Source organism: Coregonus clupeaformis, chromosome 31 (genome assembly GCF_020615455.1).
Source record: "Coregonus clupeaformis isolate EN_2021a chromosome 31, ASM2061545v1, whole genome shotgun sequence".
NCBI classification, from domain to species: Eukaryota; Metazoa; Chordata; class Actinopteri; order Salmoniformes; family Salmonidae; genus Coregonus; species Coregonus clupeaformis.
In genome coordinates, this window is record NC_059222.1 from 37,229,217 (window position 1) to 37,290,655 (window position 61,439).

The 61,439-nt window shown below is 41.9% G+C and overlaps 1 protein-coding gene and 1 long non-coding RNA gene across 2 annotated transcripts; both read right to left on the minus strand.

Moving 5' to 3' along the window:
* Positions 1–4,880: 4,880 nt before the first annotated feature.
* LOC121547929 lies at positions 4,881–6,891 on the minus strand. Its single transcript, XR_005996570.2, has 3 exons — positions 6,609–6,891; positions 6,115–6,213; positions 4,881–5,184 (listed from the first exon to the last, which is right to left on the minus strand). It is a non-coding gene; the product is annotated as an uncharacterized LOC121547929 (long non-coding RNA).
* Positions 6,892–11,784: 4,893 nt separating this feature from the next.
* lrrc1 (leucine rich repeat containing 1) lies at positions 11,785–60,380 on the minus strand. Its single transcript, XM_041858244.1, has 14 exons — positions 59,817–60,380; positions 45,791–45,908; positions 42,832–42,910; positions 41,273–41,362; positions 35,049–35,105; positions 32,585–32,648; positions 31,608–31,682; positions 31,199–31,343; positions 30,445–30,563; positions 28,296–28,379; positions 25,401–25,516; positions 24,977–25,149; positions 14,836–14,975; positions 11,785–13,490 (listed from the first exon to the last, which is right to left on the minus strand). The coding sequence occupies exons 1-14, from the start codon at positions 59,973–59,975 to the stop codon at positions 13,338–13,340; spliced, it is 1,572 nt and encodes a 523-aa protein (XP_041714178.1). The 5' UTR covers positions 59,976–60,380; the 3' UTR covers positions 11,785–13,337.
* Positions 60,381–61,439: the final 1,059 nt, after the last annotated feature.

Genomic DNA, 61,439 nt, shown 5'->3' on the forward strand with positions numbered 1-61,439 from the left:
AACGACATGGAGTCACTACATGACCGATAATGGATCATGTTTGTAGTCATTGTTGTAGTCATTTCAATGCATGTTAGTGCTTTTGGTATGTGTCAAGAACAATAATAATGCCTTTTGACAAAATATATTGTAGCGGCGGCAGCCTATTAGAAGACTTGGAGGTGTGGCTTGTTGGGGGTGTGACAGATTGTCATGCCAGTTAATGTCTTATGTTGTGTTCTGTCATTAAAGGTTAAGCTTGTACACTGCCAGTTCTGCTGTCTTAATGAGACTGACATTAGTGCATGTGATACCAAAGAACCTACTAAAGGGTCATTGTTAAAACAGTCACCATTTCGTTGCAATATGATTTGGCCAAGATTTGCCATGCATTTTAATTAAAAATATATATTTCTTACAAATACATTTAATTGCATGTTGGAATATATTATAAAAAACATTTCCAAATAAATGTTACAATATACAGTGGGGAGAACAAGTATTTGATACACTGCCGATTTTGCAGGTTTTCCTATTACAAAGCATGTAGAGGTCTGTAATTTTTTTCATCATAGGTACACTTCAACTGTGAGAGACGGAATCTAAAACAAAAATCCAGAAAATCACATTGTATGATTTTTAAGTAATTAATTTGCATTTTATTGCATGACATAAGTATTTGATACATTAGAAAAGCAGAACTTAATATTTGGTACAGAAACCTTTGTTTGCAATTACAGAGATCATACATTTCCTGTAGGTCTTGACCAGGTTTGCACACACTGCAGCAGGGATTTTGGCCCACTCCTCCATACAGACCTTCTCCAGATCCTTCAGGTTTCGGGGCTGTTGCTGGGCAATACGGACTTTCAGCTCCCTCCAAAGATTTTCTATTGGGTTCAGGTCTGGAGACTGGCTAGGCCACTCCAGGACCTTGAGATGCTTCTTACGGAGCCACTCCTTAGTTGCCCTGGCTGTGTGTTTCGGGTCGTTGTCCTGCTGGAAGACCCAGCCACGACCCATCTTCAATGCTCTTACTGAGGGAAGGAGGTTGTTGGCCAAGATCTCGCGATACATGGCCCCATCCATCCTCCCCTCAATACGGTGCAGTCGCCCTGTCCCCTTTGCAGAAAAGCATCCCCAAAGAATGATGTTTCCACCTCCATGCTTCACGGTTGGGATGGTGTTCTTGGGGTTGTACTCATCCTTCTTCTTCCTCCAAACATGGCGAGTGGAGTTTAGACCAAAAAGCTCTAATTTTGTCTCATCGGACCACATGACCTTCTCCCATTCCTCCTCTGGATCATCCAGATGGTCATTGGCAAACTTCAGACGGGCCTGGACATGCGCTGGCTTGAGCAGGGGGACCTTGCGTGCGCTGCAGGATTTTAATCCATGACGGCGTAGTGTGTTACTAATGGTTTTCTTTGAGACTGTGGTCCCAGCTCTCTTCAGGTCATTGACCAGGTCCTGCCGTGTAGTTCTGGGCTGATCCCTCACCTTCCTCATGATCATTGATGCCCCACGAGGTGAGATCTTGCATGGAGCCCCAGACCGAGGGTGATTGACCATCATCTTGAACTTCTTCCATTTTCTAATAATTGCGCCAACAGTTGTTGCCTTCTCACCAAGCTGCTTGCCTATTGTCCTGTAGTCCATCCCAGCCTTGTGCAGGTCTACAATTTTATCCCTGATGTCCTTACACAGCTCTCTGGTCTTGGCCATTGTGGAGAGGTTGGAGTCTGTTTGATTGAGTGTGTGGACAGGTGTCTTTTATACAGGTAACGAGTTCAAACAGGTGCAGTTAATACAGGTAATGAGTGGAGAACAGGAGGGCTTCTTAAAGAAAAACTAACAGGTCTGTGAGAGCCGGAATTCTTACTGGTTGGTAGGTGATCAAATACTTATGTCATGCAATAAAATGCAAAATAATTACTTAAAAATTATATAATGTGATTTTCTGGATTTTTGTTTTAGATTCCGTCTCTCACAGTTGAAGTGTACCTACAGACCTCTACCTGCTTTGTAAGTAGGAAAACCTGCAAAATCGGCAGTGTATCAAATACTTGTTCTCCCCACTGTATATATATATACACATACTTTCATGTATTTCAGAATGTATTTTGAAATGCATTAAATACATTTTCCGATGAATTCAACATATTTTGATTCAGTATAATTTCCAGATTCAGTATAATTTCCAGATTCAGTATAATTTCCAGATTCAGTATAATTTCCAGATTTAGTATAATTTCCAGATTTAGTATAATTTCCAGATTCAGTATTATTTCCAGATTCAGTATAATTTCCAGATTCAGTATAATTTCCAGATTTAGTATAATTTCCAGATTTAGTATAATTTCACTTTAACACATTATATAACATCATAAACAATGGCACACATAATCTGTAGCAATAGATATGTTGGGAAAAAATGACAGCTTTCTTTGAAGAAATGTCAATCTTACATTTAAGTCAGGGGCACCACTTCTACAAGTACATTTTATGTACAGCTTTGCAGAAATCGAGCACAACCTTCGCACATTTCATGAAAACAATTGTGTAAAGCGTAGGTGGAAGACTAAGTAAAAAACGGGAGCAAGCCGGAGGATGTGACCTCACTCCTCAAACACTCCAGCTATAGAGGAGTGTTGAGCATCCTGCAGACTAGCTGCGGATACCAAGCTGCTGTGGCAAGTGGGATACGAGAGGTGTACAGTGTTGAGCATCCTGCAGACTAGCTGCGGATACCAAGCTGCTGTGGCAAGTGGGATACGAGAGGTGTACAGTGTTGAGCATCCTGCAGACTAGCTGCGGATACCAAGCTGCTGTGGCAAGTGGGAGACGAAAGGTGTACAGTGTTGAGCATCCTGCAGACTAGCTGCGGATACCAAGCTGCTGTGGCAAGTGGGAGACGAGAGGTGTACAGTGTTGAGCATCCTGCAGACTAGCTGCGGATACCAAGCTGCTGTGGCAAGTGGGATACGAGAGGTGTACAGTGTTGAGCATCCTGCAGACTAGCTGGGGATACCAAGCTGCTGTGGCAAGGTGGGATACGAGAGGTGTACCGCAGGAACTCACTCTGTTACAGTCACGCGGAGAATAGGTCAAATAAAAGGTCCCTTTCAAACTTTGAACATACATTTGTGGTTGTACAGCTCGAGTTGCACTTACCTCTAACTTTGCCAAATACAGGAGGTTTCACAGAGCTTTGACTTATCAAAAAGGTTCACAAAACAAAGCTTTCAGATAAATGTTTGAGAAATTAAATATTTGGCAATATAAGAATTGTGAGAGAATGAACACAAAAATAAAATAATTTCATACAGTGCAAGTGTCTAAAGTGTTGCACATTCTAGTACAGTAGCAGGATTTTCTTAACAGTTTAAAGGCCAAATGCAGCCTTTTATATCTTAACATCAAATCATTTCTGGGTAACAATTAAGTACCTTACTGTTTTTCTTATTATTAAAATTGTAAAATAAAATAAAAAATAACCTTCTCAGCAAAAAGCAATTTCTCAAGCAAGAATTTTGCTAGGTCTGTCTGGAAGTGGTCTGCAAGAGGGGCCTTATTTGACAAGCCTAATGGGAGGGATACTGTATGTAACATGAAAATAACGGTTATTAGAAGAACTGTTTGAAAAGACCACCTGAAATTTCAGCCTGTTTTGGTGGGATGGATTTTTGGCCTTCCATGGTGACATCACCATGCAGTAAATGAGTTAATAGACCAATAAGAAAGAGAATGTCAAACCTCTCTGCCAATAACAGATCATTTTCAGTGTTCCAATCCCCACTCAGACCTAACGTAAAGTAGAACGCGTAAAAGAAACGCCTGAAACTAGATCCCCTAAATACTGGTCTTGACGAGAAGAAAATAAACTGTCGGGGGAGGTTCTCTTCTGCACTGTTCAACCAATTCAGTAAATGTGGAGGAGGAGTTAAGATGGAGTGTCACCTTGTAAACGTCCAAAAGCGGAAGTCTTGTTAACATCCTAAAGCGGAAGTTGCATCACAGGCTCTCTTTCCATTTCCCCTGAAAATCCAGTTGTTGGGGACTCGGCAGAGGCTACTTAGACCACTCCCTGACAGTCACAGCAAAATGAGAAATTGCTCTTTGCTAAGAATCTATTTTTGTTTATTTTTTTACCATTTTAATTATAAAAACAATCACATTAATGTACTTAATTGTAACCCAAAAAATGATTTGATATTGAGAAAGGAAACGGCTGCATTGGACCTTTTAAGATATTAGGTTTAATGACATTTAGACTCTTTGGCCTTTCACATATTATAAATATTTCCGCAAGGTCAAAAGAAGACTATATTTAGCATTGGGCTGCAGGTGTTAGGAGAAGGGAGGTTTCAGACTGAGCCTCTGCAGGGACTGTTTAGTCCCTCCAGGCATGTGGCATTGTATCCAAGCTCCTACTGGGGAGAGTAAGAGGGTGTCTCACTCTCGTGGCTAGGGGGGCATACCAATAACCACTTGCCAAACCATCCGCTGCGGTGGTTCAGTGGTTCATTGGTAGAGGTAGCTAGAAGAATAACACTTTGACCAACTGAACACAAACTTTCTCAATTGGAAGAGCATAACAGATTGTAAGTGCTTAACAGATATTTTTCATCTACCTTTTAACTACCTTTTGTTTTTTGAGTCTTCCTTTCAGAGAGAGAAGCTGGAGTGTAACAATACTATTTTTGTCTTGATTCATTGTGGTTGGACTCCCACATGAATGGTGCAATGCAAAACAAGTCTATTGTTCTGCCCAATCAAAGACTCCCGTTGTTCAATGAGTTTATTCTTGCCATGGTCTTACCATGTACTATAGCAGCCATTACCATTAAAGCAAAGTGTTGTAAATCATCCCAAAATAGCAGTGCAACGACAACAACAGCCAATTTCACTCGTTCTTTACTTACATAAACATATCTTTAGTTGGAATATCTTTCCTTTTTTCAAGTCAATACAAAAGTAAGGAGAAAGACAGCTGTGTGTAACAAGTCAGTTGTTGTTAACATTTTTCGCATGCAAACCTTAGGCATGTGGTCAGGGGGGATAGTAAGCACTGTTAAAGCACTCAGAGTGGATGTGGCAGTCTGGATCCTCAAAGTCCTCTAATGCCTCACTGTCAGGGTCCTGTGTCACAGGCTCCACATCGTCGTCTGAGGTAGAGGGGTGGGTGAGGATAATCCGAGGTATCTAGCAGGAGATTGCCCAGGAATTGAACATGATTGGGTGGGAAATAAAATGGATGATCGGTAAATCATCTAGTTTGATAACATACTGGCATTTCACAACTAGAATTTCACAACTGTCGAGACGAGTCCACGTCTCACTTCATCTGTTGTCTAGATCCAGCTTTACCCCCTAATCCCAAATGAATGGGAAAGAGGCACTGAATAAAATTTGGAAATTTGACAGTGCGTATCTTTTCAATTAATCTGGGGTGGGACATGGCTTCAACTTGGCATTATACCACTTCTGAGCTTGGAACACTTCTGACAAACTTTTGAAGTGAACAATCCCGTTAAGGTCGTTTGATAAGGGGCTAATAGAGGATTAATTATTCAACAAGTGCGTACATCTACAGATGCAGGATCTTAATTCGAGCCAGTTTGCTACAGTAGGAGAATAATCCATCAGCAACAGGAAATGTGAATTACAGTATTATGTGGATTATAACTAATGGACATTGTTGTAGGGGTTGATACATTTTTCATAAGTGAAAATCAAGTCTGAAATTTCAAAGTGGAAATTACAAACTTCAGAAGCCTTTTTAAACCTCAAATACACTACAAGTTTTTTCACTTCCAGGAAAGTTATCCTGCAACAGGGTGATCAAATGAAGATCCTATATCTGTATGGGACACTATGCGATGACTCTGACAAGTTTCAAAGATTGCATCAGAAACTCTTTCAAGGCTCTTTCAAAAAATGTGATTGTTCTGTCCTCTCTTCATCTCCTTCCCCTCGACTGATCAGAAAATACTCGACCAGGTGAAAACCAGCCTAATGATGAGCTTCCACCAGCTGGCTTTTACCTGGTCAGTTTTTCAGACAATGGTGATAAAGGAGAGGGTGTGAGGAAAGGGCATATTTTTTAGACCCCTGAGAAAGCTTTTTGCTTACCGTCATGGTATTTTTCACCACTTGAAGTGCATGGCTTTTAAACGAGGTCTCCGGTTCTCATTCAAAGAATGACCAATTAAGGACAGTCTCCAGATCAGGCTGAGAAGAACCAAAGACATGAACAATAATGAAGACCATAACCCAGGGTTTCCCAAACTCTGTCCTCGGGACCCAAGGGGTGCACATTTTGGTTTTTGCCCTAGCACTACACAGCTGATTCGAATAATCAACTAATTATCAAGCTTTGATAATTTGAATCAGCTGTGTAATGTTATGGCACAAGCCAAAAACGTGCACCCTTTGGGGTCCCGAGGACCGAGTTTGGGAAACGCTGCATAACCTATAGATGGAGAGAATGTTCTGAAAAAACGAGACACTATATTATTGGAGTCATTTTAAAAAGACAATACCCAACCTAGGATTCTATTCTGCCTCACTTTTATTTTGCCAACACAATTATACTTCGAGCCATTGGAGTGGTAAACTCCACTCACCACTCCGTTGCCGTTACAGACCACAGTCTCAATCCTCTTGGTCAGGCTACAGTCCACAGAGTGCTCCGGGCCTGGCTGCTGGGCCTTGGGTGGCTGGCGTCCTTCCTCCTGGTCAACAAGCTGCCAGCTCATGAGAATGTCTCTCTTCACGGTGACAGCAACAGCACTTTCCTGCTGGACCCGGCAGGCATCGAGGCATGACTTTCATCTTGATGCAGCTCCCAGCATTCCTCAGGGCAGCCTCGTGGTGGCTGACCACTTGCATGTCCAGGCCATTGACCTGGATGGACAAGTGACAAATGATCCAGTTGGACACCAGCGAAAGTAGAAGCAGGGGTCGAGGGTGGTAAATAGAAGCTATCGCCTCGAAGTGTGCATTCACTGAAAATAAACAGGTCTATTTATAGACCAGCAATAGATCATTCAGAGCCACATTTGGTCTAAGAGTTTGAGATTACATTTGTAGTGCAGTGCAAATGAAAGGTCAACTCCTTGACCAATATCACACTAGATACAGATATTTTTGCATACTTGTTTTTAAGAGAAAAATATTTGTTTCTACTAACCAGCATAACTCCTTTGTAACTGTAACCTCTGCAGACCACAGTTTGTGCATTTGTGTCTGTCTAATGCCGCCCTCCTCTGGCCAGGAGGTGAATTGCAATGGCCTATTTTACTGAGCCTGGTATGGAGGGGATGTACACTGGTGATTTATAATCTGGTGGTCATAGTAGCTACATGAAAATAAACAGAACTAGGGGGCCTACAACATGGGAGGATATTTGGGTCCAACCTCTAGCACTCTGTCTCCAATGTGGACCCCCACCTTTTCCGATGGTGCTCCTCTCGACGCGTTGGATATAAAGATATACAAAATGTAATATAAACTATAGTAGAAGTACAACAACTGGAATTGAATGGCAAACATCACCAAGGGAATTGTTTTAATCAACTTTGGTTTCTCTTCGCCGCCAATACTCTGATCTGAATTTGAATCTAAAATATGTCAGCTGAGCGCTAACACTGAAATGAAATATCAACTGCCTAGGTAAATATTCAGCTACTTTACTGCTGGCTAACATTCCTGCCATTTATAAATGCCACTCCAGAGATATTATTATTATTAGCTACCCTTATCATGCAGGAGGTGTGGTGTTCCGATTGGGGCTGCAGCAGGGCTGCTCCTGCGATAAGGATGACCTCGTCATGCTCCTTGTAAGGCAGAGAGCCCTACCCTCCTGCAATGCTGATTCCTAGACTGCCCCTCTGGCCGCAAACTTTGATTTCTAGCTAAGTGGGGAAAACACCATTAGAGCGCAAATTAGCCTATTTCTCAGCAGAGCTACATACAAAAAGAACTTGGCCTGCATACAGAAAGAAAAGTTAGAGTACATCTCTACCACAGACAGCAGAAAGCTTTTATTGCATGGGACTTGCATTGTAGCACTAATAGGAACTGATGTTGTTGACGTGAAGTTTACAAAACAAATAGAATATGCAGTGCATTCGGAAAGTATTCAGACCCCTTGACTTTTTCCACATTTTGTTACATTACAGCCTTATTCTAAAATTGATTAAATTGTTTTTCCCCTCATCAATCTACACACAACACCCTATAATGACAAAGCAAAAACAGGTTTGAAGACATTTTTGCAAATGTATTTAAAAAAATTAAAAAACAGAAATACCTTATTTACATAAGTATACAGACCCTTTGCTATGAGACTCGAAATTGAGCTCAGGTGCATCCTTTTTCCATTGATCATCCTTGAGATGTTTCTACAACTTCATTGGAGTCCACCTGTGGTACATTCTATTGATTGGACATGATTTGGAAAGGCACACACCTGTCCCCAAGAACACAGTGGCATCCATCATTCTTAAATAGAAGGAAGAAAGAAAAGAGAGAGAGAGAGAGAGAGAGAGAGAATGAAATGAATGAAAAAGTAGCAATCTGTAACTTTTAGCACCCTAAGTACACATTTTTTATCTTGCCTTACTATAGACAGAAAGAAAGATACCCAATACGTGGGACTTAGACAAAGTGAGACATCAACATCAATGCTAAGTAAAGCAAGACCGATAAGGTCAACAGAAGAGTAGGCTCACGTCTTCAAGCTGTTCCTCCATCTGCTCAGCATCCTTCTTTGGACCGGAGCAGAGTCCCCTCACGCTGTCGTCGACGGGGAACAGGTTGAGGCCCCCATGCAGGAGCTCCTTGGAGGCTGCCAACCAGCGCAGTTCAGAGATGGGACAGTTGTGGCTACTGCTGCAACTGGAGGATGCGTTAGCCTGAGCATTTCTACACCCCTGGAGTCAGAAAATATCACGCATAGCTACACACGTTATGTTTATTCAAGTCTACAATGTTTGCTGATTACAGTCGGATTGTTAATCAGAGCTCAATTTGCTGATTGATATTACACTTCAACGTTAAAAGAGAGAAATTAATCTCCTTTTAAATTGTGTCATCTGCTTTTTGTACACAGCACCAATGCATGAATATGATGTAATTTATCAGAACTGTATATCGGTCTTGTTTTCAGAGATGTTCTTCTGAAATTATCTTCAGATGCTAAACCCATCTTATTACCAGACGATATATCAGTATTCACTTTGGATGAATGCTAACTTTGTTTCCCAGTCCCAATTCATTTATGCATTCTTATTAATTCCACCTGATAACTGCATGCTCATGCAATTTAGTGCTGGTCACGACAGCCTCAAGCCTTCGCATAATTATCAGGAGTTGATTGTATTTAATTTCTGAGAGGTTTCAGAGGCAAAGCAACACGTCCACCATTGCGGATGTTCAGCCCAAGGGATAGTGTAGCAATCTAAAGGCTTTAATCAATAAAAAATCTACAGGCACGGCAGGAAATGGTGAGGAGCGCCGCCTTTCCAGGAATGAGGATAACAGAGAGAAAGTGCCTTTGGGAGATGCACATACTTCCTTTACAAAATGGATAAGGAAAAGTAGTAAGCTACACAGTTCCATTGGTTATCTACAAAGGGACCAGACCACTTCAGAAGCAGGGTGATATAATTGAAAATCATACAAACAGTTCCAGGGATGTATACTTTGGTCGCACAAGCCCAAATTAAACCAGTGTTTGGGTAAGGTAAATTGATACTCAATTGTATTAATACAATATAAAACTTGAGATAAGCGCATGGAATTGAAACTTAGAGAATGTAACATTGATTCAAGTCCATCCCTACCCTTCCTTTCAAGACAGGTGTGGTGTTTTATACTACAGTGCATTCAGAAAGTATTCAGACCCTGTGACTTTTTCCACTTTGTTACGTTACAGCCTTATTCTAAAATTTATCAAATAGTTTTTCCCCCTCATCAATCTACACACAATACACCATAATAACAAAGCAAAAACAGGTATATTTGTGTGCAAATTTCTTACAAATAAAAAACTGAAATATCACATTTGCATAAGTATTCAGACCCTTGACTCAGTACTTTATTGAAGCACCTTTGGCAATGAATACAGCCTTAAGTATTATTTGGTATGACGCTACAAGCTTGGCACACCTGTATTTGGGGAGTTTCTCCCATTCTTCTTTGCAGATCCTCTCAAGCTGTCAGGTTGGATGGGGAGCGTCACTGCACAGCTATTTTCAGGTCTCTCCAGAGATGTTCGATCGGATTCAAGTCCGGGCTCTGGCTGGGCCACTCTAGTACATTGAGACTTGTCCCGAAGCCACTCCTGCATTGTCTTGGCTGTGTGCTTAGGGTCGTTGTCCTGTTGAAAGGTGAACCTTCGCCCAGTCTGAGGTCCTGAGCGTTCTGGAGCAGGTTTTAATCAAGGATCTCTCAGTATTTGGCTCCGTTCATCTTTGCCTCGATCCTGACTAGTCTCCCAGTCTGCTGAAAAACATCCCCACAGCTTGATGCTGCCACCACCATGCTTCACCGTAGGGATGGTGCCAGGTTTCCTCCAGACGTGACGCTTGGCATTCAAGCCAAAGAGTTTAATCTTGTTTTCATCAGACCAGAGAATTTTGTTTCTCATGGTCTGGCCAATCTACCATAAAGGCCTGATTGGTGGAGTGCTGCAACTATGGTTGTCCTTCTGGAAGGTTATCCCATCTCCACAGAGGAACTCTGGAGCTCTGTCAGAGTGACCATTGGGTTCTTGGTAACCTCCCTGACCAAGGCCCTTCTCTCCTGATTGCTCAGTTTGGCTGGGCGGCCAGCTCTTGGAAGAGTCTTGGTGGTTTCCAAACTTCTGCCACTGTGTTCTTGGGCACCTTCAATGCTGCAGAAATGTTTTGGTACCCTTCCCCAGATCTGTGCCTCGACACAATCCTGTCTCGGAGCTCTACGGACAATTACTTTGACCTCATGGCTTGGTTTTTGCTCCGACATGCACTGTCAACTGTGGGACCTTATATAGACAGGTGTGTGCCTTTTCAAATCATGTGCAATCAATTGAATTTACCACAGGTGGACTCCAATCAAGTTGTAGAAACATCTCAAGGATCATCAATGGAAACAGGATGCACCTGAGCTCAATTTCGAGTCTCATAGCAAAGGGTCTGAATACTTATGTAAATAAAGTGTTTGTTTTAGGTTTTTATACATTAGCAAAAATTTCAAAAAAACTGTTTTCGCTTTGTCATTATGGGGTATTGTGTGAAGATAGATGAGGGGGAAAAAATAATTTAATCAATTTTTGAATAAGGCTGTAACGTAACAAAATGTGGAAAAAGTCAAGTGGTCTGAATACTTTCCGAATGCACTGTATACACACACAAGTCATGCAACACAAGCCTGGATAGACAGAACAGGAGATGAATGGGTGATGGAAAATGATTGATGTATATGAATGACCACCCTGATGAGCTCTTATCAAATGGGCGATGACAAAACAAAGTATGAGAGTGATTTCCTTTCAAGTGTAATCTAATTAAATCTAATCCAATGTTAATGGCAAATACATATTTTATTGCATAATCAATGATAACGGACATGCGTGGCGTGAACACAAAACACGTCTTTATATATGGCGTTTATGATTTGACATGTTAAGTTACAGTATGAGACATGTTAACAATTGTGAGATGGTGAAAACTTAAAGGTCTACATTTTTCATAGAGGTCTAAAGGCTGAAACACTAAAAGGCAAATGGACAAAAAGTTTAAGGAATAACGAATCATGTTTAGTTTTAAACCCCTTTTATTTTATCAGTGGTAAAAGTCATCAAAATCTGTAGGCTCAGTGTCCGTGCCTATTTGAGATTGTGTTTTTGTGCAGCTTAATCACAAAATAAAATAATTTAAAATAAAGATAAAATCAACATTAAAACAAATGTATATGGTCCTCTCCTGGTAATACAATTAAAACAAAAAAGTAAAATCTTGTTGTAGTGTACCATATGAACAACAAACCATTTTTATTAAGACGCAAAAAACTTTAAGAAGTGCATGAGTCCATGCTCACACAACTGCATTTTCCAAAAGGTTCCACCCTGGTCCTCATTTCCTTGCATGTACTGAAATTGGCCAATGAAAGTCCAATGCTCATGTGTTGAAGAGAAAGAGACGCATCGAGAAATTCAGCAGTTTCTGATAAAGTATTTACATTTTTTACATTTTTGTCATTGAGCAGACGCTCTTATCCAGAGCGACTTACAGGAGCAATTAGGGTTAAGTGCCTTGCTCAAGGTCACATCAACAGATTTTATTCCCTAGTCGGCTCAGCGATTCGAACCAGTGACCTTTAGGTTACTGGCCCAACACTCTTAACCGCTAGGTTACCTGCCACCCAGTATCTATTTAAGAAAACATTTCAACGCAGTAAAGCGCAATAAAAGAAAGTAAGACAGCCCTGTCACTTCCACTCAATCTGTTGTGGGAGAGTGGTTAAGGTACATGTTCCTCATTATCAGCCCTTAATTACTAAATTACAAAACGTGTCTATATCAAAATGAGTTTAGGATTTGATAAAGAAGTTAAACAATGGCGTAGAAAATATTTGAGGCTGTCTACTCACCCAAAGACAATTACATTGTTTCGATAAGACATTAGCAACTGCATTTTTGTTCATTTCTTTACTAAAAAGGAAAATACTTAAAAGGAAATAAAATACGTACCAAGTTATAACGTTTAAAAAAAAATCTGCGATAGATTAAGAAACTTGCTATACATTGTTTTAAATGTACACCATCTGAGCTGCCAAAAAGTATAAAAGTATCAATATTCACAAATGACTATACAATAATCCTTAAATCAGTAGGTCAAAAACACTCCTCGGTTTTAAGTATACCCAAATTTTCTACAATAAAAATTCACCCTGTGTTCTAAAAAATAAAAATAGAACAAATATATATATATCATATTTATGAAGATGTCAACAATATTTAATATACTAAAGACTTACAGTAGTGCAACTACCTATTGTCCATTTTCTTTTAAATGTAGAAATAAATCTTTAAAAAGCACTATATTTAAAAAATATCTTTGAAAAGGACCACACCTGTGCAGATTATTGCTATGTTAAAAAATATAGCACAACAGTTTGAAAAGAAGGCACATGGGCCCTGGTAGTATGAGCCAGATACCATGGTGGGTATTGGAGATTAAGTAAGGTACTGGACAAGAGGATCACAGCAGAGTCCCAGGGTTGAGCCACAGGAGAGATAGGTAGGCCGCAGAGGGGGTAGGAGAACATGGTGAAAGACACAGGAGATCAGAATGTTTCTGAGGTAGAAGTCACACAGACGTGGTGACTGTAGCGTTATTGACCTCGTTTTTGTTGGAATCCAGGGCTTTGGCAGCGTTCAGGTCTTTGCGGAGGTTCTCCACCGCTTTCTTCATAGTCTTCAGCTCGCCTGGGTGAGGAGTGGCCTGTCGCATCAGCCTTCCCTGTGGGGAGGAGACAGAGGGACAGTGAAGAGACAAATAGAGAGACGGACAGATTCTACAACAGGTCTCTCATTATGCCGTGCATTACAGTGCATTCGGAAAGTATTCAGACCCCTTCCTCCCCATTTTGTAACGTTACAGCCTTATTCTAAAATGGATTAAATAAAAAAAATATTTAATCAATTTTAGAATAAAGCTGTAACGTAACAAAATGTGGAAACAGTCAAGGGGTCAATACTTTCCGAAGGCACTGTATATAATATGTTACATAGAGTACATAGATAAATACACTATGTAAATGCCCTCAAAAAAGCCTCAATTTGTCAGGGCATGGACTACAAGGTGTCGAAAGCATTCCACAGGGATGCTGGCCCATGTTGACTAATGCTTCCCACAGTTGTGTCAAGTTAGCTGGATGCAGACCTTTCTTGATACACATGGGAAACTGTTGAGCGTGAAAAACCCAGCAGCATTGCAGTTCTTGACACAAACCGGCGCACCTGGCACCTTCTACCATATCCCGTACAAAGGCACTTAAATATTTTGTCTTGCCCATTCACCTTTTGAATGGCACACATACACAAGTCATGTCTCAAGGCTTAAAAATCATTATTTAACCTGTCTCCTCACCTTCATCTACACTGATTGAAGTGGATTTAACAAGTGACATCAATAAGGAATAATAGCCTTCACCTGGATTCACCAGGTCAGTCTGTAATAATAATAACAATAATAATAATAAATAATATTGGGTGGTCCCGGGGATCGAACCCACTACCCTGGCGTTACAAGCGCCATGCTCTACCAATTGAGCTACAGAGGACCACAAGGTGTATGTAAACTTCCGACTTCAACTGTATGCTTGTGAGAGGATATTAATAATTTACATTTTAAGCAATAATTGGCTTTTCAAAATGACGCTTAAATGCATGCATGAAATGTAAGACCTATGTGAAAACTACCACATCCGGACAAGGTTGACCACAGTCTATGTCATGGAAAGAGCAGCTGTTCTTAATGTTTTGTATACTTGGACATAATTCAAAAGATCTGAAAGATTAAACCTAGTTTTCAACCAGTTAAGGGACTCAACGATGATCATGGCTTTATATTAGTTGAACATTAATTCAAGCGGCATCTCTATTCTTTCTTTGTTTAGTGATTGGCGCCGCGCCAGTTTTGACTTTTCAAACAACCATTGTGAGTGGTGACAGTTTTGATTTTTCAAACGACCCTTGTGACAGTTGTGACGTTTCAAACAACCTCAGTCTTTTCCACCCCATCGCCTCCTGTCATTCCCTTTCACATGCTCCTCTCTCCACACACTTATCGTCCTTCATCTCACCTTTTCATCATCCTCATCATCGTTATCATCCAGGAAGTGGATGGCACTGATCCTCTTCATGGCCTTGTCGTCCCAGGTGTCATCCACCATGTCATTCACCAGGCTCTCCAGAGCACCGCAGCGAGCCAGGTTGTCTAAGCCTAAAACAGGATACATTACATACAGTTGAAGTCGGAAGTTTACATACACTTAGGTTGGAATCATTAAAACTCGTTTTTCAACCACACCACACATTTCTTGTTAACAAACTATACTTTTGGCAAGTCGGTTAGGACATCTACAGTGAGGGAAAAAAGTATTTTATCCCCTGCTGATTTTGTACGTTTGCCCACTGACAAAGAAATGATCAGTCTATAATTTTAATGGTAGGTTTATTTGAACAGTGAGACAGAATAACAACAAAAAAATCCAGAAAAACGCATGTCAAAAATGTTATAAATTGATTTGCATTTTAATGAGGGAAATAAGTATTTGACCCCTCTGCAAAACATGACTTAGTACTTGGTGGCAAAACCCTTGTTGGCAATCACAGAGGTCAGACGTTTCTTGTAGTTGGCCACCAGGTTTGCACACATCTCAGGAGGGATTTTGTCCCACTCCTCTTTGCAGATCTTCTCCAAGTCATTCTCTACTATTATCCTGACATTTCACATTCTTAAAATAAAGTGGTGATCCTAACTGACCTAAGACAGGGAATATTTACTAGGATTAAATGTCAGGAATTGTGAAAAACTGAGTTTAAATGTATTTGGCTAAGGTGTATGTCAATTTCCGACTTCAACTGTATGCTTGTGAGAGGATATTAATCATTTACATTTTAAGCAATAATTGGCTTTTCAAAATGACGTGCACCATGAAATGTAAGACCTATGTGAAAACTACCACATTCGGACAATGTAGGCCTTAATTCAACAGATTAAAATGTATACGTTTGGTATGACATGTTTGCTCCTCTCATTCTGCGTATACGTTTGGTATGACGTGTTTGCTCCTCTCATTCTGCGTATACGTTTGGTATGACGTGTTTGCTCCTCTCATTCTGCGTATACGTTTGGTATGACGTGTTTGCTCCTCTCATTCTGCGTATACGTTTGGTATGACGTGTTTGCTCCTCTCATTCTGCGTATACGTTTGGTATGACGTGTTTGCTCCTCTCATTCTGCGTATACGTTTGGTATGACGTGGTTTGCACCTCTCATTCTGCGTATACGTTTGGTATGACGCGTTTGCTCCTCTCATTCTGCGTATCGTTTGGTATGACGCGTTTGCTCCTCTCATTCTGGCGTATACGTTTGGTATGACGTGTTTGCTCCTCTCATTCTGCGTATACGTTTGGTATGACGTGTTTGCTCCTCTCATTCTGCGTATACGTTTGGTATGACGTGTTTGCTCCTCTCATTCTGCGTATACGTTTGGTATGACGTGTTTGCACCTCTCATTCTGCGTATACGTTTGGTATGACGTGTTTGCACCTCTCATTCTGCGTATACGTTTGGTATGACGTGTTTGCTCCTCTCATTCTGCGTATACGTTTGGTATGACGTGTTTGCTCCTCTCATTCTGCGTATACGTTTGGTATGACGTGTTTGCTCCTCTCATTCTGCGTATACGTTTGGTATGACGTGTTTGCTCCTCTCATTCTGCGTATACGTTTGGTATGACGTGTTTGCTCCTCTCATTCTGCGTATACGTTTGGTATGACGTGTTTGCACCTCTCATTCTGCGTATACGTTTGGTATGACGTGTTTGCTCCTCTCATTCTGCGTATACGTTTGGTATGACGTGTTTGCACCTCTCATTCTGCGTATACGTTTGGTATGACGTGTTTGCACCTCTCATTCTGCGTATACGTTTGGTATGACGTGTTTGCTCCTCTCATTCTGCGTATACGTTTGGTATGACGTGTTTGCTCCTCTCATTCTGCGTATACGTTTGGTATGACGTGTTTGCTCCTCTCATTCTGCGTATACGTTTGGTATGACGTGTTTGCTCCTCTCATTCTGCGTATACGTTTGGTATGACGTGTTTGCTCCTCTCATTCTGCGTATACGTTTGGTATGACGTGTTTGCACCTCTCATTCTGCGTATACGTTTGGTATGACGTGTTTGCTCCTCTCATTCTGCGTATACGTTTGGTATGACGTGTTTGCACCTCTCATTCTGCGTATACGTTTGGTATGACGTGTTTGCTCCTCTCATTCTGCGTATACGTTTGGTATGACGTGTTTGCTCCTCTCATTCTGCGTATACGTTTGGTATGACGTGTTTGCACCTCTCATTCTGCGTATACGTTTGGTATGACGTGTTTGCTCCTCTCATTCTGCGTATACGTTTGGTATGACGTGTTTGCACCTCTCATTCTGCGTATACATTTGGTATGACGTGTTTGCTCCTCTCATTCTGCGTATACGTTTGGTATGACGTGTTTGCACCTCTCATTCTGCGTATACGTTTGGTATGACGTGTTTGCTCCTCTCATTCTGCGTATACGTTTGGTATGACGTGTTTGCTCCTCTCATTCTGCGTATACGTTTGGTATGACGTGTTTGCACCTCTCATTCTGCGTATACGTTTGGTATGACGTGTTTGCTCCTCTCATTCTGCGTATACGTTTGGTATGACGTGTTTGCACCTCTCATTCTGCAACCCCCCATGACACAGTGCTGAGAGTTTGTGCAGCTTGTGACACAATGCTCATAAATGAGAGCTTGGAACCGGGTAGATCACAGTTTCAAATCCCAGCTTAGTCACAAGCTTACAGCTAAACAATCTCCACCCCCGCCCCCCGCTCACAGACTTGACCTTCACAGTCTTAGATCCTCATCTGCTGCTCAGCAAGTGAACGAGGGTTACAGAAATGAACATAAACATTTTGTCCTCTCATTCCGAGAGAAATCAGAGATTACTAAAGGGGGAAGGTCATAACAAGGAGCACACGCTGTAATTAAATGAATCAGATCAGAAAGATGACATATGGGTGCTGCAACCAGGTTGTGGAGATTGCAAAAAAATAATCACAATCAACAATTGGATCAGGCCTAGATTATTCCAGGACTCAGCTGAGTGAGTGAGCAAGCCTCTCCTCACTTCACCCAGCAAGCTTTTAATGGCTGCAGGCCAGTCAGGGGCTAAGCTTCTTTAGTTGTCCAATCCACTGGAGTAAAAGGGGGGGCAGCGTATGCCAAGAACCAGAACGGTTACAGGTCAGCTCTGCTACCCGACCCTAGCCCGATGGGCCCCGACATTATACATTAGGTTAGGGCCAGTTGGGGCCGTTTTTTTTATCAATAACTAGGGTTCGGGAAGGGCTCGGGTATCAATAAATTGATTAACATTTTGAAGCTGAGCCATTTGCTCATGCTCTGCTGCGCAGTACATATCATGATGTCAGAAGTGCTTCAACCTCGTCAAATATAAGACCAGAACATTGTTCGAGTCCACGGGAGAGATTATTTTAGCGAAAATAATAATGTTTTATGAGTTGTCTGAGTTTACAGTGATGAAAAGTAGCTAGTTTACAGCTAACTGCTCTGTCTCGTCATTGAACAGAACAGCAAGAAGGGGCGTTGCTATGGATACTCACACATGCAGAGCCATGCACAGAGCGCATGCAGCACGAGCAGCGCAGGGATACTAACGGAGGAAGTTATTTCTGATTTCGGCCAGCGCAGAGGCAATCGAGCCTGGGTAGGGTAGGGCCTGAACGTTGCGGGCATGGGTAGGGTAGGGCCTGAACGTTGTGGGCATGGGTAGGGTAGGGCCTGAATGTTGTGGGCATGGGTAGGGTAGGGCCTGAACGTTGTGGGCATGGGTAGGGTAGGGCCTGAACGTTGTGGGCATGGGTAGGGTATGGCCTGAACGTTGCGGGCATGGGTAGGGTAGGGCATGAACGTTGCGGGCATGGGTAGGCCTTAAAATTCTCCCATGCAGGGCTCTAGTTATAGGTTCTGTGATCCCAGCTGGCCCCTCTTAATCTAAATCAATACAGCGATGGATCAGAGACGCAGGGATGCAGGACACTGTGTGCTCCTCCGTGCAGATCATGTGATAACATGATCAAAACCACGAGGCACTTAGAGAGAATCTAATGCTTGTAGGAGTCGCCGGCGTCACAATAGTTGAAGCTCAATGTTCAATTCAAATCTCCTTACCATCATATCTAAGCCAATATGACACCAATGTCTATGACAATTTGCAAATCACCTTGATTGGAGCCGTCCGGCCATTACGAGAACCACATACCCGATTTTTAACATAGTCGTGAGCATAAAAGAAAAGAAAAGATGTTCCGACCTAGCACAATATCTAGGTATCGGATAAGAACGAGACTACAGCGTCCATAAAGTGACCATTAGACTTGCCACCTTTCGGAATTAATAAGAAGTTTATAGGGACAACAGTTTTGATTAAATGTATAATTTATCGCCCCCACGTGCCAATAGAGAACCAACGATGTGCTACATTTATGTAGTATTTATGACATTGCTAATATATTTTTCAGCCGAAGCTCAGAGTTCTAACACCGGGGTCGAGCAACTTGGTTGTTCAGCAACAACACAGCTGCTGCACCAGGCTGCCAGTCATAAGTCTATAGCTGTGTTCGAAAACCCATACCAACATACTGTATACTACATACTTAACGAGTATACAGTGGGGGAAAAAAGTATTTAGTCAGCCACCAATTGTGCAAGTTCTCCCACTTAAAAAGATGAGAGAGGCCTGTAATTTTCATCATAGGTACACGTCAACTATGACAGACAAAATGAGAGAAAAAAATTCCAGAAAATCACATTGTAGGATTTTTTATGAATTTATTTGCAAATTATGGTGGAAAATAAGTATTTGGTCACCTACAAACAAGCAAGATTTCTGGCTCTCACAGACCTGTAACTTCTTCTTTAAGAGGCTCCTCTGTCCTCCACTCGTTACCTGTATTAATGGCACCTGTTTGAACTTGTTATCAGTATAAAAGACACCTGTCCACAACCTCAAACAGTCACACTCCAAACTCCACAATGGCCAAGACCAAAGAGCTGTCAAAGGACACCAGAAACAAAATTGTAGACCTGCACCAGGCTGGGAAGACTGAATCTGCAATAGGTAAGCAGCTTGGTTTGAAGAAATCAACTGTGGGAGCAATTATTAGGAAATGGAAGACATACAAGACCACGGATAATCTCCCTCGATCTGGGGCTCCACGCAAGATCTCACCCCGTGGGGTCAAAATGATCACAAGAACGGTGAGCAAAAATCCCAGAACCACACGGGGGGACCTAGTGAATGACCTGCAGAGAGCTGGGACCAAAGTAACAAAGCCTACCATCAGTAACACACTACACCGCCAGGGACTCAAATCCTACAGTGCCAGACGTGTCCCCCTGCTTAAGCCAGTACATGTCCAGGCCCGTCTGAAGTTTACTAGAGTGCATTTGGATGATCCAGAAGAGGATTGGGAGAATGTCATATGGTCAGATGAAACCAAAATAGAACTTTTTGGTAAAAACTCAACTCGTCGTGTTTGGAGGACAAAGAATGCTGAGTTGCATCCAAAGAACACCATACCTACTGTGAAGCATGGGGGTGGAAACATCATGCTTTGGGGCTGTTTTTCTGCAAAGGGACCAGGACGACTGATCCGTGTAAAGGAAAGAATGAATGGGGCCATGTATCGTGAGATTTTGAGTGAAAACCTCCTTCCAGCAGCAAGGGCATTGAAGATGAAACGTGGCTGGGTCTTTCAGCATGACAATGATCCCAAACACACCGCCCGGGCAACGAAGGAGTGGCTTCGTAGAAGCATTTCAAGGTCCTGGAGTGGCCTAGCCAGTCTCCAGATCTCAACCCCATAGAAAATCTTTGGAGGGAGTTGAAAGTCTGTGTTGCCCAGCGACAGCCCCAAAACATCACTGCTCTAGAGGAGATCTGCATAGAGGAATGGGCCAAAATACCAGCAACAGTGTGTGAAAACCTTGTGAAGACTTACAGAAAACGTTTGACCTGTGTCATTGCCAACAAAGGGTATATAACAAAGTATTGAGAAACTTTTGTTATTGACCAAATACTTATTTTCCACCATAATTTGCAAATAAATTCATTAAAAATCCTACAATGTGATTTTCTGGATTTTTTTTTCTCATTTTGTCTGTCATAGTTGACGTGTACCTATGATGAAAATTACAGGCCTCTCTCATCTTTTTAAGTGGAAGAACTTGCACAATTGGTGGCTGACTAAATACTTTTTTTCCCCACTGTATACTACAAGATCATTTTAGTATACTGTAAACAAATGGTATCCTTTCAGTTGAGTGTACTAGCGCGTCGCCTGTCTAAAGGAAGTTGATGCTGTTGCTATGCAACTTCTTGCTAGATGGTTAGCATATCAAATGACTAGCTAGATGTGTTACAACTTCATTAACAATGTCCATTGACAAGGAACAACAACTATGCCACTTAGCTAAGCATGACGTGAATAATCAAGTCAATAAACGTTGGGTAGTTGTTAGATAGCATATAGTTAATAAACTGTCAAGTTCGATGTATTAGTAGCCAACTAACGTTAGGTAGCTAGCTAACATACCGGTACATACAAGTAACTGCTGTGATGATAATGTGACTCCTTTCAGGAAACTAGGTGTATGTCGCGCATCACAACTTCACAAGCAGTTGAACGTAAACTTATTTTTTTTAATCAAAATGTTTTTTTTGGCAGAAAAGCCTTCTGGAACATGTGAACTTTCATTTGCCTTAATAACAGACGTATGACATCTGTAAATACAAATAAAATGGTTAAAATTACAAGCCTAGTTGGTTTAGCCACGGAAAAAGACAGGAATCTTCCCGCTAGCCATGATCGGCTGAGTTAATGAGTGGGCTGGACATGCCGAGAGATGAGTTCAGATTGGTCTGCCTTGTAGCACACTTCTGTCTATAACATGAGCTGGTCAGTATGTGTAGGTAATCCTTTCTAATGCAGCTTTTTTGAAAGATATCACGTAGTAGAACTGCAAAAGTGTTCCTCTCGAGTTTTGAAATCAGTGGAATGCCCGGTGGAATTAGAGAATGATAGCTAAGGAGACTGAGAAAATTATGGCGTTTGATTGCAAATATGCAGAGAGTCGAAAAGAGAACACACAGAAGGCTGTTGTATAAAACACCCATCTCCGGATTACATCTTCAAACTAAGGGCGACCAGGGCATCCGTGACAGAGAGGGAGAAGCATCCATCCATGTATAAGGGTAAGATAGTCTAGCTAGCTCCAATTTCAGATATTATACGTTTCTAATTTATTCAGAAAGTCAAGTTAAAGTGTACTGTTAGCTAGATAGCTAACATTAGTTGTCTGGCTCACTAGCTAACGTTACGTGTATGATCTGTGTAGTAATATTATTCGTATCTCAGAGCCATTTGCATTGCTAGTTATAGCTAGCTAGCTAACTTTAGGCAAACATTGAACCTGGTTGGTTAGCTACCTGCAGATTCATGCAGGGTAGTAACGTTAGGAGTAGTGATTATGGTTAATTGTTTAGCTAGCTAGCTACATGTCTAAACAAAAGACTCTACTATGCAAGTAACCATTTCACTACACTTTCTGTATCCTGTGCATGTGACAAAAAAACGGATTTTATTTGATATAGTATGTGTTAACCAGAGACGGTAATGTGAAGAACATGACCTGCACCAAAGTCTAATTAGGATATAACGTTAGGCCAACGAGACAGTGTCCAAGTTCTAAAATTCTCTGGTAGAATGCCCTGCTTTTATTTCGTCACACTCACAACCGTAAGCTATTTTCTGTAATTGCCTCACCATTAACTTGTAAATAATGATCTTGTTGTGAGTTTATTTTCCTGTAATAATGAAGAAAAATAAGCTAAAGTGAAGACGTTGTCAGCTATATGATATGGTCATTATTTGAACTGGCTAGCCAGCTAACTTAACATTAGCTAGCTAGCTAACAAGCTAGAAACTAACCAAAACATTGTTTAGAAAGTTGCTTTTAGTTGCTTGTTTTGTCATACCCATGGTATACGGTCTGATATACCACGGCTTTCAGCCAATCAGCATTCAGGGCTTGAACCACCCAGTTTATAAATAAATGTATACCATGGCATTGCTGAATACTTGTTTCTGATTGGCTTGAAGGGCATTCTAGAGCATGCATTATTTCCCTATAACGCACTGTATATTTGCACAGTAGAATTCAATGGCTATAGTTCATGCTTACATGGTCTATGTTTGAGCTGCTTTTGAAAGCAAAAGACAAATTGAAAACATTATTGCCATTGTTGAATTAGATTTCCATAATGGCAAGCTAGGACTGATGGTTTGGTTAACAAGGCAACTACTGTAGCTACAGTGTGTGTAGAATTGACCATGGATAGTCAAAACTAACTCTTTGCAGTTTTCAGAAGGTGAATAGCTCAATTATGACTCAATTCCCATTGAAAGCAAGGTAAAAGAAAACGGTTTTAAGTAATTGACTTTTGAAGGTCGTATAACTCAGCCATACAGACTAAACAAAGATATCCCCATTACACTAGAGCCGCATCTTTCTTGTGCCTTTTACAGCTTGTATCTAGCCTAAAGCATTGCTGAATTATTCATCCTATATGTAAGGGATAATCAGCGAGGGGCTATGTGTTCTATGGAAAATAATGAACGACGTGGGAGGTGTGTTCCACGACGCGTTAGCGGAGTCGAACTGACCTAAGGAGTTGCATTATCTTCCAGAGAACGCATTGAGCACGAGTTGATTATCCCTTTTATACCATGGCTATAATTTTAACACATTTGCCGCTAGAAATGTGTTAATTTGCCACTATAAATGTGTTTATTTGCTGTTAGAAATGTTCTCCTGGCATCCGCCAAACCCAGATTAGTCCGTCGGACTGCCAGATGGTGAAGCGTGATTCATCACTCCAGAGAACACATTTCCACTGCTCCAGAGTCCAATGGAGGCAAGCTTTACACCACTCCAGCCGACGCTTGGCATTGCGCATGGTGATCTTAGGCTTGTATGCGGCTGCTCGGCCATGGAAACCCATTTCATAAAGCTCCTGACGAACAGTTATTGTGCTGACGTTGCTTCCAGAAGCAGTTTGGAACTCGGTAGTGAGTGTTGCAACCGAGGACAGGCGATCTTTACACGCTTCAGAACTCAGCGGTCCCGTTCTGTGAGCTTGTGTGGCCTACCACTTCGCGGCTGAGCTGTTGTTGCTCCTAGACGATTCCACTTCACAATAACAGCACTTACAGTTGACCGGGGCAGCTCTAGCAGGACAGAAATTTGACAAACTGACTTGTTGGAAAGGTGGCATCCTATGACGGTGACACGTTGAAAGTCACTGAGCTCTTTAGTAAGGCCGTTCTACTGTTTGTCTATGGAGATTGCATGGCTGTGTGCTCAATTTTATACACTTGTCAGCAACGGGTGTGGCTGAAATAGCCGAATCCACTAGTTTGAAGGGGTGTCCACATACTTTTGTATATATAGTGTACTTTAATAGTTCGTTCTAAACTGATTTGAGCTATTAAAAATGGCAACAGCCAACAGACTAGGTTTTAAACCAGCAACCCTTGCAGTTATGCAAACACAACACCTGTGCTATTAAGTTCCAGAACTCTCGTAAGAGGCCGCATTACAGGTTACAATATCACTGCCAATGACAGCCTTTTAGTTATAAAAAATAATAAGAAGAATCAGGCTTTGCATGTGGAAATGTTGTATAATGCACCTTTAACAGAAAATCCCCTTCCGGTGTAAAAACCATGGAAATTAAAAAAAAAAATCGACTGAGCCAATATGCCAGCAAAACCAAGCCAAGCCAGACCGAGGGTAAGTAGCCTTGCACGAGCCTTGGATTGTGCGAAGTGGAACGACTCATAGGAGCAGATCTCCTGTTTCTGTAGCGCGAGGCAGCTTGATGTACAAGTACACCCCCTGGACAGGGCGCTAGTCTATCGTAGGCCTTACCCCTAATCTACCTCCTTAATGATGAGTGCCAAGCAGAGACACATCGGGTCACATTTTTACAGTCTTTGGTATGACTCGGCCGGGGATCGAACTCCCAACTTTCCAATCTCAGGGTGGACACTCCAACCACAAGGCCACTGAGTTGGAAGCCCTTGAGAAGCCCTTACCTTTACTGTCTGGTTCTAAAGGCTGCTGGGGCAGGAGAACACAGGTGAGCACCTTTTCCCCAGACTCTGGGTCTATGTCATTCTGGAAGGTGAGCAGAGGCTGGGACTGGTTCTCTGACAGCCACAGGGCCTTGAGTCGCAGCGTGGTCAGAGATACGGGTAGGTGGAGCAGTCTGGAGAGAGACGATGACATGGTATAGACAGGCTTCAGAGAATATTGCAATATGTTTTGTGACCCTGATTGATTTGTGGACAGCTAAGAACGAGTATGTTGGTGTCAAATATTATGATTTACTGTGAGCACCTGTCACATCTAAAAGCTTTACTTGGTCTGATGTATAATAAAATGTAAATAATGTATATGATATAATGTGTGTATGATCAAAGGGTTAACAAAGTGGCATTGAATTTTTATGCAGCCTACCTATTTCCAGAGACATCAAACACATGCAGCTCTGAGGCCTGAGAGATCTCAGAGGGAATCCTTGTAAGCCTGTTCTCTCGTACACAGAAGACATTCAGGCTACAGCAACCTCCAATCTGGATCAGGGAAGTAAAGACATACAAACAAGACGTGAAAACAGTGCCTTCAAAACACCCACACAATTACATATACGAACAGAGAAGGTGTTCCGTGTTCTTTGAGGCACACAGACATCTTGAGCAGTGAGGAATGGAGGGAAAAGGCTTTGGTTAGAACAATTTACGTAAAATTAAAATTTAAAGTACATTTTCACTTTCCCATTTCGAAATCACAGAAAAATATATTGTGTGTATACCTTTATTGTTCAAAATATCAATTTAGTGTAATGGGCATAGAAAGGTAAACCATTGAGAGCATTTGGGAGCTTTGACACAGAAATGGGCATAGCCAGTCCCGTGTAGCTCAGTTGGTAGAGCATGGCGCTTGCAACGCCAGGGTTGTGGGTTCGATTCCCACAGGGGAATAGCATAAACAATTTGAAAATGTATGCACTCACTACTGTAAGTCGCTCTGGATAAGAGCGTCTGCTAAATTACTAAAATGTATTGAATGGCTATGGAGTTTGGCATAGTAGGAGCTAAAATTAGCTGAAATTAGCGTGTTAAAGTAGGGCCAGCTGAAGTGCTATAGTCAGACTGTAATCTACTAACTAAATCAGTCAGTGGCCAGACAGACCTGAACAGGAACCAAACACAGTCTCATCATGTTAAAAGGATCTGGCTAAGCTGAAGCCCTCACTGGAGTAAATAAGAGGACTTGAAGAGGTGCCTAGAAGAGGAGTCCAAATATCAGCAGGAACTCCAGTTAGTGGGCTACACACGGGTTCTACTCAAAGTCTAGCCATTACCTCTGAAGTAGGCTATACAAAGAACTGCATGCATGGGCCCACGCTCAAACAACATCAATACCGGATATGTTGTCTATGGAGATCTTCCTTAGTAAATACTATTCAATAGAATTGTGCATTGCAAATATGAACAAATTGCAGACTTTTTTTTTGGGGGTCAACACTAAATGAATATGAAAGTGTGAAATACCTTGTTAACATACTTGCATTAAAATGGAAATAAGCCAAGGTTCAGCCAATTATCAATGAGTCATGAATATTGATTTAAAACAACAACATAGCTACACCACTGTCTTGTGCTAAACAAGTGCTCGTCTAGTACTAGGGCTACTGTTACTGTTACAAACGTCATGCAGCATTCACGGTTAGACACAATACAATGACGCTATCAATTCATTATCTGGGCCAAGTGCTGTGGACTCACACACTGAACCGTTTGCGTCACTGAGACACAGAGGCATTGTATAATCACTAAAGGGCCCTTTCAGATGAAGATTTAACCAGAGGGAACTTGCCTTCTCTCTAACAGACAAGAGGCTAGAATAAACAAGTATGTCGCTCTCACACACACAGCAGGCACTCTGGGACAATAAACCATAGCTGAACATACCCGAGAACTGCATAAGATAATAGAAAATAAATGGATGGGGGGGGAACAGGCACTGCTTGCTTTGTCTGTGGAAAAAGTGTGTGCTTGCTTTGTCTGTGGAAAAACAGTATGTGCTTGCTTTGTCTGTGGAAAAACAGTGTGTGCTTGCTTTGTCTGTGGAAAAACAGTGTGTGCTTGCTTTGTCTGTGGAAAAACAGTGTGTGCTTGCTTTGTCTGTGCTTGAATCTCCTGGAAACAAAAAGACAGCATGCCACCAGCCTGAGAGCTAAAATCATGCGGCTGCTGCTGTACAGACAGTCACATGCAGAGAATGACGAGTGGCACAGCCATGTCCTTGGTGAAGACAGTCACAGTGGGAGATGGCCTTTGTGACTGTGAGAGTTCTCCAGGTCGATCTGATAATTTACATTGGTCTGCATAGTACCACAGTGGCATACTGCATTTTTTTCTACTGAATGAGATTCAGCTCACAGAAACTAGATTTCCTGGTTAGCAGGTATGAGGATTAGCATTTCACAATACCCATTAAAACCAGAGGGGGTCAGGTCTAGCGCAGAAAGGTTCTGCATGCAAATCATACAGTGATCACTGGGGGAGGCACTAACCGGATTCCATTTACTCTTGACTGAGGCTTCTATGATTTTACATCATTGTTCCGAGCAGCAGGGTAAATCACGGAGGCAAAATGAGATGCGATCAAGGTTTACGTTAGACTTTTCTGAGCATGTTAAGACTGAGCATGCACAAGCATTTTGCTTAGGGTAAAATGGTTAGCTTAGCATTACATGCAATTAGACACAGTTCCCTCACACATGCAGTAACAAAAAGAAAAAACACATAAGTACATTTCCTGTGTCTAAATTGAAGACAAACAGGTGGGGGAAAAAATAATTATACAGCAGAGCTAGGAAACATGTTCTGCCAATTTTAGAAAGTGACCGTTGGTTTGAAATAATACAAAAAAAGTGCCTCATAGCAGCAAGGGGACAAATTGCTTTTTGATCCAGTCTATACAGCGCACTCATTCATATAATACAAGAACTGTGTTGTAAATCAATGTACTATGGAGCAACTTCACTGCTGCATCACAAATGTGATATATATTGCAAAATCACAAAAGGAAGATGAGTCAAACTTTCTGAGCCATCAAACAAGCCCTTTTTATTTTATCACAGAAATAAACTGAAATGAAGAGGCATCATGTCCTCATAACATAAAGCATGTACAAGATAAAGCCAAGATAACAACAGCTTAGCCCATAATACAGTAGACTATGGACTGTGGTGCCCTTTGAAGCAGGAAGGACCTAACATTCATCAACAAGTCTCACAATACTTATTTGCTTCAAAGGACTACATGTGGAAAGACCATAGCATACCTCTTTTGGTAATGACGCTAGTCGGTTTCTATCACAGTTGAAGTTGGAGAGTCTCTTTAGTTTTCCAATACTTCTTGGCAAACTCTAAAGAGGGAAATGATCAGTAAGAAATAATGAATTCAACATCTAGATTTTGCACATACAATAATGGTTATTGCAGTGACACTTGACTGGCTTGTGGCCCAGCATGGGGATTACTTGAACAGTTCTACTGTCAGGATGAAATAAACAAATCTAATTGGTTAGTGCCAAAGTGAGGATAAGTCCCTGGCGCACACTTAGATGTTTTTAGCATATTAGGAAGTGAAGACCAAGGGCATAACAAAGGTCAAAGGTTACAAGATAACAGGAGATGCATCCCTTCAGAACGAAAAATAAATGTGTCCTGCTGTACTGTAGGTCACAAGGTCTTTCCAAGGACAGAAGAGTACAGCCATCAGAGGTGGGTAATTAGTACTGTAGAAATCAACAGTAGCAAAAGAAGACACAATGTTTTGACCTTGTTAGCACATAAATTGATATGCTTGTTGTTGGCTGAAACAGTTGTGTCTTTTGATTTCGATTACATAAAATAAAAAGTAATTCGGTCTAAGTTATCAAACCTGCCCTCACAACAATATGTACAGTGGGGAGAACAAGTATTTGATACACTGCCGATTTTGCAGGTTTTTGCTACTTACAAAGCATGTAGAGGTCTGTAATCTTTATCATAGGTACACTTCAACTGTGAGAGACGGAATCTAAAACAAAAATCCAGAAGAAGCCCTCCTGTTCTCCACTCATTACCTGTATTAACTGCACCTGTTTGAACTCGTTACCTGTATAAAAATATACCTGTCCACACACTCAATCAAACAGACTCCAACCTCTACACAATGGCCAAGACCAGAGAGCTGTGTAAGGACATCAGGGAAAAAATTGTAGACCTGCACAAGGCTGGGATGGGCTACAGGACAATAGGCAAGCAGCTTGGTGAGAAGGCAACAACTGTTGGCGCAATTATTAGAAAATTGAAGAAGTTCAAGATGACGGTCAATCACCCTCGGCCTGGGGCTCCATGCAAGATCTCACCTCGTGGGGCATCAATGATCATGAGGAAGGTGAGGGATAAGCCCAGAACTACACGGCAGGACCTGGTCAATGACCTGAAGAGAGCTGGGACCACAGTCTCAAAGAAAACCATTAGTAACACACTATGCCGTCATGGATTAAAATCCTGCAGCGCACGCAAGGTCCCCCTGCTCAAGCCAGCGCATGTCCAGGCCCGTCTGAAGTTTGCCAATGACCATCTGGATGATCCAGAGGAGGAATGGGAGAAGGTCATGTGGTCTGATGAGACAAAAATAGAGCTTTTTGGTCTAAACTCCACTCGCCGTGTTTGGAGGAAGAAGAAGGATGAGTACAACCCCAAGAACACCATCCCAACCGTGAAGCATGGAGGTGGAAACATCATTCTTTGGGGATGCTTTTCTGCAAAGGGGACAGAACGACTGCACCGTATTGAGGGGAGGATGGATGGGGCCATGTATCGCGAGATCTTGGCCAACAACCTCCTTCCCTCAGTAAGATCATTGAAGATGGGTCGTGGCTGGGTCTTCCAGCATGACAACAACCCGAAACACACAGCCAGGGCAACTAAGGAGTGGCTCCGTAAGAAGCATCTCAAGGTCCTGGAGTGGCCTAGCCAGTCTCCAGACCTGAATCCAATAGAAAATCTTTGGAGGGAGCTGAAAGTCCGTATTGCCCAGCGACAGCCCCGAAACCTGAAGGATCTGGAGAAGGTCTGTATGGAGGAGTGGGCCAAATCCCTGCTGCAGTGTGTGCAAACCTGGTCAAGACCTACAAGAAACGTATGATCTCTGTAATTGCAAACAAAAGTTTCTGTACAAAATATTAAGTTCTGCTTTTCTGATGTATCAAATACTTATGTCACGCAATAAAATGCAAATTCACTACTTAAAAATCATACAATGTGATTTTCTGGATTTTTGTTTTAGATTCCGTCTCTCACAGTTGTAGTGTACCTATGATAAAAATTACAGACCTCTACATTCTTTGTAAGTAGGACAACCTGCAAAATCGGCAGTGTATCAAATACTTGTTCTCCCCACTGTATATACGAGGAAGTACAGCGCTATCAAAAACCCACCTGTAACTGATTCTCTGTGAGCATCAGTTCAGTGAGACTCTCACAGTTGCCAATGCTCTCTGGCAGCTGGGCAAGACGATTCTGGTCTGCTTTCAATATAGACAGTCGCCTTAGTTTTCCTGTAGAACAAAAAAGAAAAAGTGTTACTTACTGTGATGCAGACATATACATGAGGGTAGTCAGGATAGCATGGCAATCAATATCATTCATAAAACAAGTAAGTTAATTGGCAACAACACCAGAGCCTATGGGCTATGGCTAATGAAACAACATATTACAGATTAATAAAACATAACATTTTGCGATTCCTTTTCAACACTACAATGAATGTCAATGTTTGTATCTCGGTTTTCTTTTCTTATTTTTTTTTTAATCGGAAAAAAAATTAACATTTGTAAAAATATATATAACATAAAATAATGCTAAATGGATTTAATCACTTCATTTTCCATTCATCCGTTATATTGTGCCCTAGGGCCATATCACCTGTGTTGAGTCAGTTCTGTTACCAAATGTGGACTCTTTATCATGTGATTAACCTCAACCTTTTTGGTAAAACCATGGTTGTTATTGGTCACTTGTTTTACCATGTCACGAATGTTGACCCATACTGATTGGGTCAAAACTGTGATTAACATTAATGTAAACTGAGCATTAACAGGAAGTTAATCTGAACAGATTTTTTTTTTTAAATGGCATGCACACAAACGTCTCACAGACACTATGGTGGAGTAGAGTGCAGTAGCGTGCTGACCTATGCCCTCTGGCAGAGCATCGATGAGGTTCTGGGACACCAGCAGGTCAGTAAGGGAGACCAGGCCACCCATCTCCTCTGGAAGGTGCTCCAGCTTGTTCTCTGATACGTCTAGACACAGGAGGCTTTTCATGCTGCCTATCTCCTACAGGTTGAACACATTTCAATTATACATTTGGCCACAAATACATTTCCCAGTCCGTGTTAGCACTTAACAATAATGGTGCATCTCTTGTGATTGCATTATATCAACACAAGTCGCAATATTAATTTAGTTTAAGCACATCCAATGTTTTAAAACGGGTGGGAGCCTTTTACTTTTTGGGGAATCAAACCATAACCACGTTCAACTGCAATATTAAGGCAAAAAAATAGAATTATTAGTGCAAACATCTTTAAAATATCTTACTGCAGGTATTTCAGCCAACTGGTTTCCATCCAGCCACAAGTTCTTTAAGCTGACAAGACAGCCTATTGTTTCAGGCTGCGTGGGAGGAAGCATTTTGGAGGCGAGAGAGAGAGAGAGAGAGAGAGAGAGAGAGAGAGAGAGAGAGAGAGAGAGAGAGAGAGAGAGAGAGAGAGAGAGAGAGAGAGAGAGAGAGAGAGAGAGAGAGACAGAGAGAGAGAGACAGAGACAGAGACAGAGACAGAGACAGAGACAGAGACAGAGACAGAGACAGAGACAGAGACAGAGACAGAGACAGAGACAGAGAGAGACAGAGAGAGAGAGAGAGAGAGAGAGAGAGAGAGAGAGAGAGAGAGAGAGAGAGAGAGAGAGAGAGATGGGGAGAGAGAAGAGAGATGGGGAGAGAGAAGAGAGATGGGGAGAGAGAAGAGAGATGGGGAGAGAGAAGAGAGAGACGAGAGAGAGATGGGGGAGAGAGACGAGAGAGAGAAGAGAGTGATGGGGGAGAGAGAGAAGAAAGAATTTTACACAGGTGACTGAGGAAGAATTTCAACCATGTGTAAACTGTCATTCCCTAGGCTGATCTGGTTTCAGTTCATCTCATAGGGACTGTCTCCGTCTCAGAGTTACCTTTGCATAAACATTAAACCTGACATTCTGTTGTAACAGACTATAACGTCAAAACTAAACGCCCCTGTCACACTACCCCTTCAAAATGATAAGACAGGTATCTGTATCAGTACTCCCAATTATGTTTCACATAATGTATGCACTAACTGTAAGTCGCTCTGGATAAGAGCGTCTGCTAAATTACTAAAATGTAATGTAATAACAAGAAAAGTGTTGAGTGATATTTGAGTGCTGCACATTCTATGCATGTTTAGCTTGGCACATTGTTTTCTTCAGTTTGAATGTTCTCCCCACAAATCAACATCCTTACTGAGATCAAGTGTACTTGCAAACAAGTCAGATAAACTCACCAAATTGTAAATTTCATTGTTCCCTAGGTCAAGTTCTTCAAGTCTGTGAAGTAGCGATAGTGACCTGTGGAATGCACAAGAGGCGTTATAAATGTGATAAAACATGACATACTGTAGAGGCCTAGACTTTGCAACAGAAACACATTATACAGTGACGGATGTACATTTGATCTACTTCTCATTCTAGGTCTGTTTCACTGCTGTTTAATTTTAACCATGTTAAAATGTATTGGCCACATACCAAGCAGTGAGACGGTTAAATATTCAGCAGGAGACTGTTGTTGTGCCAACATAAAAGTTTACAGGGTTCTCCCCAAAGAATGGAAGTGAGGCGTTGCGCTACTATGTAAAACAAATATATTGTTTTTAACTTTATTTATCATCATATAAGGCAATGTTTTGCTATAGACTGCAGGAAATGGCAGTTATAGGTGTTTTAAAAAAGTCCAAAAGGGGGGCAGTGTACTGAACACCACCACCTTGTTACACAATCCTGAGGAGAACCCTGGTAGAGCATTGACTGAAGACAGACAACTCTTCAAAGAGCACACTGCGTTCAATATCAACTCTAAAGTCTAAATATAATCTTGTATATAATGTATGTCATGTGAAACACATAAGGCTTCATCTGTGGTCTACCCACAGTCTAATTGGCTACATGCTTGTAATGTAGCCACACAGACTTAACTTCATGTCATCCCTTTTCAGGGGAATGGGTGGCACTATCAGAGCATTTGTGGAACACAGATGTCTAGGGGGTTGGGAGCAGGGCAAAAGAACAATCTCCGTCTCTGATGGACTGATAAAGTAGGCCTAGTCGTCTTGTGCCTTCAATTAATATTTGACCTGAAACATACAGTATTCAGACCCCTTCACTTTTTCCACATTTTGTTACGTTACAGCCTTATTCTAAAATTGATTAAATACATGTTTTTCCTCATCAAACTACACACAACACCCCAAAATAACAAAGCGAAAACAGGTTTAGAATTTTTTGCAAATGTATTAAAACAAAAACGGAAATACCTTATTTACATAAGTATTCAAACTCTTTGTTATGAGACTCGAAATTGAGCTCAGGTGCATCCTGTTTCTATTGATGATCCTTGAGAAGTTTCTACAACTTGATTGGAGTCCACCTGTGGTAAATTCAATTGATTGGACATGATTTGGAAAGGAACACGCCTGTCTATATTAGGTCCCACAGTTGACAGTGCATGTCAGAGCAAAAACCAAGCCATGAGGTCGAAGGAATTGTAGAGCTCCGAGACAGGATTGTGTCGAGGCACAGATCTAGGGAAGGGTACCAACACATTTCTGCAGCATTGAAGATCCCCAAGAACACAGTGGCCTCCATCATTCTTAAATGGAAGAAGTTTGGAACCACCAAGACTCTTCCTATAGCTGGCCGCCCTGCCAAACTGAGCAGTCGGGGGAGAAGGGCCTTGGTCAGGGAGGTGACCAAGAACCCGATGGTCACTCTGACAGAGCTCCAGAGTTCCTCTGTGGAGATGGGAGAACCTTCCAGAAGGTCAACCATCTCTTCAGCACTCCACCAATCAGGCCTTTATGGTAGTGGCCAGACGGAAGCCACTCCTCAGTAAAAGGCACATGACAGCCCGCTTGGAGTTTGCCAAAAGGCACCTAAAGACTAAGACCATGAGAAACAAGATTATCTTGTCTGATGAAACCAAAATTGAACTCTTTGGCCTGAATGCCAAGCGTCATGTCTGGAGGAAACCTGGCACCATCCCTATGGTGAATCATGGTGGTGGCAGCATCATGCTGTGGGGATGTTTTTCAGCGGCAGGGACTGGGAGACTAGTCGGAATCGAAGGAAAGATGAACGGACCAAAGTACAAAGTGATCCTTGATGAAAACCTGCTCCAGAGCACTCAGGACCTCAGACTGGGGTGAAGATTCACCTTCCAACAGGACAACGACCCTATGCACACAGCCAAGACAATGCAGAAGTGGCTTCGGGACAAGTCTCTGAATGTCCTTGAGTGGCCAAGCCAGAGCCCGGACTTGAACCCGATCAAACATCTCTGGAGAGACCTGAAAATAGCTGTGCAGCTATGCTCCCCATCCAACATGACAGAGCTTGAGAGGATCTGCAGAGAAGAATAGGAGAAACTCCCCAAATACAAGTGTGCTAAGTTTGTAGCATCATACCCAAGAAGACTCAAGGCTGTAATCGCTGCAAAAGGTGCTTCAACAAAGTACTGAGTAAAGGGTCTGAATACTTATGTAAAATGTGATATTTCTGTTTTCTGTTTATTTTTTTGCTAACATTTCTAAAAACCTGTTTTTGCTTTGTCATTATAGGGTAGTGTGTGTAGATTGATGAGGGGGAAAAAACTATTTCAACCATTTTACAATAAGGCTGTAACGTAACAAAATGTGGAAAAAATGAAGGGGTCTGAATACTTTCTGAATGCACTGTATCTAGGGAAGTACTTACTCTGGTAAATATGTCAGCAGGTTCTCTCGGAGTTCCAGTGACACCAAGTTGGAGAGGCTGTGGAGACAGTCAAAAGAGAAGTGGCTGTTTGTTGTTTGTTATTGTCCCCAGATTATCACGAACAGAAAACCCTACACAAAAAAAAGCAAATATATTTGTCCTTTTTATGAGGATTACTGATTGAAGCCTTCTTGGACAGTCTATGAATTGCAAGAATTAAGGCTTTTAGGAGCACGAACACCATCTAAAATCATGGCGGAGGTAATATATTTCATCCCCAAAGAAAGGGAAATGATTTCATTTAGTAATCACAACAGAGGAAGTGTGTAGCTCAGGTAAAAAAAAAACGTTTAAAAAAAACTAATAACAAAATGAAAACAGTAATAACAGTAACAGTTAATGGAAAATCCCTTGAACGAGTAGGTGTGTCCAAACTTTTGACTGGTATTGTATATATATAAACTAAAATAAATAAAACAGTATGCAAAATCTGTAACTAGACATTTCTTGCCATATTTGCTTCCATCTGATAGTGACCTGCAAGAAAGGTATTCAAATAATTACAGCTCTTTTGATACCAGCTGACGGTGGGTGGTAAAGTGATGTGACTCACTCCTGCAACTCTCAGGAGATACGGCTTGGACATCGTCAGTGGTGAACTGTAGGCCTTATTGCATTAGTTACATTAAGCACAGAGGAATCTCTAAATCTTGTGGACTGGAACATTAAAGCCAGAAATCAATTGTGGCTTATTGCGAATCAAATGGCACAAAAAGTAATCTAGCTATATAAAGCATGGCCTTAACTTAGTAGACACAATGCTACGATTGAAGTCTCAGCAGTTATGATTTCCGGTCTCAAAGTACAGCAAAAAAATTAAAATAATAAAAAGGTGTACTTTAGCAAGGTGCATGTCAGACTGTTCATTTAGACCTAGTTAAAGAATATAACATTAATAGACCATGATACAGTATGGCACTCTTTAAAAACATGTTTAAACTGGCCTGTCCACTTACACTCACTACGTAATGGTGTGTGTGTCTTGATCAGTGTGTAGAGGTAATGTTTTCAATGTTGTTTCAACTGAAAGGAATAACAACCGAGATAATTGAATTACCCTTAGGTTATGATAAAGTCCGTGCTTAATTTGAGCCGGGTCCTGCCGGAACGTTCTAATAAAAGCACATTCTAATAAAAGCGATCAGAGTTCATTTGAGTTGCCTACTCTGTAATTCTCTCGCCTGATGTTCTAAGAATTGATTCAGGTTGGGCCGGCCTGGTTTTATGGTTTGTGCAACATTGCCTAGAGACCAACCCGTGGCTGTTGCTGCGGTGAGAGACTAGCGTGCCTGTATCTCTCACAGAATTAGAATAAGATTCACTTTCTATGATCTCTCTCCACTCTGCAACTCATCTCTCCAGCGTTGAACTTCATTTATTTCCTCATAACTGGGCTGGAGGTGCTGCAGCACCCCTGAACAATTTAAATAAATTTGCCAAAGTTATAGAATTACTGCTGTCTGTTCAGAAAGAAATTAACAAATTCAGAATACTACACCAGGAGGAGGCTTATACATTTAGCCACAGATGATCAATATGTTTGATTTTTTTATTGCCTAGCTGTGGATTGTGTGTAGCCCAATCACAAGACATAGCCTACAGTCGGGAACACGCCGCAAATCTGTCAGTGAACAGCATGCAGCCAAAACAGGCCTTACCTAATATTTCTAATACAATAGCAGGAAAACACAGGTTGGAAAGCAAATGGCTCCTGATGAAAGGAGAAGACTAATCTGTCTGTAGGCTACCAAAATATTTTATTAACTTCCAAATGGGCCTAATGCGCGAACAGCATTGTTTTACAAAGTAAAACAAGACGAGAGATATAGGCTTTTGGCATTAAAGCATCGCCTAGGCTATTGATGGATTCAAGACAAGGTCATTTTATTGAGCTCGGATTCTCAGTGTCAAAGTAGCCTGTCATTTCGATAATTTGTGCGGTATTAAAATATATTTAGCTAAAGTCTCCAGTCATGTAAAATGACCTGGAATTGCATGAAATGCATTTCATCCTAGTAAAAATTACCTGTCTTAAGTTAGTTTGGATCACCACTTTATTTTAAGAATGTGAAATGTCAGAATAATAGTAGAGAGAATGATTTATTTCAGCTTTTATTTCTTTCATCACATTCCCAGTGGGTCAGAAGTTTACATACACTCAATTAGTATTTGGTAGCATTGCCTTTAAATTGTTTAACTTGGGTCAAACGTTTCAGGTAGCCTTCCACAAGCTTCCCACAATAAGTTGGGTGAATTTTGGCCCATTCCTCCTGACAGAGCTGGTGTAACTGCGTGAGGTTTGTAGGCCTCCTTGCTCGCACACGCTTTTTCAGTTCTGCCCACAAATGTTCTATAGGATTGAGGTCAGGGCTTTGTGATGGCCACTCCAATACCTTGACTTTGTTGTCCTTAAGCCATTTTGCCACAACTTTGGAAGTATGCTTGGGGTCATTTTCCATTTGGAAGACCCATTTGCAACCAAGCTTTAACTTCCTGACTGATGTATTGAGATGTTGCTTCAATATATCCACATCATTTTCCTTCCTCATGATGCCATCTATTTTGTGAAGTGCACCAGTCCCTCCTGCAGCAAAGGACCCTCACAGCATGATGCTGCCACCCCCGTGCTTCACGGTTGGGATGATGTTATTCGGCTTGCAAGCCGCACCCTTTTTCCTCCAAACATAATGGTCATTATGGCCAAACAGTTCTATTTTTGTTTCATCAGACCAGAGGACATTTCTCCAAAAAGTACGATCTTTGTCCCCATGTGCAGTTGCAAACCGTAGTCTGGCTTTTTTATGGTGGTTTTGGAGCAGTGGCTTCTTCCTAGCTGAGCGGCCTTTCAGGTTATGTCGATATAGGACTCGTTTTATTGTGGATATAGATACTTTTGTACCTGTTTCCTCCAGCATCTTCACAAGGTCCTTTGCTGTTGTTCTGGGATTGATTTGCACTTTTCGCACCAAAGTACGTTCATCTCTAGGAGACAGAATGCATCTCCTTCCTGAGCGGTATGACGGCTGCGTGGTCCCATGGTGTTTATACTTGCGTAATATTGTTCATACAGATGAGCGTGGTACCTTCAGGCATTTGGAAATTGCTCCCAAGGATGAACCAGACCTGTGGAGGTCTACAATATTTTTTCTGAGGTCTTGGCTGATTTCTTTTGATTTTCCCATGATGTCAAGCAAAGAGGCACTGAGTTTGAAGGTAGGCCTTGAAATACATTCACAGGTACACCTCCAATTGACTCAAATGATGTCAATTAGCCTATCAGAAGCTTCTAAAGCCATGACATCATTTTCTGGAATTTTCCAAGCTGTTTAAAAGGCACAGTCAACGTAGTGTATGTAAACTTCTGACCCACTGGAATTGTGATACAGTGAATTATAAGTGAAATAATCTGTCTGTAAACAATTGTTGGAAAAATTACTTGTGTCATGCACAAAGTAGATGTTCTAACCGACTTGCCAAAACCATAGTTTGTTAACAAGAAATTTGTGGAGCGGTTGAAAAACAAGTTTTAATGACTCCAATCTAAGTGTATGTAAACTTCTGACTACAACTGTATAAAAGGCCACATTCTTCCCCAGACCTTAGGTCACAAAAATGTTTCCCCATGTGTGCAACTTCTGCAAGTGCCTCTACCCTACTCCTCTATGCCACCACGCAAATGCAATATGCATGCAATGCTTTATTATAAATGTGATTTTCTTTTCATGCGTTCCGGTACCTCAGAGCCCCTCAGGTCAATACCCTCTCGCGCTCACTTTTTGTTCTGGCACCTCCCGAGTTAAAAATTAAGCACTGACAGCATTAAATGGTGCATTTCATTCAGTGACAGTATACTGAAAAAAAATCCTTTAACAAGTAATACAATTTGAATGGTCTAATGGCTCGGGAGCTTTTAATAGAGAAAGGACAGTTGACAGTCTGTTCTTTGGTATCTGAATAACATTAATAATGGGAGTAAAGCAAATAAATGTGAGCCATGAAGTCTCAAACGGAGGGATAAACAGAGTAGCATTCTTCTTAATCTATACGCATTCTCTCCTGAATGACAGGTTAACCCTCTGCGGTGACTAAACCGACTGGGTCTTTCTAGATCTTCTTGGTGTGATCCCCCCTGTCACAACGTTGCGGTTACTGGGCCAGATTAAAAAAGGACAGAGAGAAATCTCTTCTAGCTCTGATGCTTGCAGTTTTAGCCCTAGCATTTCAGATGACCCAGAGAGCCAACCAAATCACTCACAACATGCTGCAGGATGAGCAAATAAGCGCTCACTAGGCCATACATTCCAGGGCCAGCCAGCTGACCATTACCATGTTGGGTTGATAAGGTGTCAGTGCCATTCACCCCTATGACGGGGAGCTGCATGCTTTGTTGAGCCACACTAACTTGTTTTTCAACCGTGTTATAGTCCTCAGTCATTAACTCCCCTATTTGTGAGGGCAAATACTGACAGGCCCAGGCTCATTGAGTTATGCAAGTCAGATAGATGTAGGATCTTAATTTGACCCGTATTGTCGCAGCAAAATATTCCTGCAGCAACAGGTTTTGAACGTTAATCCATAATGTTGCTTGATCAGTGGTTAGGCTATTATCTGGCCAAAATTAGACTACATGACAAATGCAATACTATTAATATAACCGTGTGTTAGTGTGGATTTTCAGTGAATTAATCTGCCTTTCCTGCGATGCAGGAACATTCTCAGCAACAAAAGAGTGATCAAATTAAGATCTAACATCTGTACGGTACACACGCCTTTGGCGGAGGTAGAAGCCAATGCCATACCATCGGGAGGTGGACGAGATAGCTCTGAAAACTGATCTGTTATCCCTGAGCCCTCTAAACCACTCTGCATGGGAGTCAGATCCAGAGGAAAGCCAATAGAGAAATCCATCTGTCAAATCTACTGTGAAAGTAAGAGCATAGATCAATGGCTCAAGTGCAACAACACTGATATGGTATATCAATGCTGGATGATTTACAAATGCAGCTACTACAGTGGTGTCTCGGTGAGGGGATAGCCGGCGACATCGATAATCATAATTTCGGAAACATGGTACTAAAAAGTATGTTGAAAACATACTAGAACGAGGGGCAGAGGCAGAGCGGTAGCGCCACCCCCTCTATCTGAAGTTAGTCAATGGGCCAAATGTCCCCTTCACTTCGGAAATTCGAAAGATGCGAACACCTTTGAAATGTTGATTTGTTTAAATGATCTGTGACGAAAAACCTGAACAAAGTTCCTCCTTAGTTGTCGCATCCTACAATCTGTTGACAGACAGTACGATACCATTTATGTTGCGTGCGCCTGTCCACGAGAGATTAACAGAGGTGTAGAAAAGTGTTTTTTTCTACAAATCCATAAAGCCTACCCCTTTTGTGTACAACCTCATGTGATGATAACATTTCAGTCCTCTACAGCTAGATGAGAGAGTGAGTGAATGGATGAACAATCAATATGGCCTAATGCTCTGCATTTATTCACGAGTAGGTCCGTCTTCTCACACCAACTGTCACCGAGCTCTTACTAGGTCACCATGGTAACTCACAGATCAACACAGCTTTAATAGGACTTAATCGAGCTGAGCGCAATGAATGTAACATTACTTAAAGTCTATAATCTAGACCTACTAATCAAAGAGAGAGAAAACCAAGGCTGAATCATTCTTCAAAATACCATCTGTGTATTAATCATGTAAGGCTATGCTAATCATGTAAGTCATCCCTAATTTACAGCAATATGTCAAATCAAAACAGAGCTCCGTTTAGTTTTACACTAGTTGCTCTGTGCCATATTAAGCCGTTATCTGAAGGGAGAGAGGGCTGGCATTCTTCTGCAAGTGAAACATCAGGGAACATGGCACGCTGGAGAAAATTACACAGGAAATTAAACAGGGCCACTGGGGATAGAGGACAGGAAAGAAGCAGAACTTGCTGATAAAACTACCCCTGTAAATGTATCTGCCATAAATCCAATAACACCATTCTTGTCCCTTTGTGAAATTATACACTGAATCTTCATAAAAATGACCAATATATTATATTATTATTATTTTAAATATTATTCATATAGAAAATAATACTTCTGTATGAAAGGACTATGAAGCAATAAAAATAAATAAAAAAAGACTAAAAGGATGAGGTACTTACTTTCCAATGGTTTCGGGAAGAGCCTGCAATGAAATGTCATTGATGGAAAGGCATGTTAAATTCCGGAGCTCTGGAAAACTCTCAGGCAATCTGGAAAAACAAGAGAGGCATTCAAATATAAATCAGATCTTTGCAGATTAAAATAAATGGATGCAGATTCTTGAAAATCTATGGATCTGACTGTATTAATAGGCAGTAAGGAAACATCCATAAAATATACTATAAAGTTGATATAGGCCAACTACTTTCCTCTCTGACAGGAAAGTGTCTTCAATCAACAGGAACTAACTTCTTCTTTCCATTTGATATATTATGGTTTTAAGCCTTCATGACTTGATTCACTCCTATCTAAAAATGGTCACCCAGAGACATTTAAATGTTTTATCCACAGCGACTTACAGGAGCAATTAGGGTTAAGTGCCTTGCTCAAGGGCACATTGACAGATTTTTCACTTAGTCGACTCGGGGATTCAAACCAGCAACCTTTCGATTACTGGCCAAAAGCTCTTAAACTATCAGGCTACCTGCCACCCACTCATATCTAAAATGGTCACCCAGAGACAATCTCAGTGTGGGAGTGTGAAAGTTTTATTTGTGGGTTGTAATGCCTGGCCACATTTCATTCCAAATCACAACGCTTAACCATATTGTATCATCTGCAGGTCAGTCACAGAGTGCCAGCTATATATTCTCTTCCTCGGGAACTGAGTAGCTGTAAAGCTTTCTAACAAGAACATCCAGGCCCCTCAAACTCAACTCTGGATCTCGAAGCCAGTTCCACTGCATTTTTTCATTGTTACCCTCTAAATCAGGGACTGATTTAGACACCAGGTGGGTGCAATTAATTATCAGGTAGAACAGAAAACCAGCAGGCTCCGGATCTCGTAGGGTAAGAGTTGAATAGCCCTGATGTAGGCCATATGTACAGTACCAGTGTAGTTAAGCTAATCACACAGCCCAGTGCATGGCCAGTCCCAAACTGAACCATATGGCATCGTGGCTTTGCCTCCACTGGGGTGCAAATTAAACACAGACCTCACCAGGAGACCAGAGGCGGCTGGTGGGACGCGCTATAGGGGGACGGGGTCATTGTAATGGCTGGAATGGAATAAATGGAACGGTATCACACATATGGAAACCACATGTTTGACTCTGTTCCATGTATTCCATTCTAGCCACTACAATGAGCCCCATCCTCCTATAGCTCCTCCCACCAGCCTCCTCTGCATGAGACAGCTGAGAGGAAAACTAGGGCAAAAAAATATCCCATACAATTACATTCATTAACTTAAATAACTAGTTAATGCTAATTGAATCATATTTTTTTACTTTAACTAGCGTGTCTGAAGACGTACCTATATAAAAGTGCATTTTCATCCCAGTATAGTTCTTGTTTACAATGGTCTGCTAGTGTTCGAACGATTCTTCCTCTATGTTGAAGTTGTCATGCAGTTCCTACATATAACCTTCTATAGTGATACTACACTACTGTACGTCTGTTTTGTTATCCCTCCCATTCGCTAAACATTTATGGAGACATGAATTCAAAGTTCAGTTACCTTGTTAATGGGTTTCCACTAAAGTCTGCTACTTGGAGAGCTTTGCAGTACGAAATGCTCTCTGGAATTTCCATGATGTCTATATGAGAGAGGTAATAAATACATGTTAGAAACATCTTGATCAACACACACTGTAAATGGTACTGAGAAACAATACACTAAACACTGGCATAAAAAGAAGACTGGGTTTTGTTAGCCAGGCCTAAGATTTCTTGTCCAACTATAAAACTATGACGTCCCTCAGTCAAGATTACAACATAGTTCAGAACATCCATCCAACTAGGCATTCCACTTAAAGCTAGTGCTCCAGACGCAATGTTAATAGATAGCCATAAAGGAGAAAAGTATATTTAGAGTCGCCACAAAATGATCATGGTTGTTGCGCCAAACATAGAGCTGCATGTGAAACTGCCTTTTGAACTTCTATAATCAACATAATTAGCATTCTGGATTTGGTCCTACTGGGAAGCTCTGCGATAGCAGCTCTCTTTGAGGAATGTTAACCCTTTTAGTCCAGACGTTGTGGGAGAAACCACACCAATGTGGCTCTGAAAATATGTTGGGTCTGTACAGTGAAGGGGATGGATAGTGCTGTATTTTTATTTATTATGGATCCCCATTAGTTCCTGCCAAGGCAGCAGCTACTCTTCCTAGGGTCCAGCAAAATTAAGGCAGTTATACAATTTTAAAAACATTACAATACATTCATAACAGATTTCACAACATATTAAGTGTGCCCCCTCAGGCCTCTACTCTACTACCACATATCTATAACACAAAATCCATGTGTACATGTGTGTATAGTGTGTATGTTATCATGTGTTTGTATGCATGTGTCTATGTTAGTGTTGCTTCACAGTCCCCGCTGTTCCATAAAGTGTATTTTTATCCGGTTTTTTAAATCTAATTTTACTGCTGGCATGAGTTATTTGATATGGAATAGGGTTCCATGTAGTCATGGCTCTATGTAGTACTGTGCGCCTCCCATAGTCTGTTCTTGACTTGGGGACTGTGAAGAGACATCTCGTGGCATGTCTTGTGGGGTATGCATGGGTGTCCGAGCTGTGTGCCGGTAGTTTAAACAGACAGCTCGGTGCATTCAACATGTCAATCCCTCGCACAAATACAAGTAGTGATGAAGTCAATCTCTCCTCCACTTTGAGCCAGGAGAGATTGACATGTTTGCTCTCTGTGTACATCCAAGGGCCAGCCGTGCTGCCCTGTTCTGAGCCAATTGCAATTTTCCTGGTGGTTTAAGATTCTTCTATTGCTTGTCTAGCACTTACTGCATTTTCTAACAAAGAGCCTAGTCATAACAACTGAGGCGTTATCAAAATAGCAGGCGTTTTAAAATGTCTGTTCATTCATAGTACCAGTGGTTGAATCAATGCGAGTTTAGACCTGTTTGGTGGGGCTGAAAATCCCTCCAACTGAGTGTTTAGAGTAGGGATTTGACTAATGTTTTAAAAATCTTAACGTTTAAACTGCCATTTCAAACGATAAGAAAAAAATCTTTAAAATTATGTGAATTCACAATTCAGATATGGTCCTGCATATGACCGCTAAGGGGCAATGCAGTTCAATCTACCACAGAACTGGCTGGCTACGACGGTCGTCACTAGTTAACACAGCCACAAAGTCATAAACCCCACCTATTTCTACAATTTCTCTTCTTAAAATGTGATTTTAAACCTAACCTTAACCCTAACTTTAACCACACTGCTAACCTTATGCCTAACCCTAAATTAAAGACCAAAATGTTTTTGTTTTCATGAATTTTTACGATATAGACAATTTTGACTTTGTGATATCTAGTGGAAACCCTACCAGACGGCCCTCCCCTTGCTGCTGTCCCCCACCCACTCAGCAACGATGGTAGTTAATGCCGTTTTAGGTTCTCTGTTGTGTGCCTCTCCTCCATGTTCTCAGTAGTACATGGGACTTCGTGTCCCACTCCTCATCAATGTGATGGCTCGTTGCAGTGATGTATGAGAGCGTGTTCATAGACATCCAACAATCTGTTGCGCCACGTACGGCATTTAAGAGCTTTGTAGGGCTACTTGCAGAGCAATCATTGTACAATTTCTCCATCCGGGCCATCACGGTTTTTCGACATGGCATCTTGTAATCTGGTTCTAGACATGCCATTAGGGAAACATTGAAGCCGACGTCCTCTACCATTGACAACGGCTGCATATCAACTGCAATCATTTCTGTAATCAGCGCTGTGATCCTCACTCCCTTATCCCACTGCTGCCAGCAATGGATTGGGTCTCACGGTGCCTCCCCTTCAGCATTGCACCTGTACTGCCACTGTAGCTCAATTTCACCTCACAAAGTTTGCATTTCACAACCTTCTCAAAGTATTGCCATACAGGACTTTGCTGCTGTCATTTCTGGTCTCACGCTCTGCCATTTTTTCAACTGTTAACGAGCATGACGTGCAGAGTGCTTTATATCTGCAGCAAATCATTTGAAAGACTCATATCTCCTCCTACTATCGTTACAGCATCGTTGCATTAGGTGTTTGTTTAAAGGTGCAATATGCAGATATCGCGCAGCCATTTCCTGGTTGCAAAAATTCTAACAGTTCTCCTAATTTCAGCTGGTGTAAAAAACCGAAAGCAAAAGACGCAAAAACGAAACTTAAGACCGGAAGCATAGAAATAGCGCACATAGAACAGATCTAACGCTTCTTAGACTTGCTTTCAATGAGAATAACAGATCTATAACTCACATTTCTATGTTAATTTAGTTGGGTCGCCCAAAAAGTTACATATTGCAGCCTCAATTATTTTATTTTATTTGTTTGTTAGTGGTAGTTTTGATAAATGCACTGCGATTGTAATTTTGTATTTTTTTTTTTAAACACGTTTTATTTAGGGATTTTTTCTAAACGTTAATCCAAATTCAGTTTAAACGTCACACTGCTAGTTCAGAGCAGTAGTTCTCTTCTCACCATTACGAGAGACATCAAGTTCTACCAGCTGCATGAAGTTGGCTATCTCTGGAGGAAGCCTCTGGATCTCGTTGTCACTCAGGCCCAGCTTTCGTAGCTTTACCAGCTGAAAGAATGGCTGAAAAAGACAAAACACACATTAGATTAGCTGTAGGTCTACAGTTGACATACACATAGGAAACATTAGTGAACAATACACGAAATACAACATGGTAAACAGCTTACGGTTTGTCCCATCCTGAAAATGTGATGCAACAGTAGTACATTGATAAATCAAAACACTTTCCAGATTGAACCAAATTAAAACGTTGAGGGAGTCTTAAAAACAGGTAATAGGCTAGCCATACTTAACTACAATTCAACTCACTAAATAAGTTTAAACCAGCAAAAAGTAAAGCAATTAGGCCTAAGAGTGGTGGTCAGTGGCCTGGGAAATATTGTTCAGTTCCTACCCAGTTCTCTGACGTAATCATCTATTCTAATGGATGATGACCTACTTGGATGCTGCCTTATCCTGACACTTCCAGGCACCCCGAGTCAACATGCAATTTAACCATCTCCGTTTCATAGATATAAAAATGATACCCCAAAAAGACATGTTGTTTCAAAAACAGACACGATTTCAAGAACACTATGTAAGAGGTTTGGAAATGCTTCTAATTGGAACGTATTGAATCACCACAATGTCCTGCACATTGAACTTAGTCTCACTATAGGTCTACACTACTAACTGAAAACGATATCACAATCTTCATCGTCTTTTCACAGAAGTCGTGAGGGAATTATATATATAGCCCTCCACTTTAATTGAATTATGAATAATAGGCTACCGGTATAAAAAAAAATCATATCTCTGATGAGGTAGGCCTATTTTAAGGACAAGTAGTCTCCTTTGATTGCGAACCCAAGGCATTCAGTGATGACGGTGAACTGGACTCCAATTTACATTTTAGTCATTTAGCAGACGCTCTTATCCAGAGCGACTTACAGTTAAGTGAGTGCATACATTTTTCATACTGGCCCCCCGTGGGAATGGAACCCACAACCCTGGCGTTGCAAGCGCCATGCTCTACCAATTGAGCTACAGGAGGTTTTCAAGAGCACACTCAATCTAGGCTTCCACCTTTGACATATTTTACCTGCATTTAAATGCAAATGTAGCCTAGACCTTCTACTGGTAAGTAAACCTACAGAAAAGTATGAGGTTTTACCACCTCAGGACAGAAAGCGAGTTAGCCTAGCATACAGGCTATTTTGGATAAATAACCTAGTGTTTGAACGGTAGCCAAGTTGTGGGATAGGACTAACATCAACCTACATGTATTGACCTGACTAGGCCTACTCAGAATAATAAATCAGTTAGAGGTGAAAATGGCAAGCTAAAATGGAGACTAGAGCCAATGAACTAAACAAGCTAATAGGTCTACATCAGCATGTCTTCATGTTGACTGTGCTTGTGCTGTTCCCTGATAAAATTGTTTTAAATTGTTGTGGTTGTGTTCGTCTGAAATGTAAATGTTCCTGTTCACAACACCGCATTCTTCTATGCCAACAAACCTAGCCTAATGATAACTGTGGACTGAAAACAGGTATTCATGGGACGGAGACACAGACAGACACACCCAGACAAGACAGCCCTGGATGAAACTAATACAGGTTTCATCTCATGTTTGTCCTGACCTGAAACTCATGGTTTCAACAACCCTTTGACCAGACAGAGAGAGGAGCATACAAGCCTTTATTCTGTTCATTATAGATATAGACTATATACAGTGAGGGAAAAAAGTATTTGATTTGAAAAGTAGCTGATTTTGTATGTTTGCCCACTGACAAAGACATGATCAGTCTATAATTGTAATGGTAGGTTTATTTGAACAGTGAGAGACAGAATAAAAACAAACAAATCCAGAAAAACGCATGTCAAAAATTTTATAAATTGATTTGCATTTTAATGAGGGAAATAAGTATTTGACCCTCTCTCAATCAGAAAGATTTCTGTCTCCCAGGTGTCTTTTATACAGGTAACGAGCTGAGATTAGGAGCACACTCTTAAAGGGAGTGCTCCTAATCTCAGTTTGTTACCTGTATAAAAGACACCTGTCCACAGAAGCAATCAATCAATCAGATTCCAAACTCTCCACCATGGCCAAGACCAAAGAGCTCTCCAAGGATGTCAGGGACAAGATTGTAGACCTACACAAGGCTGGAATGGGCTACAAGACCATCGCCAAGCAGCTTGGTGAGAAGGTGACAACAGTTGGTGCGATTATTTGCAAATGGAAGAAACACAAAATAACTGTCAATCTCCCCTCGGCCTGGGGCTCCATGCAAGATCTCACCTCGTGGAGTTGCAATGATCATGAGAACGGTGAGGAATCAGCCCAGAACTACACGGGAGGATCTTGTCAATGATCTCAAGGCAGCTGGGACCATAGTCACCAAGAAAACAATTGGTAACACACTACGCCGTGAAGGACTGAAATCCTGCAGCACCCGCAAGGTCCCCCTGCTCAAGAAAGCACATATACAGGCCCGTCTGAAGTTTGCCAATGAACATCTGAATGATTCAGAGGAGAACTGGGTGAAAGTGTTGTGGTCAGATGAGACCAAAATCGAGCTCTTTGGCATCAACTCAACTCGCCGTGTTTGGAGGAGGAGGAATGCTGCCTATGACCCCAAGAACACCATCCCCACCGTCAAAAATGGAGGTGGAAACATTATGCTTTGGGGGTGTTTTTCTGCTAAGGGGACAGGACAACTTCACCGCATCAAAGGGATGATGGACGGGGCCATGTACCGTCAAATCTTGGGTGAGAACCTCCTTCCCTCAGCCAGGGCATTGAAAATGGGTCGTGGATGGGTATTCCAGCATGACAATGACCCAAAACACACGGCCAAGGCAACAAAGGAGTGGCTCAAGAAGAAGCACATTAAGGTCCTGGAGTGGCCTAGCCAGTCTCCAGACCTTAATCCCATAGAAAATCTGTGGAGGGAGCTGAAGGTTCGAGTTGCCAAACGTCAGCCTCGAAACCTTAATGACTTGGAGAAGATCTGCAAAGAGGAGTGGGACAAAATCCCTCCTGAGATGTGTGCAAACCTGGTGGCCAACTACAAGAAACGTCTGACCTCTGTGATTGCCAACAAGGGTTTTGCCACCAAGTACTAAGTCATGTTTTGCAGAGGGGTCAAATACTTATTTCCATCATTAAAATGCAAATCAATTTATATTTTTTTTTACATGCATTTCTCTGGATTTTTTTGTTGTTATTCTGTCTCTCACTGTTCAAATAAACCTACCATTACAATTATAGACTGATCATGTCTTTGTCAGTGGGCAAACGTACAAAAATCAGCAGGGGATCCAATACTTTTTCCCCTCACTGTAGATATAGTCCTAGGTCTATTCTAATGTCCCAACAAGAAGGTAAATCCGCTGTTCCATAATACAAATGTCAGTAACCGGAACAGCAGGTTAGGCTGTCATTCACCCCCAACGGCACGCCCACACCTCATCCTATAGGTTATAAGTACTGCTGTACACACCTTTTCTATTCATATACTGTCCATAAAACACACCATCATATACATATATACTGAACAAAAAATATAAAAATGCAAAATGCAACAATTTCAAAGATTTTACTGAGTTACAGTTCATTTAAGGAAATTAGTCAATTGAAATAAATTCATTAGGCCCTAATCTATGGATTTCACATGACTGGCTAGGGGTGCAGCCATGGGTGGGCCTTGGAGGGCATAAGCCCACCCACTCGGCAGCCAGGCCCAGTCAATAAGAATGAGTTTTCCCCCACAAATGGGCTTTATTACAGACTGAAATACTCCTCAACACCCATCCCCCCTCAGACGATCCCGCAGGTGAAGAAGCCGGATCTGGAGGTCCTTGGCCTGCGTGGTTACATGTGGTCTGTGGTTGTGAGGCCGGTTGGACGTACTGCCAAATTCTCTAAAACAACATTGGGTGAAGCTTATGGTAGAGAAATTAACTTTCAATTATCTGGCAACAGCTCTGGTGGATGTTCCTGCAGTCAGCATGCCAATTGCATGCTCCCTCAAAACTTGAGACATCTGTGGCATTGCGTTGTGTGACAAAACTGCACATTTTAAAGTGGCCTTTTATTGTCCCCAACACAAGGTGCACCTGTGTAATGATCATGCTGTTTTATCAGCTTCTTGATATGCCACACCTGTCAGGTGGATGGATTATCTTGGCATAGGAGAAATGCTCACTAACAGGGCTGTAAACAAATGTGTGCACAACATTTGAGAGGAATAAGCTTTTTGTGAATTTTTTATTTCAGCTCATGAAAATGGTACTAACACTTTCCATGTTGCGTTTATATTTTTGTCCTGTGTATATTTATATACCAGACGGATATTGCTCATCCTGACATTTCTTTATTCCTTTCTTATTGGGTATTGTTTTGTATTGTCAGGTATTACTGCACTGTTGGAGCATTTCGCTGCACCTGCGATAACATCTGCAAAAGCTGTGTACGCGACAAACAAAATGTTGATTTGATTTACACCATGAAGACTGAAACTGACAAGTGTACATAAACCGTTCTCCACATTTAAGTCAATATTTGGGTTAGCCTAAGTTCGACTGAGGGGTAACCTAATGACTCCCACAAAGTAAACTTCCAATGTGTCTCTTTACCAGTTTCTTTACAAAAGGAAGAGCTCCTGATTAAAAAGAGAAAATTGGCAACAAAATGTTTTAATTATAGTAGACATAGTTTAACTCCTCCCCTCAGCTTGAACAGCATAGAAGGGTTAGAGTGATCTGTTAGCCTATCAGTGATGATCAAATAGCCCATTTCATGATTTAAGCTATTCTTTAGAGTGAAGTTTAGTGTCTACCTTGTACAGAACATTACCCAAAGCAAAAGGTATTAGCTTGAATACTGAACAAAAACAACCAAAACTAGCCTACAATTAGCCTAGCTTAACCTAGGCATAAACCCTGTGGCCTAACGCAAAGGTTCTCTAAACTAAACAAGCCTGATTAAGACCAGTCGAAGTCACAGATGCTCAAAGACTACTTGTTCAAACAGATGCCAAAATTAATTAAACTTAACAAACTACCGGTACTGACTGTGTAGCCTATCTAAATGAGGGGCCCCAAGAGGTCAAACAAACCAAAATGGCTAGCGGTAAAGGGGATTGTCAAACATTCCAAGCCATTTGACATTGTTACTTTCTACAACATTTTTCATAGTTTTTAAAGGGGGAAATTGTCCAAATGGCGGACCCCCAAGTTCTGAGCAAAAAAGACATGGGGGGCAGATATAAAAGACTCCAAGTGATTTTAATTTAGGAAATCTGTTCCAAAGTATTCCCATGCATAGAGATACACTGCTCAAAAAAATAAAGGGAACACTTAAACAACACAATGTAACTCCAAGTCAATCACACTTCTGTGAAATCAAACTGTCCACTTAGGAAGCAACACTGATTGACAATACATTTCACACGCTGTTGTGCAAATGGAATAGACAACAGGTGGAAATTATAGGCAATTAGCAAGACACCCCCAATAAAGAAGTGGTTCTGCAGGTGGTGACCACAGACCACTTCTCAGTTCCTATGCTTCCTGGCTGATGTTTTGGTCACTTTTGAATGCTGGCGGTGCTTTCACCCTAGTGGTAGCATGAGATGGAGTCTACAACCCACACAAGTGGCTCAGGTAGTGCAGCTCGTCCAGGATGGCACATCAATGCGAGCTGTGGCAAGAAGGTTTGCTGTGTCTGTCAGCGTAGTGTCCAGAGCATGGAGGCGCTACCAGGAGACAGGCCAGTACATCAGGAGACGTGGAGGAGGCCGTAGGAGGGCAACAACCCAGCAGCAGGACCGCTACCTCCGCCTTTGTGCAAGGAGGAGCAGGAGGAGCACTGCCAGAGCCCTGCAAAATGACCTCCAGCAGGCCACAAATGTGCATGTGTCTGCTCAAACGGTCAGAAACAGACTCCATGAGGGTGGTATGAGGGCCTGACGTCCACAGGTGGGGGTTGTGCTTACAGCCCAACACCGTGCAAGACGTTTGGCATTTGCCAGAGAACACCAAGATTGGCAAATTCGCCACTGGCGCCCTGTGCTCTTCACAGATGAAAGCAGGTTCACACTGAGCACATGTGACAGAGTCTGGAGACGCCGTGGAGAACGTTCTGCTGCCTGCAACATCCTCCAGCATGACCGGTTTGGCGGTGGGTCAGTCATGGTGTGGGGTGGCATTTGTTTGGGGGGGCCGCACAGCCCTCCATGTGCTCGCCAGAGATAGCCTGACTGCCATTAGGTACCGAGATGAGATCCTCAGACCCCTTGTGAGACCATATGCTGGTGCGGTTGGCCCTGGGTTCCTCCTAATGCAAGACAATGCTAGACCTAATGTGGCTGGAGTGTGTCAGCAGTTCCTGCAAGAGGAAGGCATTGATGCTATGGACTGGCCCGCCCGCTCCCCAGACCTGAATCCAATTGAGCACATCTGGGACATCATGTCTCGCTCCATCCACCAACGCCACGTTGCACCACAGACTGTCCAGGAGTTGGCGGATGCTTTTGTCCAGGTCTGGGAGGAGATCCCTCAGGAGACCATCCGCCACCTCATCAGGAGCATGCCCAGGCGTTGTAGGGAGGTCATACAGGCACGTGGAGGCCACACACACTACGGAGCCTCATTTTGACTTGTTTTAAGGACATTACATCAACAGTTGGATCAGCCTGTAGTGTGGTTTTCCACTTTAATTTTGAGTGTGACTCCAAATCCAGACCTCCATGGGTTGATAAATTTGATTTCCATTGATACTTTTTGTGTGATTTTGTCAGCACATTCAACTATGTAAAGAAAAAAGTATTTAATAAGATTTTCATTCATTCAGATCTAGGATGTGTTATTTTAGTGTTCCCTTTAATTTTTTTAGCAGTGTATATGTGATCGTATACAAATGTAAGCAAGGTTTTAAATTATTATGTTTTAGTCAAATATTATATATGTTGGCCTTCTTGCGGTCAATTTGTAGTCTACTAATTATTTACTGACCAGCCGCTCAAGAAAAAAATAATATATATATATATAAATAACTCAGCAAAAAAAGAAAACGTCCTCTCACTGTCAACTGCGTTTATTTTCAGCAAACTTAACGTGTAAATATTTGTATGAACATAACAACATTCAACAACTGAGACATAAACTGAACAAGTTCCACAGACATGTGACTAACAGAAATTGAATAATGTTTCCCTGAACAAAGAGGGGGTCAAAATCAAAAGTAACAGTCAGTATCTGGTGTGGCCACCAGCTGCATTAAGTACTGCAGTGCATCTCCTCCTCATGGACTGCACCAGATTTGCCTGTTCTTGCTGTGAGATGTTACCCCACACTTCCCCCAAGGCACCTGCAAGTTCCCGGACATTTCTGGGGGGAATGGCCCTAGCCCTCACCCTCCGATCCAACAGGTCCCAGATGTGCACAATGGGATTGAGATCCGGCCTCTTCGCTGGCCATGGCAGAACACTGACATTCCTGTCTTGCAGGAAATCACGCACAGAACGAGCAGTATGGCTGGTGGCATTGTCATGCTGGAGGGTCATGTCAGGATGAGCCTACAGGAAGGGTACCACATGAGGGAGTAGGATGTCTTCCGCGTAACGCACAGCGTTGAGATTGCCTGCAATGACTACAAGCTCAGTCCGACGATGCTTTGACGCGAATCCGACCATCACCCCTGGTGAGACAAAACCGCAACTCGTCAGTGAAGAGCACTTTTTGCCAGTCCTGTGTGGTCCAGCGACGCTGAGTTTGTGCCCATAGGCGTGTTGTTGCCGGTGATGTCTGGTGAGGACCTGCCTTACAACAGGCCTACAAGCCCTCAGTCCAGCCTCTCTCAGCCTATTGCGGACAGTCTGAGCACTGATGGAGGGATTGTGCATTCCTGGTGTAACTCGGGTAGTTGTTGTTGCATCCTGTACCTGTCCCGTAGGTGTGATGTTCAGATATACCGATCCTGTGCAGGTGTTGTTACACGTGGTCTGCCACTGCGAGGATGATCAGCTGTCCGTCCTGTCTCCCTGTAGCGCTGTCTTAGGCGTCTCACAGTACAGCATCTTTCTTTTGGTGTTTTTCAGAGTCAGTAGAAAGGCCTCTTTAGTGTCCTAAGTTCATAACTGTGACCTGTAAGCTGTTAGTGTCTTAACGACCGTTCCACAGGTGCATGTTCATTTATTGTTTATGGTTTATTGAACAAGCATGGGAAACAGTGTTTAAACCCTTTATAATGAAGATCTGTGAAGTTATTTGGATTTTTACGAATTATCTTTGAAAGACAGTGTCCTGAAAGATATATATCTCTATCACACACACAGTACCAGTCAAAAGTTTGGACACATCTACTCATTCAAGGGTTTTTCTTTATTTTTACTATTATTTACATATTATAATAATAGTGAAGACATCAAAACTATGAAATAAGACATATGGAATCATGTAGTAACCAAAAAAAGTGTTAAACAAATCAAAACGTATGTTATATTTGAGATTCTTCAAATAGCCACCCTTTGCCTTGATGACAGCTTTGCACACTCTTGGCATTCTCTCAACCAGCTTCACCTGGAATGCTTTTCCAACAGTCTTGAAGGAGTTCCCACATATGCTGAGCACTTATTGGCTGCTTTTCCTTCACTCTGCCGTCCGACTCATCCCAAACCATATCAATTGGGTTGAGGTCGGGGGATTGTGGAGGCCAGGTCATCTGATGCAGCGCTCCATCACTCTCCTTCTTGGTAAAATAGCCCTTACACAGCCTGGAGGTGTGTTGGGTCATTGTCCTGTTGAAAAACAAATGATAGTCCCACTAAGCCCAAACCATATGGGATGGCGTATCGCTGCAGAATGCTGTGGTAGCCTCGCTGGTTAAGCGTGCCTTGAATTCTAAATAAAAAACGAGAAAAAAAGCGCAATAGTACTGTTTGTTCATTTTGAGTCGCCGTAGCCAGTATAGGCTTCCTCAAAATAGTCTGAATTAATCTAAGATACCTCAAGAAATCTGTCATGAATTATGATGTTTTTGCAGAGGAGATGTTAGTCACACAATTTTACATCTAACTAAGATATTTGGTGCAGTATTTCTCAATTACAAAATGTCCATGAAAACGAGTCATCTCTCGCTGAATGACAACAAAGACTATTGAAGAATCCCTACAGTTGATCAATCATGGACGAAGGGTCTTAGACGTCGGCTCCCGAACTTCGGCTGGCCTCGAGAAAAACTCTAGTGTGCCCGAACAGCCCAAAAAAACTTACCGAAGTCCGAAACAAACAAAAACGGCACAAAATGTAGTCATAATATGTGACCGACCGGCTCGAACTTATGTAGCAAAATTTGAAAGACTCAGAGCTAGAAAATGGTATATCATACACTACAGTTGAGGAACAATGGGAAATAATTCTGCTTTGAAAGTTGATAAACTTGTAACCTCACTTTTGAGAAAATGGCCCTTGAATGTTTTGGTAAACCTACTGAAGAGCTCTTCTTTGTCTACACCCATTCAGCATCGTTCACATGCTCTTAAGCCTTAGCCCTTCTCTTTAAGGATTCACATGTGAGGCCATGTGGTAAACAACCAAAGATTTCAAGACTAAAGGCTGGTTTATACTACGGGTGTATTTGTAAATTAAATCTGGAGTGCCAGAGTGCGCCCTGGGCGTTCGTAAACTCAGAGCGTTGTCAGATTGTCCATTCCTAAATTCAGAGCATTTCGCTCTCGGAGCATTCAGAGCGCACACTGGACGCTCTGGCCGAGGGTTAAGTCAGAACGCTCGGATCAACCCTAACAACAGCAGTCAAGCTCCCAAGCTAACTGGCTAACGTTGGCTAGCTTGCTAGCTACTTCGAGACACATGAGAGAACAGCTCACCCTGACCATTTTACTCGCCCTAGCAGAGCTGGTTAGGCTGTTTTTATGTTATCCAAAGCGTTGGTGACTAACTGTTTACAAGCTACATCTATCGACAATTATCGCAGTGACATCATTAACATTCTATTGAAATGGTTACTTGCATAGTGGAGTCTTTTGTTTAGACATGTAGCTAGCTAGCTAAACAATGAACCATAATCCCAACTCATAACGTTACTAACCTGCATGAATCTGCAGGTAGCTAACCAACCAGGTTCAATCATGGCTAGCTAACATTAGGCTATAACTCCCTCTGCATATTTGCAATCAAAGGCCAGAATTTCCTCCATCTCCTTAGCTATCATACTGTAAATCCACCGGGCCTTCCACTGATTTCAAAACTCGGTCCTTCAGAAAGTGGAGAGCAACACTTTGATATCTAGCACGTTAGAAAGGATTACCTACAAATACTGACCAGCTCATGTTATAGACAGAAGCGTGCTACATGGCAGACCAATCCGAACTCATCTCTCGGCATGTCCAGCCCAACCATTATCTCAGCCAATAATGTTTTTTATTTTATTTTACCCTCCTTTTTCGTGGTATCCAATTGGTAGTTACAGTCTTGTCCCATCGCTACAACTCCCGTACGGACACGGGAGAGGCGAAGGTCGAGAGTCGTGCGTCCTCCGAAACACAACCCAACCTAGCCGCACTGCTTCTTGACACAGTGCCCACTCAACCCGGAAGCCAGCCGCACCAATGTGTCGGAGGAAACACCGTACACCTGGCGACTGAGTCAGCGTGCACTGCGCCTGGCCCGCCACAGGAGTCGCTAGTGCGCGATGGGACAAGAACATCCCTGCCGGCCAAACCTTCCCCTACCCTGGACGGTGCTGGGCCAATTGTGCCCCGCCCCATGGGTCTCCTAGTCGCGGCCGGCTGCGACAGAGCCTGGAATCGAACCAGGATCTCTAGTGGCACAGCCTTAGACCACTGCGCCACTCGGGAGGCCCAGCCAATCATGGTTAGCGGGAAGGTTCCGTTCTTTTTCCATGGCTAAACCAACTAACCTCGTAATTTAACATTTGTATTTGTATTTACAGATGGCATACACGTTTGTTATTAATGCACATGAACGTTCACATGTTCCAGAAGGCATTTCTGCAAAAAAAACGACGTGCGACATACGCCTAGTTTCCTGAAACGAGTCACATATGTGAACGCACTCTTTCAAACTGTTTTGGCTGGGAAGCATGCGGATGCCTTAAGACTACTAATTTGTTGCCTGTGTTGCTAAATTGACAACGCCTAGGCTAGCAGCCTAGCCTACATCTTTAAAAGCTACAAATTGGAGGAGAAGAACAGTTTGATTAGGACTGGCTTTTGCTAATTTAGCACATCTATAAATACTTAACAAAAGACAATGAACTTCAAAGGTGACGGTAGGCCTAGAGCTTGACAGAACAAAGGAATAATCATGTTGCGCCATAACACCCTGATACTGACTCCACCTTTGTTAACAACTTCCTTGTTTTCATGGCTTGACGTGAGAAAGAGCAGACCTGCTGGCTGTAAGACATAACTAACCTAGCACAGAAGAGGGCATCGTATCGCTCAACAAACTAGATGGGGTTCTTCTTATACTAGACCCCTTTGCCCTTTAGGTCAGACTAAATTCCACATTGGTGACTGGGACTTTTGAATAGCCTAGGCCTATACCACCCTATGCCAAATGTGTGGAAATAAAATGTGAAGAATGTAGAGGGGGGAAATAAGGCTATAGCCTATTACTTTATATTAATTTGTCAAATTTACACATTTCATCAATGGAAAATGATTCCCAATCATTTCGGGAAAATAAGCATTTCTTATGAAAATAAAATGTGGCATCTCTTTATAATCAAAATCCCAAACTATCAACTTCTACTGATATCTAGACAAGCCTAATGCAGAATGATCAACATCTCAAAAAGGAGATGTGGTAGGCTAGTGCTGGGGTTAGGTGAATTGCTCCCTTTTGTCTGTAGTCCCTACTATTTAGGCTAAGTGAAGATGTACAAGTAAAATAGCCTAGGCCAGGACCAAGTTTGGGAAATGATGGCCTAGGCTATAGGCAACAGATGTATTACACTCACAGGACTTGGAGAGATCACTATCTCTATTGACAATGGCACAGCTAGTTCTACAAGTTAAGCTAGCTAGGCTAGTCTGCAACTATATACAGTTCGACATCCCCTTCTTGATTCCTCAACGAAAGGAAATAACACCTAATATGTATCCTCAAAATCCAGGCTACTTCCTGTTCAAATCATTCACTACCTAACCATTTGCTTTCCCAAAAAAATCATGGGGATTTATTTAACCACTAATAAACTAACAAACAAAACTTCTGGCAATTGTAGAGCACCAAACGGTTAATTTCTCTATAGCCGAGTTCCTCGCCAACACTCATGGGAAAGTGATGGAAAAGAGGAAAAACCAGAAACGTGGCCAACTCACTCCTGTTTCATGTTTCCACAAGTTGATGATAAAATGCAGACTGGCCTTTTTCTCTGCAATGACTACTTTTCAAGAAGAAAAAACGTGATCACGGTATTATGTAGGCTGTACAGAAGGCTATATGATCCGTTAACCAGAATGATCACGTTTTAGCCGATGTAGACCTTTTCAAGATAAAGAAATCATAGCCTTTTCCTCCAACTCTACTCATTATCTGGAAACAGACAGGCTATATTCTTCATGCTGTACCATGGTAACAACAACCCAATGGTTAACACACTCATACTATAGGCCTGTCTCCTGTCTAGTGTTAAGGCCAGTGTTACATCACCATGGTAGCAAATCTGATGAGACCACACAATGAGCAGAGCACAGTATAACAGTGATCTGGATAACATTTTCTGTTGGACTCATCTTGAGTTCATTTAGCTAGCCTAGATAGTATTAGTTACATGTGAAGGAATACCATCAACAATGGTTGTGGTCTATCTTATGGCATGGCAGGTCCCCTCTTCTCCTCCTACTCACAAAGAAATGACATGCAAGCTTAGAGAATGATGACTGGGATGAAAATGCATGTTTGCTGAAAACATTGTTTTCAAGAAATTATTATAAAGTTTCACAACCCTGTTTGTAAGCATTTAGGAAATATCTAAATGATATCAAACTGAACCGTTAATCACGGATGACTCATGGTATGGTGGGGTATGCAAAATGGGTCAACTTTGAGCACCTCTATCTCCTGAATGTTTAGGCACTGTGACCCGAATTTCAGGTCCAAAGTCACTGTCTGACCACTTTTACCAATCAAAAGGGGTGCGGTCAAAAAGGGATTGAAATCAAATGATACGAGCCCTTTATCTTTCAAATACTGACAACTACCAGTACCATATAGTCTCTGCACATAGCCAGATAAATGTGTGACAATCATGCTGAACCTACACTTTTTTTTATGTAGCTAGGCTATTCAATAAAGACGTTTGTAGCCAACTAGTCTTCCCCCATAATAAAGATTGAATGACATGACAGTAGAAAGTGGACCGTGTTGTAGCAGCAGATGTGTTGCAGTTTGCAGAATGTCAAATAATAGGGCGCGCGCGCATAATTTCAAAACAGTTCCCAACATGGGAAATGAATACGACATGCGCGTGCCCTCTGTCCGGGGTCATAGCTAAGAGGGATCCAGCTTTTGTTAAATTAACGTCAGATTTGACTTTTCGTAGCAGGTTAGAACTTACGCAGCAGGTTAGGAGAAGTCACCTAGTAGGTTAGGATAATTAGGTTATGGCTAGCTAAAATGTAACAAACAAACATCAACTTTTGATGTTAATTTGACAAAAGCTGTATCCCTTCTAGCCATGACCTCTGTCTGGTCCAGACGAATGACAATATCGTGTGAGATGCAATCATGTACCCAAGTTACCTGTTCCACGTAACCTGTTTAAACTGTAGGTTCTGTTATTTTCCATGGCATGAACAACTCATGGTCATTGATTACATTTAATTACTTAACTTATTTTTTTCCCTGACATGACACCACGTAACGTTATATCTTATCAGTGAACTATGCATAATACAGTTTTAGTTTAGCAGCTAGCAAACACATTCTGCTTACCTTGGGCAAGTCGCGGAGTTGGTTAGCGTCCAGCAAAAGTTCCTCCAAACTCCGACTGTAGCGGTAGATCTCATCCGGGACGTACAACAGAGAGCAGTGCCGCTTATCGATCAATTCAACATGACGGTTGCACCGCCACAGAGGTATACAGTGAAACATTACGGGGTGATGGTAAAATCCGTTCTTATCAAATATCCCGTATAGACGTTCAATGAAAGAAACGGAAGGCGCAACTGAATACGGTCACCTAGCTACTAGATGGCTTGCCAAACACCTTCTTGCAGTTGTTCGAAAGAATTTCCAAAGCAAACAAATATCGAAACCACCTCCCCAAGCGTAAATAAATTGCACTGGGCACCATGCAATAAATACGCTGTCTAGCGTTCTCACTTTCAATACTTTGTAGGCTTGGTTTTTATTCTTTACTCACGTCGCCTCTGGAATGTTAGTTTTTCTAATCGGCTACCGAAACCGATCACATCTCTGTTAAGATAGGTCTTATTTCACGTAGTTTACTGTTTTCCTTGTCCCAGAGTTAATTTCCTCTCAGTCCAGGGGTGTACTCATTCCGCCAATTCTGTTGCCAAATGTTTCTTAAACGGCAGCAAATGAAACGAAACGGGCGGGACTTAGCTGGATTTGTCCAATAGAAATTCTCGTTTTAGTTGCAAAACGTTCCGTTTTGCAATTGTTTGGACTAATGAATACACCCGTTTCTGACCCGGAACATTCACTCACTCGTTCTAATCTGACGTCACCATTCCTAACTGCTCCTCCCTTTGTATTTCATTCCCTCCCTCTGGAAAAGTAGAAGCCAGAGAGAGGATCTAGATAGGCGACTGATTAATTCTTCAGTTGGCCTACTGTACCTCAGCGTTATTTTAGCCTGAAATAGCCTACAGTTATACATATATATATTGTCCTTTTTACTCTGTTCTTAATACAGTTTTTTCTGGATTTATACTTAAGAGTAGGTAGCACACAAATAACAAATTGACACTGCTTTGTTTTGATCTCAAATATAAACGTCTTTATGGGGCAGCTGTCAGAAATGTACATGTAAACCTGGGGTGCGTTCAGTTTGGTTAAACGTTTGCTACATTGCGTGACAGTTTGTAGCCTACTGAATGACACTTTCCCCAAAAACGGTGCGCACTGTTCTTCAACAGCCTTTGAGGTAGGCTTATGTTTGCTCCCGTTTGATCAGTGTGGCCTTATCAATATGGGTGTGACCATTAGAAATCGCAAAACTCATACACAATCGCCCTCTGGGCCACCATAATCACGCAGTTCTTCACTGGTCGTTCAGTACAGTACCGGTTCCATTGAATTAAACACTGAACACAGTTGGCGTACTGAATGCACCCTAGAAGTAGGTCCATCCACCAAAAGCAATGAATACAAATACAGAACCCATTTTTAAAATAGTGTGGGCGTACAGTCTGAACTAAAGTCATCGCTTGCCTTTATAGGTCAGGATTAATCAGTCTTCACTTGGTGAACATCTAGGTCAGTGGGGTCTCAACCCTGGGGTAAGTCTACTAGTACCTGGCATACTCACAGGTGGTACATGGGAAGACTCATAACATGGGCATTGTGATCAGTTAATGGGATACTTTGGGT

Excerpts from the sequence above, each read along its gene's own strand:
- lrrc1 (XM_041858244.1), bottom strand. The coding sequence starts at position 59,975 with ATGTTTCACTGTATACCTCTGTGGCGGTGCAACCGTCATGTTGAATTG. Across the intron at positions 25,517-28,295 it reads TAGCGTCATTACCAAAAGAG|ATTGGAGGTTGCTGTAGCCT; the intron begins GTATGCTATGGT and ends TCCCTGATCCAG. Across the intron at positions 25,150-25,400 it reads TTTGATGTCTCTGGAAATAG|ACTGCTCCACCTACCCGTAT; the intron begins GTAGGCTGCATA and ends GTCTCTCTCCAG.